At 38.1% G+C, this 60,948-nt stretch overlaps 1 protein-coding gene across 1 annotated transcript; it reads right to left on the reverse strand.

The window, feature by feature from the left end:
* Positions 1–30,699: 30,699 nt before the first annotated feature.
* rdh14a (retinol dehydrogenase 14a) lies at positions 30,700–37,108 on the reverse strand. Its single transcript, XM_039748172.1, has 2 exons — positions 36,688–37,108; positions 30,700–32,005 (listed from the first exon to the last, which is right to left on the reverse strand). Exons 1-2 carry the CDS (start codon positions 37,039–37,041, stop codon positions 31,388–31,390), a joined length of 972 nt encoding a protein of 323 aa, XP_039604106.1. The 5' UTR covers positions 37,042–37,108; the 3' UTR covers positions 30,700–31,387.
* Between the last annotated feature and the right edge of the window lie 23,840 nt (positions 37,109–60,948).

Here is a 60,948-nt window from a genome sequence, read left to right on the forward strand (position 1 = left end):
AATGCATCTACAAAAAGTGGCGTCTCCTGCCCCGCACAATTAGTATAAAAGTTCGAGCAGCCGGCGCAGGCGCACACGCGCATAACTATGCCGGCCTTTGAGATTGCCCTTCTGCCTTAAGTGAAAATAAGCACTTTTAATTTTCTTTTTCCTTCCCTAAGCTACAGCCTAGACAACTGCAAATACAGGATCCCATTTCTAAACCGCGGCAAACAAATACTAAGGCGCTTCGCACTTTGTTTTGCTCTTATAGAGTTATGAGGTCGTGGGAGGCACGCGCACGAGTGGAAGACTGACAATACCATTCTGGCCGGTCAATGGCAGGGTAGTCTCTCCAGTCTACACGAGACCCACCGCGACACTCTCCAAACGGCGCTAATATGGTCAGCAAAGACGTCTCTCTGCACTATATAAAAGAAAAGAAAATGGCAAGTTTCCTTTCTTTATGCTTTTTTGTCTTTCCCCAAACAAATGCCTCTCTCAACACTGCAGAGGACACTAAACTAATTTTACGTAATTGCTTGTAAAGCCAGTGAGGCACATTGCCACACACTGTGAAAATAATGCTGAAAATAGCAATAATGACAGATCAACTATACAATAGAATGCCATTGAAATAATGTTATTAAAATAACCATGAAAAAAAAGTTCAAATAGCAGTTTCAAAGTGAAACATTAATGACGAGAAATGAATGATAAGTCCAAAAATATATACATGACATAGGGCCTGTCGGGATTTTGTATTTTTTGTCCCCATCACAAGAGAATATTTTAAATATAATTTTATTTTTTATGAGCTTGCTGTTTCTGCCATGAGCAAAGGAAACCCTTACTGACTAGTCCACAAGTCCTGTTTCTAGCAACTTTTTCCTGGTTAGTATCAGGATATGAGATTTTAATTTTCATTTTTTTGTTTCTTGGTTTGCTGCTACTAAAAACAATTAGACTCGGCGGCACGTCTTGTGTGTCCCGTTTATGTTTGTTTTCATGTTTGGTGTGGCGTGATAGGGATGGCACAAAACTCCACACCACTATATACAGTAGAGGATGGAATATAAACCCAGAAATCTGAATCTGTGAAGCAGCGGCTTTAGGAGCTGGACCACCTAATCAGCATATACAGTATATAGAAATACTTTTATGAAATACAAGATAACAAGTATAATGAATATAATTATGACTTCTCCTTCTCATGTGTTTTCTTTATGTTTAAGTTTTTTTTTTAAAGTGTGGAATCTAATTCTTTCATTTTATTTTATTTTTACTTTTTTCATGTTAATATTTTTTGACGTCTAGTTTTTGCCTTTCTTCAACGTCTTTTTGTTTTTCATGGGTACCACCATTTTGTGGATCTTCTGTATTTTGTTTCAATAGCTTTCTTATACTAGGTTGACTAGATGCATGTGACGTTTGATGCCCTCATTGCAAGGGTGTAAAGGTCAGCATCTTGCATTTCCAGATTGTCTAAGATTGTGGATATTGTACAACAAATTTTTGTGTGCTTTTTAAAAAATTCCTCTGGTGCTTTAATTTCATGATCTCCTGCTTTAAACTTTTGCCTGCAATGTTTCATCTCCTGGTTCCTTCTCCTAGTGTCTTTATGGCTCTGCCATATTTATTATCACTTGGCAGAATGATTTACAACAAATATGCACTGTACATATTTTTATATTTTTAACATATTACAGAATGGCCCATACAAAATTCACAGAAGCATTTCATATCATGGTTCTGCCATCTTGCAGTAACAATTCAAATTCCTAACTGACAAACAGTTTCCTTAATTGAATTAACACCAGATGATCTGACTTTGTTACAGAATTTCCACACTGATTTTTAAGATAATGGATGTGACCAAAAGATAATATACACTGACAGACTCCGGAATAGACTTTTTAACCTCAGATGAACCAACAGATATCTAATAAAGAGAATCAAGCAAAATAGTACCATTAATGTGGGTAACAAGAAAAGGAACAGAGATGCAGAATATAGCAACTGGTAAGTGCACCTTCTTTTAAATATACCATCTAAAATCTTCACATTTCTCTAAATGCATATACTATAATGTGTATAACTCATATAAGTTATGTTATCAAGAAGTTAAGATCCAGACAAAAGAACAAGACAGGCTACTTTTACAGAGTCATTCGGTACCCCTACTTGCAGCTTCTTTAAGTCTGTCTTTGAGGTAAGCAGTAGACACTATTTAATTATTTGTTGTATAACCACTAACACTAATTACACTGCAATTAGCTAAAAATTAAATGCTATCAGTGAGAATCATTAAAACAGCTCAACATATTAAAATCAGAATGTTTATTGTCCTTGCTGCTTTGATTTGGATTAGTAGTTAAAAAAAAAAAAAAATCTGTCTGTTTATACAGCAATTCCTATGAATGTTGTATTTGTGCCAGATAGAAATACTAATTTATCAAATTTACAAAATAATTTAATAATTGGAACTTTTATACATGGAATGAAATAATCCTTCAGTCCTCAAGGACTATGGTTGTTAGGCATTCACTCCACGAATAATTTCACAGTAAGATTGTATCCGATTGGCTCTGCTAGGCTATTTAACTGCTGATTTTTTTTTCTCAGCATAGAAATTAACAAGTCATCTCAGAAACTCACTGAGTTCAGTCTATCATAAGATTATCATGTATACTTGCAGTAACAAGATGTACTTGTGTTATCGGTTACATTTCCTGAAATACTGCGGTGGGCTGGTGCCTTGCCCAGGGTTTGTTTCCTGCCTTGCACCCTGTGTTGGCTGGGATTGGCTCCAGCAGACCCCAGTGACCCTGTAGTTAGGATATAGTGGGTTGGATAATGGATGGATGGATTGATTTCCTGAAATATGTGCAGCCTAGAGCAGTGTTTCCCAACCTCGGTCCTGTGGGCACACTGTGGCTGCAGGTTTTTGTTCCAACCAGCCTCTATTTCAAATTGGACTCCTGTGCTAATTAAGTGATGTGTTATTTCCCTAATTCTGTGTTTTGGGAACAATATAGAAAGTAGAAAACTAAGTTTAATAAAAATATATATGTATTAAAAGGTACCAAGCAGTTATATGGGAATAATGCATTTTTTTTCTTTTTAACAATATTTTCATCTTGATTTTCATTCTACTTTTCTAGGTGTTCTAATTGTTTAATTAATCCATTATTTACTAATTAGTGGGTCTGATGCTAAAGTACTTGCAACCTTTGATTATTCAGTGTTGTTTGCCTGCATGTCTACTCTGTTCATTTTTAATTGTCATTAATAAGATACAATGAAAGGGGAAAAACTGCACAGAGAAAAGGCAAAATATAATGAAATCAACAAAAGAGAGTTAAGCATTTAAATCTATAGCAAAAGCAGAAATATTTCTAAATGTCTTATAAATGTAAAAATCATGCTGCTGTGCTTTTCTGAATGTAACATAAAAGAAAATATAGCAGCTAATTAAATGAGATCAGTGTTAGGTGTTGTCACTAATTAGAAATCTGGTTGGAACAAAAACCTGCAGCCACAATGTGCCCCCAGGACTGAGATTGGGAAACACTGGCCTAGAGAGTGTACATCATGTTAAAGTAGGGGTTCACAGGTTCAGTGGCTGGAGGTTTGTGTTCCAGATCAACTTAATTAGAAGCCAATTCATCCTAATAACAGAACTTGACTTTTTTCTCCCTAGCCCTCTCATTTTTAGATTGTTCTATACATTTTTCCTTTCTTAGACTATCATCCAAATGATTTATGAACCAGAGCAGATTAGTAAATCTTTAATTTCTTTTAAAATATTTTATCAAAACAGTGGACCATATTTTATGCATAGCATCATTGTTTTGTGTGTTTTCATTCCTTATTTTCCCATTGTGTGCCTCATTACATGGTAGTGGCAACATTATTAGGGTTGCAACAAACTGGTTTGAAGTGGGTTTGCAACATTTGTATCTCAGTCAACGGCGTACATAAGGCCATCCTCTTTGAAAGCAGAGCAATACACTTCAGTCTGCCACAACTGATTCCTCTTGAAGACAGAATTCTGTATGTTACTCCACAACGACCCATCTCACCATTGAAAATAAAAACTAAATAATGAATGACACCGTGGTGTAGTGGGTCCGTGGCTTCAAAAAAAAAAAAAAGGGCCAGTTTTAAATCCATAAAGCTGTGTCACTCTTCGTGGGTGCGATTGCACGACTGCGGGGAGTTAATGAGGTAGTTAGGGTAAGTCGCACCTGCACGTGCGGGTGCAATTGTTCTCAGTTGCTTCATTGGCTTCCTGCAGCATGTGATTAGGGTGCTGTGCCCATGGAGACGTGCGTGTATATATGCGGGTTGGCACAAGGAAAGGGAGAAATCAAAGAAATGGGAAAAAGTTCAAAAGAGGTTAAAAGACGTGAAAGGACGATCTGGCCACCTGAAAGGAGGAAGCAGTACGAGCTGGGTCTCCGTGAAGGAGCGTTGACTGTGGCGCACTAGGGTCTAGTTTGCCCTACTAAACATTCGGGTGGGGTGTGGTGAGCAAGGCAGGTGCCAGCAGGCTTCCGAGGTGCGACAACATTAGCTCAAAGGAAGAAGGGAGGAGAGCCAACCTCGGACGATCTGGCCGTGATGCCTGGAGGCAGCGAAGATGGAGGTCAGCCGAAAGGAGCTTGTTGCTGCTGAGTCTCCGCTGGCTATGTGACCAATGGGTGAGCTGGGGAGAATGAGAAAGAGGTGGGCTGAGATCAGGAGGTGTTAGTCTGCATTTTAACCTTGGATTTTTAATGGATTTATTTATTTATTTTTATCCCCACTTTTCACAATGATTTTTATGGATTTATATATGTACTTTTTTTAACACTGTACAATTGACACTTGTTGATTTTACTTTTGTTTTGACTGTTTTTTAATAAAAACACTTGAGCGCTTTTTCCACCATTTTCTGGCATCATCAGAGAATGTCCTCATTTTTCAGCTCATCTCAGTCATAACTATCGACGGTGTGGGTTCAGCAGACTCCCATGTAGGAAGAGGGAGTTTGTAGGGGACCGGCATCATCACAGAGGCTATTTATGGGCCCCCAGGCAACGTATCCTCTGCATCCCCACTATTTGTGCCCTTGCGTATTGTTCTTGGCAATGGCTCTGGATGGTGGGCAAATGACATATCTCAACCTTCACGTGTGACATCATGACATCAATTGTATTTGGGATAGAAGTGCCCGTTGTTTTGTATCCTAGCTTTTGGATAAATAAAACTCTCCACAAAATATCAGATGATCAAGCAAAGTTAGGGAAAACACTTTGTAGTGATGATTTGAAACCTTTTTGATACCTTTGACCACTTATATTTTTTTTCCTCTTACCAACAGTCACTTTTTCAACCATTCTGATGTTTGCTCCCTATAAACTCTTGTCTCCTGATCACATTACTTTTGCCCATTTTTGGACAGGACTGTTTCCATCATAGGTCACAACAAACAGATCATTTTGAACTACCTGTTCCCTTGCTATGCATTAATTGGCTTCTAGTTGAGGAAAAAAAGAAGAAATTAAAAACAGTTACTGCAGATACTTAGGATGAAAATGGTTTAGAATCTTAACAAGCAAGCTAATTTGTAGCATAAAGTTACTATTTGAGCAATAACAGGGCAAGAAAGAAACCTGCAGACACTGGAAACCCTCCATTGGCAAACTTGATGACCCCTGTGTTAAAGAAATAAATGCAGCTGATATTTATTTACTGAATTTGTAAGCAGTAAATCTGGTTTCAAAATCCATCCTATGGCTGTGAAGAGCAGCATGAAAGCTATGAAAAGAGCAGTATTGTCATCTCACTCATCACTACTGCAGAAACAGAAATTTATTATGACATAGAAAGAGATGTGTTAATAAGCCTTAAGACTAATGGACGTTTTGTGCCTATTTAATCCTCCAGAGGTTCAGAAATATTATGCAATGTACAAATGTGAAAAACACAGGCTTTTAATTATGACTATTTCTGTTTATACTGATGTCAGATATCGCCTCATTGTTGAACATTACCCAGCAAATAAGGCTGATTTGACACTAAAAAACTCCCTTTGATAGAAATGCATATGACAGATGTCATTTATGAAACAAATGCGTCATTTTAAAGAGCAATGTCTTGTAATTTTTAATTTATTTTAAGAGAGTAAAGACAATTATCTGCAAATGGTCAAAGGATAATGCATCTTTAAGATAAACAGCTCCATACAATTCATAATAAGTGCAAGTTCAGGGACATATAAACATGCTTACAATACAATTTACTTTTTCAAGTACTATAAATAACCTGTAAATGCAAGTGCACATTTGACAAGCAAATTTTGCTTACCTTCATTTACCTAGCCTTTGCTTCCCTCATCTCTCTCAGTCTTTAAGTTAAAGTCTGTCTTTACTTTCTCAAAGGCTGTAGGACGCTGGTTTGGGGCTATTTTTAAAGAAGCTTTGATGGGTGGAATCAGGGACTATTGTTCTTCCTCATCCAAGTTAAAGGTACCTAGAACAAAAAAACAACAGTGAGACAGTTGTCCGTTCACTTTGAGCCTACACTATGTACCTTTAATTCAGTCCTTGTAAAGACTTTGTAAAGATTAGGCTGTATTCAGAACATACGTATAAGGATAGTAACCAGCCCTGAACAAGTCAACAGTCGCCTGCACTACAATCACATACAGCTCAACATGGGGCAAATTTAGAATTGCCAGTCAGGCTAACATTCACATCACACACTTAAGAATAAGTAGCAAACTGCACACAGGCTAAATTCAAACCCAGGAGAGCAGAGTGGCAACTCTAGACTGGCCCATTATTAGTGATTGTGAATATATGCAATATATATTGAATGAAGAATCCAATGCATCCACTGAACAATATCATCTCCAGATAGAGGAGCAGCTTCAGCGACAGATTGCTGTCAATGTCCTGCTCCCCTGACAGACTAAGGAGATCGTTCCTCCCCCCACACTATGCGACTCTTCAGTTCCACTTGGGGGGTTAAACGTTAACATTAAACAATTTTATTGTCTGTTTTATCTGCTTCGCACTCTCCACCTTGCATTTTTTAACTTGCACTGCGCTTTTATTGCTCTTTAATTAATATTGTTTATATCAGTATGCTGCTGCTGGAGTATGTGAATTTCCCCTTGGGGGTTAATAAAGTATCTATCTATCTATCTATCTATCTATCTATCTATCTATCTATCTATCTATCTATCTATCTATCTATCTATCTTTTGTTATAGACTAACTACTGCCAAGAACAGATTCTTGTTTTGCACTCCAGGTTCAAAACAGATGCAAAGATAACATTTAATAAAATACTCAAGGTCACTATACAATAACAGTCGCACAAGAACAATTTATGGTTTACATCTAAGTATACATACACATACTGTATACATAGGCATTCTATGAGGTCTTGAAAATTCTTGATTGTAATTTTATGTGACTGGCCAGTGTTCATGATTTTAACGAAATAAGACAAATTTCTGACTCTGGGTCTGTCACTGTCATTAATAAAGTTAATTTTAAAATAACAAATAATGAGTTATTTTAGCCCAAAAAGATTAAATTCAATCTAACACACAGTAAACACTGAAAAGCCCTGGGGGACTGAAAACCAAAGAATAATATTTCTTGTTTGTAAATCAAAAATTTGTTATTGTTTGTTTCATGGTTTTCTTTGTTTTGTGCAACTGATCAATTGACCTTTTTATATACTTGTCATGTTTTTGTAAACTTAAAATAATGACTTAGACATTTTTTAAAATGGTATAAGTGAAGCATCCCTGGCAGCCATATAAATTTAGGAAGCAATCACATCTGTTGCTGTTTTTTACCTTTTTATAATATGTTATAAACCTTTTTTTCCATTATTACCCACATATGCTTGTCTCCCTTTTGAGATGATCTTCTGCTTTCTTACTTATGGGGTGAATCCACAATACGCCTCTCTAGCTGAACTAAAGAGGATCTTCTGCATTGTAACAGGGTCACATGTTCAATATTTCTCTCCTTTTAACTATGCCAGCCTTATCAAAGGGCATCCCACTCCTGATACCTGTTATGATTAGTGTATTAGTGTATTTTGTATGTTTTTCTGGGGTGTTTTGCATGAGGTTTATTTTGCACTGTTTTGCTTCCTGAAAAACGTATGAATTTTCTATCGTCTTTTTGCATCGCAATTTTGAATGTTGACGGTCTTTGTTACTGTGGGAAGTTCATGACGATGGTTGCTATGGGTTCCATACATCTGTTACATAGTTGTAATTACATACCCTGATGTTTATATTACATTTTGAAAGTACAGATACAATGTAACTATGCACGTACACTTGTTTTTGGATCAGTGATAAATTGTTACATTGTAATTATATTAACTGTGGAATAACAATTGTGGTACCCGGATGGGGTGTTACCCAGCCAGGACGCCCAAGATGACTGGACGAGGGCTTGTGCCTCCTCCAGGCCTCGAGGGGGCGACTGCCCTGGGGACCACGGGTACAGAGCTGGGAAGCTCGACCCTGTAGGGGCCCGTGGTTACGGCCTGGGGGCACCCCAATACCTGGAGGACCCTAGACTTCAGCACTTCCGCCACACCTGAAAGTGCTGGGGGGAAGAAGAGAGGGGACACCCGGAGTGCTTCCGGGGATGCAGCCGGTACTTCTGCCACACTGGGGTGTGTCAGTGGGAGATTGCCAGGAACACACCTGGAGCACATCCGGGTGCTTATTTAAAGGGGCCGCCTCTCTTCAGAGGATGACTTGAGTCAGGTGGAAGAAGGACAAGGTCTCTGGAAGAGAGAAGGAGGTGGTCTGAAGAGAGAGAGAAGGCATTGTGGAACATGCCCCGGACACAGACAGACAGACATGTTTACATTACGCCACACACGTTTATTGTGGTCTTCCATCTTTTACAATTCAGCTCAACAGACCCCAATACCCTACAGTCCAGGCCAACACAACAATGCCTTCTCTCTCTCTCTTCAGACCGCCTCCAGAACTGTCACTGAAAATCATAGCAAAGGTTGTTTAGAGCAGACAACTTGTCCATTCTACGAGGGGGAACCCAACAATTCCCAAAACTGTTAAAAAAAAACCTTTACTATAATTCATACAACAATTCCCTTTTATTCAACTTAATAACAATTTCCTTGAGATGCAATACACTTCTCCCAGAACTTCTGTTCCCGGAAATATTTTCTATACTCATATTTTGTTATCATGTACAGCGTCCTGATTTCTTCCACAGTAGGAAATCTTCTTCCCTTCAGTCTAACTTTTAGTTTCAAATGCATAAAGAAGTAGCAAGGAGCAAGATCTGGTAAATATGATGTTGGTGGTTTGGGTGAGAAACAACAACCACATTGCTTTTGGTCCAAACTCTTTGACTTTTCATGGTGCATAATTCAGTTTTGAGATGTTCTTTCCCAATGCTTCCCCATTGTCACCTCAGCAGTTCAACGTAATATTGCTGATTAACAGTCTGCTTACCAGGAACAAATTCTTTGTGAACAAGTCTGCCAGTGTTAAAAAACAAAATCATCGCTGTCTCATGAAAATCTGCTATGATGTCCCGCAGAAGAAAATTACCCAAGTCACATGTACAATGGCAGAATAAATGCCAGAAATGCACTTTATTAACTCAGCATGATTATTCTTGGCAGACTGATTGACCAGACTGTAGGCATATGATACCTGGTGATATATTTGAGAATGACATTTTGCTCTTGTGCTGTTGATCAATTCTGGGAATTTGTGAGTCCCCTTCTTATATTTACTTGAACAACAACAAAAAAATTTGACCATGTCTGCATGTTATTTAAAATGTGTTACAGTCAGTTGAGTTTGGTTGAGTAAGCTAATTGCAGTAATGAGTGGAAATATCTAATAGTGGCTGCTGAGTTGCAGATTAAGTGACTTGGACAGGATCACAACTAGTGTCAGATATGTGGATTGAGAAAGGAGACATGTTGGTAAAGTTCAGTCTTTTAGCCACACTACTATTTAAACCATCACTGAGATTTATTTTGTTTTCTTACTAGCCATCTGATACACTATAATTAACAAAGTTTCTTTTCTTTCTATACTAATAAAAGGCAAAGCCCTCACTGACTCACTGACTGACTGACTCACTCACTCATCACTAATTCTCCAACCTCTCGTGTAGGTAGAAGGCTGAAATTTGGCAGGCTCATTCTTTACAGGTTACTTACAAAAGTTAAGCATATTTCATTTCAAAATTCTACAAGTAACGGTCATAACTGAATACTACTTACGTACATATATACGGCCATAGCCTACAGCTCGGTCGCTGTGTGAAGCAGAGTCGCGTCCCCCATCACCACGCCTCCCTACGTAGTTGGCTGCCTGCCCATATAAGGCCATCCGTTAGCAGCACTCCAAGCTGTGAGGAAACAGTAAAAAGGAAGAGTGTCAGACATCATGGTACATTTTCTGATGCAGCTAGACGGAAACAACTTTGTCACGCTGTCGCTAAATACTCGCAGAAAAATCCACAAGTTAACAGACACGCTGTCACTAAATACTTGCAGGCAAATCCACAACTTCATAGAAAAGCTGCCGAAAATTAAACAATGCAAGAAAGCAGGAAAGAAAGAAAGCAAGGTAAACAAACGGAAAGAATCTCTTATTTATAAACGGCGCAAATATATTCACATGTACTTAACCTATATTACATTAACATATATATATACATTAACGACATCCCGTGCTCATGTGCCTCCTCACTCGCTTCCTTACTGTCCTCAGCTGTTCATGCTCACAGCTCCCTTCTTCTTTACTCCACCGCTTCAAGCCTGTTATTGCTCGCCTTGCTTCACGTCTGCCTGCTGGTAACTCCTGCCTTTTCTTTTACTCCACTGCTTTACTACGAAACTTACAACCACCAAAACTTTGTAATGGCAACGGGCTTTAGATTGAATCTCTGCACAAGAACCTCATTGAGACAACTGTCTTCACTGAAACAGGCTCAGAGAAGACTGTATTTATTTCTTGCATTCCTCTCATACCCTCAGACCTCCCATTCCAATTCAAACGCCTCCAACTTCCAGTAAGGGTCTGCTTCAATATGACAATAAATGAGTCACAGGGTCAGACTCTAAAAAAGGTCGGCATTGACTTGACACGAGATTGCTTCTCACATGGCCAACTGTACGTTGCATGCTCAAGAGTAAGCTCAGCAGACATTTTACAGCCTGAGGGCAGAACTGCAAGTGTTGTTTACAAAGAGATCCTTACATCCTAAAAATGTGTATTTCTCATACGAAACATTTACAATCATACTCATCATTCTCAATACTAAAATAAGCCTATGACAATTACACTGACGATCACGTTACGTTATTTTTAAAATGTTACCTTTTTTTTTTTTTTCAGAACTTCTTTAATACACTACTTCTCCGCTGCAAAGCGGGGGTATTTTGCTAGTATTGAATATTACATTCATTAATTGAGATAACCACTGATGGAGAGCAAACATTTCTTTTAGCTGTATTTCTCTGTGCTGTAGACATTACATTACATTCCTTAATATTTTACCTTATTAGTAATTTAGGCACACAGGCACAATTTCAAAAAGCCTCTACGTGATTGGAACTGCCTCACTACTATTGGCAAATGCTTCAAGCTTAATGTCATCTGGAAACTTCATTAATTTAGATCTAAATCTCTTCCCAAACTGTTTATGCATATCAGAAACACCAAGAGAGGAAAAATCCTGGTCTTGGAAATCATTCTATTGATATAAAATATTTGTGCTAGATGAAGCTCTTTTCATCTAAAATTTGACTTCTTCACTTTTAAACAATTTAAAAATTCAAATGGGAATACTAACAGCACATTCCAGATTATTAAACAATTTTATATTCTGAAAGTTTGTGTAAGTTATATGCCATTTTAGTATGAACTGTGAATGACTGAAAAAGAGGATCAAGATTGCCCAGAAAGAGTCTCTTTTATATGAAAAAGGTTCAATTTCAATTGACATACTATATCATTACTTTTAAGTTGATCCTCTTCTGCTCCTGTGCCAAAACTTTATAAAAACTCTACCCAAGGCTGATAAAAAGTCAATTGAAACATAACTAGTTGGGATATTGTGTTCTCCATTTTTTTCAAAAAATATTGTTGCAGTGTTTCAGTTTCTTAACATCACTATCTTACAAATTATTTCTTAAAAAATTGTCCAAAAATGTCATGTGTACAGAAGGTACTCACATTTCTTTGATAAGATGCAGCAGTCTGATCCAATGCATTTACACCCCTTCAGTGGTCTTGGCTGTTTAATTATCTGCTATTTTAACTAGAAGGGAATTCCTGGCCATTTTAGTCAAATCTGAGTAACTATTGTAAAATAAGCAGAGGCCATAAAAAGAGTTGGGGTTCCAGCGGGGAACCCCACTTAATTGGTAAACTGGTGAAGGCAGAACAAATGAAATTAAAGTCTGGCTATCATCACATACAAAAATGAGAGTCACAGATGGAAGGTTCTTACCTTTAGTTTAGGTGCTGGGTGAATGACAGCAACTTCCTGGAATGGCGGTTTGGGAGCTTGCAGTGATTTTTACAGCACATTGCTGCACCCACCACATGATGAATCACCCAGATTGGGACCTGAGTCCAGCCGTGCAATGGGTGAGGGGGCTGCTGTGTACTTCCTTTTCAGAAGGGGAGGAGCCAAAGGGGGACAGAAGTGACACTGGGATCTCTGTCTGTGTTGTGTTCCTTCTGTTCTTGGAAGGAAAGACCGTGTAAATAACTGTTTTACAACTCTTCCTTTCCTTCAGTACTTCTTTAAATTGGTCCTTAAAAAAGACTGACCACTCTGAGTTAGCAAGGACTTCTTCTTCTTCTTCTTTTAAAACCTTGCTTAGAATTGTTACTAAAATTTTGTTTATGTTCGAAAGGCAAAATCATCCTACATATAAAATAAGAATAGATTTCTACAACCATACATACACCACATGCAATGCCAAGTTCTTTTATAAATCTCAAATTAACTGAAAACTATGCGCACATCCTTGTGTCTTTAGCCATCTCCCCACTACTGCCTGTTTGTAACCACTGTTACACACATGTGCTTGGGGGACAACTTACAGGCTCAATTAATGATAATTCTACCCCGAGTCGAGTGTAGGTGAAGTTGCCTAATGCTTCTCCTCCTTTTTCTTCAACAGATCTGACAACAGTTAACGACCTCGTTATCAATTCCAGGTTTCATATGCTACCAGACAAGTCCAAACATCGCCATCTATCTTTTAATGAACTGATGGTCCATTCTGTCGCCTATTTTGTGTCGGAATGCTTTTCATTATGTATCTGCACATGTCGTGTACTCATTATTACTGGAAAGATAGATTATATAAGTTGTTTGTAATATACTAAACTGAACTGCAATCCTGTCAATTAGGCTTACTTACCAAGAAAACATGAAAACAAATCACCAGGTATTGACAACGCAGTCACAGTGGAAGTTGTGAAAAGTTGCAGCAATTTCATTTGTGCACAAATTCTAATATACCAAGACATGTTCGAGACTCACAACGCTCCGAAAAAATGGACAACAAACATCATAGTGCCTGTGCCTAAGAAAAGTAACCTACAAGCTGATGACAAACTATAGAAACATCTCACTAATATCAATTGCAACAAAAGCATACATACCATGTTTCTACAGTAAATCGCAGCTATTCGATCTTTGAGAAGTTACTCAGTCCAAATCAAGTATCCAACAAATTCACTTCCTGCCATGAGTATCCAAAGGAGCAATTAAAGCACACATACCTCTATACACAACATTTATGATTTCAATAAGGCTTTCAACTTGATCAAATGCAACATTATGTTTGCAATTCTGCGTCTCTACAGAATCCTAAAAAAAACTAGTACAAGTAATAAAAGTTCTCTACGAGAATTTGAAAAGGATCGAGGGAAAGTTGTCAAACAAGTTTACAACTAGAACAGAAGTTTTTTAATGTGATGTGCTGGCTGTACTCTAATTAATCATCGTAATCAACTATGTCATTCACAATTCTGCAAACAAATTGGCTTAATTTCCCATCCCAGAGAAAAGCAGGTGAATACCAGAAGTGCGGCTCAACGACTTTGACTACGCTGATGACATGGTTTTACTAGAAAACAAAAGAGAACGAACACAACAACAACTAGAGAAGCAAATCAAACAGCAGAACATGTCAATCTAGAAATAAACGTAAGCAAGACCAAGCAAATGATAATCAGCCCTGAGTATGTCCTGCATCTTCCTCTAAAACTAAATGGAAAGCAGATTGAAATAGTAAATGACTTTAAGTATTTGAGATCAGTAGTTGCAAATACTCTTAATGATATAAAAGTTGGAAAAGCACAAGCTTAGATAGCTCTCTGGAAGCTGAAGAGTTTTTGGCAAAGCAAACATTTTTCTGCTGAACTGAATCTTCAATGCCTCATGCTTGATCATTATCTAATACAGCAATGAAACATGGACCCTCAACAAACAAACCAAAAGAATGCTAGAAAGCTAGTCAAAAAATTGCTAGAGAATCGTGCTTGGGATAAAACATAGCGGCCGTATCTCGAATGAAACAATATACAAGCAGGTGAAGAAGGAACCAGTCGCGAAAATCATCATCAAAAGACAATTGACATGGGTAGGACAAAGAGACTCAAAATAACCCATTAGAAAATACTTGCTATTTGACCTGTCGGAGAGACTCATAGTGCCTAAACAAGGTCATCTAATAAACCTATATTGAGAGTACATCAATGACACCATCAGCACTGCAATTCGACTCTCCCCAACCAAAACTGAAAAAGGCACATGGGTCCAGAAGAAGTGGAGGAAACTTGTTCTTGACAGGACAAAGTCTGTCACTTAACAGACAGCCAATTGCACAGCCGACCAGTGATGATGACCAAGAAGCCAACCATCACACTAGGTATGACCCTGACGTCTGCTTCCTGCACTACTATTGGATAAAATAAAGGAACTATAGTTTGAACCGAGCAAGCAATGTTAGTCTGATACATCTGAGCATTGCCTTATACCTGTATATTAATTGAATGAAAGTGCTTTCTGTTTATAAAAGCAAATTCATTTTGTCTGTATTGTAATGCACTTTAAGTTAAACATATAACACTTCAAATTTTTAAAAGAAAGTCTCCAACCACTATCAACAAAATAAAGCAAAAAAAGAATAAAAATAGGCGTTTTAAAATTAGGTTTTAGTACATAACCAACAAAATGAGGTTTTAGTTCTTAACCAAGACATTGTTTGATGCACAAAACTGGAATCAAGTTTCTTTTGTGCCCTAGTTTCTCAGCTATCACTGTGCCAGGTTTAGATGTCGTATCCCATAGCATGCAGCAGTTATGCTATCTGGCACAAGGTGTCCCCCTGTTTGGAAACATTTAGCCTCTTATACCTAAACAATCTCTCAAAACAAGTATCACAGTTGCAGTTATATTCAATATGTACACACATACACAAACGCACATATAAACTCTATATATCACAATAAAGAAACAAGTAAACAATCGGTAATTATCATATATATATATACATCTACGCGTGGAAGAGTGTATGTCTTTCTGTCCGGCCCAGAAGTGCAAGGCTACAGCATGAAGCTCAAAGACCCAGCAAGGTAGCCCCAAGATAACGATTTGAAAAAAGTAAGAAGTATGAGGCGACAGCATGAAGCTGAAAGAAAGCAACTCCGTCACCAAAGTGAAACTGCCGACGAAAGACAAACTAACTTAGCCGCTAATACACAAGTGAGGCGAGCACATCAGCAAAACGAAACCTCCAAAAAAAGAGAAACTTGCTTAGCCACTGATAGAGAAGGGGGCGAGCATGTCTGCAAAGCTAAACTGCTGACTCTGCATTTGAATTTTTTTGTGATGATTTCAAGTTTCTAAGGGCCTGGGCTTTTTACAGCATGGGCTTACACAGCTAGTGTACATATAATTATGTACTCATCTGTACCTTTACAGTTAAAACTATTTTTCATACCAGTCCTTGAAACAGTTTCACTAGACATAGAGGAAACTAACATTTTGTACGCTAGAATGGGGTTTTTGAGTTCAATCTACTCATCTTCTCCTGCCTTCAGTTGCAGTTGCCTCACAGAAAAACTGCGAGAGGTGCCATTGTGCGATATAAATACGTATATTCAATCAAAGAGCTGTCCCTTGTGAAAGTTTCTGTGGTGTGATTCAGTGACACTTGATTGTGAAGAATCCCTGTGTGTAACTGTGAGCAGCCTGTGGTGAGATGTGGCATGGTACAAGTACAAACTTGTCTAGTGTGAATATAGGTGGGTGCGTTATCGGGATCTACAATGGACTGCTATCCTCTCCAGGCCTAATTCCTGCAATTTATGATGCCAGGATATGCTCAAGCCTCCATATACTGTAAAATAGATTAAAATGGCATAGGAGCTGGTTTTCAGTGCTACAAGAAGCAAGAGATGGATTCAGATGGGCAGCAGAGTGAAGTGACGTCATCAGTGGTCCGGTTGTCAGTCATCTGATTTGCAGAGGTAAGAAGAGAGATGGAATTTAGCAACATTAAATATATTAGAATGTTCCTTCCCATAGAAAGACAGAGAGAGCTCCACCCCCAAACCGAAAGCACTCACCCAAGAAGGACCTGTCACAATTATTGGTCCAGACAATGCCACAGTTCTTTCTGCTCTTTGTCAAGTCAGTGAGAGGGGCAGTCCAATGAGCAAAATTCAGAATAAACCTGTTGTAATTACAAGAGAGTCCAAGGAAAGCACAAACCTGCTTCTGTGTTTCAGGACATGGATACGTAAGCACTTCCCTCACCTTGTCGAACTGAAGTTTAATTAGACCATTTCCTATGAAATACCCCAAATAATGTGTTTCTGACTTACCCAATTTACACTTCTTATGGTTATCCATCAACACAGCCAGCCTAAAACTGTTAAACACTGCCTGCAGATAGTCGAGATGAGACCTCCAATCATTACTGAAAATTTCCACATCATTGAGATACGCTCCAGCATATGTGGAATCTTGTCCATCATCCACTGAAAAGTCAATAGCACACCATGGAGACCAAATGGTCGCCTGGCAAATGTGTTCTTCTATCAACAGGACTCCTCCAGTTACCTGCCAGTACTCCTTTGTGAGATCCAGGGTGGAAATATACTAAGGCTTGCCCAGGTTTCTCCAACAAGTCATCAATATGTGCATGGGGTATGCATCAAACTTGAAAATCTTATTAAAGCATCTAAAATCTATACAGAACCAGACCGAGCTGTCCGGTTTTGGGATCAGAACAACTGGGCTTTGCCACTCGGTTTTACTCTCATGAATTACACCCAGCCCGACCATCTGCTTCACTTCCTCATGCAGCACCTTCCTTGTTGCTCTCTGGAAGACGAAATGGGTGCATCTGTATTTTAACACCTGGTTCAGTTACAATCTTGTGTTCAGAAATTTCAGTCTGGCCAGGCATGGCCAAAAAGACATCAGAGTTCCTTCCAATCAACACCTGCAACTCACCCTTCTGGGTGTCCGTCAAATCATTACCAATAGCAACCTCTGCCTGAGAGACTGCTGTTGACGTGGCTAGCTGTTCCTGGGGTTTGTGCCGCTCCTTCAAAAGATTCAGTTGTAAGATTTGCACATCCCATCGTCATCCAGGAATCCTGACCTTATAACGTATGGGAGACATACCTTTTTTCACTACTGACAGACCCAGCCACTTTGACTGAAATTTTTATGTGTTCAGACAGGATGAAAACCAGCACCTGGTTGCCCTTTTTGAAATTGCAAAGTTTGCTTTTCTTGCCATAATTATCTTTTTGCACCCCCTGTTTGCACTGCTAGTGCTCCACCAAGATAGAGAACAATTTAGAAATCTGTTCTTGAGTTGAATTGCGAACCCCCATCCATTCCTCCTGAAAAATGTCCAACACCCTTTGTGGTCGGCAGCCAAATAACAGTTTGAATGGACTCAAGCCAGTAGATGCCTCAGGGGATTCCTGAAAAGTGAACAGGAGGAAGGGCAACATGGTGTCCCAGGAGGTGGGTCATTTTGGGCCACCCACTAAATCATCTGTTTTAAAGTCTTGTTAAATTGTTCAGTCAGGCCATTTGTCTGCGGATGATAAACAGTGAAGCTAAATTGTTTTATTGCAAGGTTCTCATACAGCTACTTCATGATGCGAGAAGTGAAGGGTGTACCCGAGTCAGTTAAAATCTCAAGAGGAATGCCAATGTGCATACATATTTCTGAGAGAGCATTAGCAACAGCTTGGCCATTACCCTTCCACAGAGAACCTGGGGTACCTTGTTGCATAATCAACCAACACGAGCATATACTGCTAACCATCCTTACTCTTGGGAAGTGGGCCAATAATGTCTAACCCAACCCTCTCAAAAAAGACATCCAAACAAAGCATCAGTGAGAGTGTAGCCCTAGTAGGTCAATGAGCGGAAAGAACTTGTCAGCTGGGGGACAACCTACAAAACCGCTCCACATATCAGCCCATATTCAGCCAATCAAAACGTTTCAAAATGCAATTCCTCATCTTCTCCATGCTGAGATGACCCCCCAAGACATGGGTGTGAGCAATTTTTGAAAATGTCTCTCTATGCCCACTTGAGACCACCAAATGTTCAATCAGCCCTTCCCCGTACCTTGGACTGCAGGACTAGAAAGCCATACCTAAACCAATTTAAATCACATTTGCACAGTGAAAGCTGATAAGTAAAATCAGTAATGCTTGAAAAGTAGAAGGCAAATGGAAAAGAGGAAAACAAAACATAAGATGGGTAGTGGCAACATAATACCAAAACCTGAAACCTAAGCTTATTTATGGTATGCTAATGGCACAGGTTGGTAAGGAAGAGTACAGTTTTACTGCAGGGGTTTTGAATTCTCTTTACTTTGGCAGGCAGTGTGGACTAGTGATAACAGTATTAGACTTTAGACGATAATAATGCCAGTTTAGTGTCTATCTCTGAAGTCACCTAAAATGTCTCTACTACCTTTGTACAATATATACTGTATGTAAATCATAATTGTAAAACTCGTAGGGATGGTATTTGCTTAAAAAAGGCTCAATGTAAAATTTAAAAGTGCCTTTGGTGCAACGCATCGTTCGCAAATTCAGTCAGAGTCAGAAGTTACCAAATGGATAACACAATAGTCTCCCAAGTGTCTACTGTATGTGAGTGGTTATATTACTCTACTCTGTGTGTTCACATGCACAAACATCATCGTGTTAAGGTGAATAACCCGATTTCTTAAATATCTGTTAAGTAATCTTCTGGAGTTCTACTTTGTCAAACTGCTCCAGCGTCATTAGACTGTGCAAAAAAGAGCCAACCTTGAATCCAAAAATAAGTATTACTCCTGTGATCCTTTTCTTGCATTTTTAAAATATATTTAGTCATATCGATGCTTTATTTATGGGCTTATGTTACTGGATTGCACACAGCACACTCTTTTCTGCTTAGCTGTGCAAAGGACCTGATATGTGTGCTTCTTTTCTTACTACTCGGTGCTTCTGTGATAATAACAATGCAGGTATTTTTACTTTAATAATTATTATGCTAGGTTATTTGTTACTTTTAAAACAGACTATAAAACACAGTTACTTTAAACGTGTTAACCCTACTGCTCTCCAGATTGTGTTATGGAGTTTAGGACTGTACATTCAGCTCATCAGCATAAGTATAGTGATTTCTGAAACAGGTTATTTCAGACAGGAGAAAGAATAATGTGATCACTCAAACAATTGCCTCTGGAAATGTATTTTTTGGATGCTTCAGCCCTTGGCAGTTGAAAGAATGTGCGAAACAAATACATGTGCAGGCTGAAAGAGTGCAATGGACAAGCGCAGACTACCAAATCCTTAACAGTAACCTGGTTATGAGTTTTCATGGCCACGCAATTGGATTTTTCATTGAAATCTACCTCTGTGAAGCAAAGTTTCTCAAATGCCAATAACTCACATTCCCTAACTGGCATAAGGCATTTTAGAACTGGGGTATTGAAGTACATGTAAAAGCAGATATTAAGTGGGATTTAACATGGATAAATGATCATTGTTTTAATAGATCTTTCCTGTTAATACATTCTTACATATATTATTCTATAAACATAAATTTGGAAATATTTAAAGCTGTCCTTTATGAATTTTAAATTGACAGTTATTAACTGTAGGAGTTGCTTGCTTAAAAATTAATGTTTGGCTATATATTTATGTCATAGTGCTTTTCCACTCAATGATGTGTACATTTATTAAAACTCATTTATTGATGTCAGCAATGAACACCCCACTCACCAGTGATTTCCTTGTTATTGTTATCCTTGTTTGCTAGAATACTTAAGCATTCATTGGACAGCACTTACATACTGAATGGATGATCCAAAATTCTATGCATCCAACACACAGCAGCTTTGTGGAAGGAGTCCTGTACATCATTTAAGTCATGTGAATATAATCAAGCAAATTGAAATGAAGCAATAAGTTAACATACTAGAGGACAATGGAAAGAGAATAACTGACAAAAGATGGTCATCCTACGTAATTTACATCCATTTCAAATCTTTTTTAATCTGACTTAGTGTCACAAGGAAGCATAGTCTACCCTGGCTACATCAGTCATAAGACTAGAAGCAACCCTAGATATTGCTGCACACACATTGCTGCTCCACATTCACATAGGACAAATTTAGAGTCAGTGACTAATCTAATGTTCATGTATTTGGCTTGAAAGAGAAGGGCCCACACACACACAGGGAAAATATTTAAAGTTCAACTATATCCTGTGTCAGGGATGCCAGGGGCAACGACCTGGCCGGGACGCCGTGAGGGACCCGAAGAGGGTCAAAGCCCACCCTGGATCACGTGTGGGCCGCCTTCCTGGTTGTTCTGGGGGCCACGGATTGAGGGCATGGAAGCCCTACCCTGTAGGGACCCGTGGTCACCGCCAGGAGGCGCCCAAATGCCTTGGGGACCTATTGCCCCAGCACTTCCGCCACACCAGGAAGTGCTGGGGGGAAGACTTTGGGAGACACCCGGAGAGCTGCCGGGAGGACAGCCGGCACTTCCGCCACGCTGGGGCGTGGCCAAGGGAGGAATGCCGGGAACACCTGGTGCTCATCCGGGAACTGTATAAAAGGGGCCGTCTCCATTCATTCAGGGCTGGAGTCGGGAGGAGGCAGGATGAAGCACAAAGGAGGTGTGGAGGCGGCCCGAAGAGAGGCATTGTGGCCAGGACTGAGTATTTTGGGGGGTTTTTGTGCATGTGACTGGGTCTGAGTGACCATTATTTGGGTCTGTGTGACCATTGAAAATTGTACATATTGTATAAAAATATTGTACAATACATATTGTAATAAACGTGTGGTGGTTGAAACAACATGTCCGTCTGTCTGTGTCCGGGCCAAGTCCACACCTGTGATGAGCCCAGTATGCTGGAGTTGTAAGGGCAGAGATGCTAAACAGTGTACCACTCATTGCATATCGTAGACATGTCTTAAAGTTTTATAGTGTAAATGAAAGCACCTTAAAGATTCCTTACTTTCATGACTTTACTCCTGCAATACACTAAGAAGATTTTGGGGGCTGTTGTATTTTATGGTAACATTCAAATTTATTTACCCTCATATATATATAAAAACAAATGAAAAATGCAAAAAGAGTCAGCATGTAGACTTGTATTAGAGAGTAGGAGCAGCAAAACATGCCAGCATACAAATAAATCTGTGCCAGTGGAAAAGAGCTTATAAATTAGATGACCAGAATAGAACTTAGAAGAGTTGCTGCTTAAGTATTTCAGATGTATATAACGCTCCTAACACGCTATCATTAGTCACATGTGCAAAATCCACAATGGCAGTTCAGTAGTAGACATTTATTTTTTTCAAATTATTTTTCAAAATCATCACGAGAAGGTAGACATGGGTGAAAGAATAGCATGGCAATTTCATTTAAAATACTTAAGAAAAAGCCCAGTATATAATGACATATTTATTCAAAAACACAAGCCGATTCCAATTTACTTAACAAGCCAAGACCACCTATTTTGTGGGTCCCTGGACAGATTGATTTCTGCACTGCTGGAATTGATTATGGATCATTTACATCTATAATGCTGCTTTCTAAATGATTCAAAAAATATTCCAATTAAAGAAAAAACGTCAGGGGTGCAGGGGCCGGCGTATTTAAAAAAAATAAAATGAAAATGCTTCATATCCATGATTTTACTCCTATTTATTGGCAGTGTCAGCTCTATGAATTGTTCCTAGCAACAGACCCCGCTGTGGGTGTTTGTTCCATAAACTGCTCTCCATGGGCTCCTTTTTCTACTCAGTTTGTTTTTTGTTGAACTGAACCAGGTTAATTTGGAAACAAACTTTAGGGGGGTGGATTGGTTCATTTTCCTTTCACATGTGAGCAAAACTATTTATGACAGATGTTAGCAGCACATGACACACAATGGTTTTTCACACTGTGGTTGAAAACTCTATCGGTGCTTTTCCACACAGTATTTCAGAAGAGCTGCCAAATATGACAACCACACATAAATTGAAACCTGATGCAGTTGTTAAGGTGGTCATTAATTATTTAAGACTGTGATGGACGTTACTTTGGAAAATGAGTCTCAGTGCCTTCCATTAGGAAAAAAAATTCTATATCAGCATCATTTGTTTTAAATTAGCTATCTTAAGGCTTTAATTAATTAGAATGTGTTGGCGTTCATGACTTTTGCATAGTATATATGACAAACTGTAAATCAAATTAAATGGAATTTAAAAGTTTGTAAATTCAAATTGAACGACATTTTCCTTCACCGTTTGAGTGACACAGATACATTAATGGAGCCTAAACGGAAAGAAAACATCCACTCAACACTCATCACCGAAATGTGTCATGTATTAAGGGCTTCACCTATATACTTACACACAAATGGGTGTATAAACTTTGTGTGTAAAAAAGTAGTTTGAATTTAAGGTTAGTTATCTGTCTGAATGAAACATTTTCATTTCAAATTCATCAGCATACAATGCAAAGTTAAGGATTCATGAAAACATCCATCAATTTAGTTTGATAGATAGATAGATAGTGTATATAAGGCACGATATAATAGAATGATAATGTAAAGCACTATATAATAGATAGATATGCTGTATAACTTGTGTATATAAGGCACTATATAATAGATAGAGTATGTAAGGCACTATATCACAGGTGTCAAACTCCAGGGGCCTCATGCATAACGCCGCGCATAGAACTCACACTATAACATGCATGCTGTCCCGCCCCAACTCCTCCCAGAATTGCGCCTCTTTGAATATGCAAACCAATATAAATAGCCCTTAAGGCTCAGCCTTCTGTGAAAAGACAATGGGAAAAGTACAGGGGAAAATAGAAGACCATACCAAGTGGAGGCAAAGGAAAAACATACTATTTGTTGATTTAAACAGTGGTATAATCAACAAAAGGAAGTTGATCGGGTGACATTGCGTGTTGGAGAAACTTGAAAGCTCAAGTTCACAAAGTCGCACAGTGCCGGAAATAAAAAAAAAAGTTGTCAGATATCAAAGTTGCCGTGAAAAGGCGAGTCGTAGCCCACTGTCTGAGAGTCATATGAAAGCTTATTAGGGTACAGAGAAAAAAAAAGCCACACTGTGGGAAAAAGCACGAAATGTCAGTTTCAAAATTTCCACTTTAATCATGTAGTTTATATTGTCATTAAAGTAGAACATCATAAACTTCATCTTAAAATCGTTTAATTAACCAGTTTCTCAAATCACATCGTAATTAAAGTAGCACGTTAAATGCTTCATGACCTTTTTTTGTGCTCTATGTGTGTGAATCACTACTTGCTTCTTAAACCGGCTCTCTTCCTCCGACAGGACACAGAATCCATTACATTTGTGATATTACAACCCTCTGAATAACTAAAATACTGAGATGTATACGTGATATCATTTTCATGGTGATAGGAGTTAAAGCACGTTATTAAACATTTGTTTCACGGCACAGTGATTGTGCACGACCTTCAATGAAATTATTTATTGCAGCAGTACTCATGGGCGGCCCTAGTCTCATGGTGGCCCTGGGCAGAGAAAGAATCGGTGGCCCCTTCCCCGCCAATGTCAATATGGTATCTTATGCATGGCGGATGGCCACGTCCGCTGTGGACACTGCATAGCCACCTCGTGCTCATGACACAAGCGTTTAACTTTTGTTGAAATTTGCCGCTGCGTTTTTTAGCTGTGTCGTTATTTTCTCTTTCTGTTTTATATTCAATATATATTGGCGTGGCCGCCCCTGCAGTACTGTCTCTTTCAAACGTACTAACCTCCAATTCCTGTCCTTGCTTTTCTTTCTCAAAGTAACCGATCGCCACACAATCAGCTCTGTAATAGATGTGAAGCCATCTGTAAGCTTAGAGCCTCGATTCTTCAAAACGTTTAAGGAACATTCAAATATCTTCGTAGTACATGTTTAATTATTCTATCCTTCACGTCAGTCCCAGTGAAGCATACAGTGTGAGGCAGGAACAACCTTTAATTATTAACAATATAGATTATTTAAATGAAGTTAAAGTTTTATCTGTATAATATAATAAACATATTTTGCTGCATTTCATCTTAAAAATGATATCGTCATCATATGTAAATACACGCTTTATAAAGTGGCTCAGGCTGTGCAATATTATAACTGTAGTGCAAGTTTACAGTGAGGTGATTGTACAAATAAGTACAAACAGTTCTACAAGGAGCACTTGATGGAGTGCGTTTAGAGCTTTTGGGATGAAACTCTTTCTGAACCGCAAGGTCCGTACAGGAAAGGTTTGAAGCGTTTGCCGTGTGAGAAGCAGTTCAAATAGGAAGCATGGCTGAGGCAGCGTGTGCTTGATGCTGTATACCGATAATTCTCTTTCTGATCAGCTGCTCCGAGTGGTGCAGTGAGAGTAATATGGAAAAAGATGATCCGCTGTGGCAACCCCTAACGGAAGCAGCTGAAAAAAGTAAAATAAAGTGCAGTGAGAGTAACAACGCTAAAGCAGCTATGGTATTTGGAATAGTTTGACCATTCCATGGATCATTATATTGTTACTGGTTAATTACAATCAGATGCATTAAACTAATAAACAATATGTGGTTAATTTCAGTGTATTTATAAAGCCGTGTCAGGAAAAGAAAGGATAACCACACAGGAACAGTAGCATTGCTTTGACACTGGGTGCTGCCAGTCTGCAAAACTGAGCGGAGAACTTGCGTACGACAGGGTATAAGCTACCGTGGAAATGTGTGTAGCTTTATGCCAAGTTTAGGTTTTATACATCACGATTTGAATGTGGAAACATTCTTACGCAACATTTCTGTGCATATGCACTGTTAATACATGAGGCCCCAGGCATGGAGGCAGTGGGTGCAGGTTTTCTTTCTAACCCTTTTCCTAATCAGTGTCCAGTTTTCACTGCTAATTAACTTCTTTTCCCTCTATTTTAATAGCCCTGTTTTTAAGAATTAAGTCTTCTGAATTGATTCTTTTCTTCATTAAATGACAGCCAAACACATTCTAAATTGGCCCTAGTGTGTGCTGGGTGTGTTTGTGTGTGTTCTGCAGTGGGTTGGCACCCTGCCCAGGATTGGATTCCTGCCTTGTTCCCTGTGTTGGCTGGGATTGGCTCCAGAAGATCCCTGTGACCCTGTGTTTGGATTCAGCGGGTTTGGAAATGGATGGATGGAAATGGTATATCTGTTAATTTTTCACTGAATAAATTATTGCGAAGTCAAATTTTCATTGTTATTTTTTCACTTATATCACCTTTTTCTAAAGATAGTGTTCAAATGAAGATCAAATCTTGATGTGTCAAAACATTTAAGAAAGAAAAAAAAACATTTCATGGGAGGTTTTATAATTCTCCACATCACAACTTTGTTTTTTGTGGACACCACCTGTTACAGTGACACAACATCTAGTTGCTAGGGAGCATGTGCCAAAAGTCACAACACTTGATGTCATTTACGCAATGATTTAGAAGTGGTTGGCCAATGCTTCTCTACAGTATGTCCAAGAGCGTGAATATTTAAACAAACTTGAACATGCATTCTTGTGATTAGTGATTAGCTCTCAAAACTTTGCTGTGAACTTATTGATTACGATTATTGCTGACAATTTGATCTTCTGGTTTTGAGTGTGAAATGTTGTTTATGTTTCCACCTCCTGGTCCCTTATTCCCTGCTTATGTGGCCTGCTAATTTAACATCTCTGACAGTACCATGACAGTCTTGACCTAGGCACATTTTAGATAATCTATCTATCTATCGTACAATTTGTAGTTGAATTACACTGTGCTTCACAAAATTTGATGAGAAATGTATTTTATAAGTAGCAGACCTCCACTCATTACACAAAATGCTTATTGAAATGTCCAGTTCTCAAGACTGCCTCAGATTATCTAGGCTTGCATTCTTTTACTCATAGTAAAAATGTAACAGGCAAGGGTCTACAACAGGGGTTCTCAAGTTCTGTCCTTGACGGCTTCAGTGGCTGCAGGTTTTTTGTTCCAGTTTTTCTTTCTTAATTAGAAGCCAATCTTTGCTAATAACTTATTTAATTTTATAACATTCTTTCTACTATGTCAGGTCATTCTTATACTTTAGAGTAGTTGTCCTTAAGATAGTTTGAAATCTAAGTAATCACTGTAGACCTGAGCATTAACGTTTGCATTTTCACCATCTATTGGAATGTATTTTGCAATGCATTGTAGTTGTCACCAGATATTTCACCAGATGACACGTCACAAACATTTGTAGTAATAAAATGTATTATTATAAATGTTTGTAATGTGCCATCTGCTGGTGCAAAAGATGCAATGCATATGTCTGTGTTATATACCATTTGGTATGGGATTTGTAAAAGCACAAATGCACCATCTGTTGAAATGTCAGAGACATAACTGGATGGACACCCAGACAGACACTTATGACACTTACCCTTTTATTTAGGTAGATTTTCCTTGTCTGAGAATATCATTCAAATTATTTACAGACCAGAGCAGATTAGTAATCCTCATTCTTTTCCATTTCTTTCCAAATATTTTTATTAAAACAGATACTTTATAATGAGCACAGACAGGTGTTAATGGTTCCAAGTTAGATGGTGAGCTCCATTGAAATTTACATCTCATTGACAATTGGCAGCTGGTTAAAAAAATAAGAAGTACTTAAAGAAAGTAAATGCAGTTCTTTAAAACTAAATGAATCACGCAGGGGTCAGGAATCTTTACAAGCAAGTTAATTCAAATTAATCACAAATGTTGCATAAGCAATACAGTATGTGTCTTCTAATTATGAAATTAGGCTGGAACAAAAACCTGCAGTCACTGCTGCTCCGCAGACTGAACCTGAGGCACTGATTAACTGTCAGGCTTTATTCATAATCAAGCAGCACTGTATGTTTAGTTAATAAATAATTTTTCCACATATTGCATTTAATGTAATTTGTATTTTCAAACCATGTCTTTTTTATAATATGCAGCTTTAAGTCTGAATGTTATTATTGTATTTACTGCTACTGAACCTCATGGGATTCCAGCTCTTGTAACACATGGATGGATACCTTTACTAATTACTTTCACAAAATTAAATGTACACGGGGAAATGTTTTGTTGTACTTAATAAAGTATAACAACCAGAAATTACTTTAATTGCCACACATCAAGCGAGTGAAAATAAAAAAAATTATATTCAGTACACGCTTTAAAATGCCAATTCATTTAGAAACTAATAAACACAAATATTTTAGTCTTTAGCCTCTTTCCCAACTTAACTGCCAAAATGTAGTCCCTGGCTTCCAAAGAAGGGAAAAAAAATGATGCATAAGTTATAATGTAGGGCAGGAGGTCATGTGAAAGAAAGATGGGCCAAGCTTACAATAGTAGATCATAACATGGACTTTGAAAAATACTTTTCTTTTCATTCCTACCTTTCCAATGCATTGTGCAGAGTGTCGATATCTACAGTACTGTTAGGTAAGAGGAAATCATTAGATTGTACCAGTCTTGTGAAAGGACTACCTGGGAAAGGCCTGCTCTAAAACATTTTTTCTGATAACCTGAAGAATATGACATGAATGACAGGCAATAAATGCTGAAACTATACAATGCTTAATTAAGCAAAACTGTATATTGTAAATATTATAAACAGTAGGATTTTTTAAAATAAAAATCACTAGTGTATAAGTGGAAGCTGGCAATGCTTACAAACCAGCCTTTATAGAGAGTGATATTTGACACAAAGAACATGTTAGCATAATAGGTGGCCCTTCTGCCTTACTGTATTTGGAAACTGCTAGGTCCTCTTCAGTGTGGCATTGTATTCTCTTAATGTTCACTTGAGCTTCTCTGTTTCCTGTACACTGTTCAAGTACATGCTGTTTGATTGACTGTTGACACAGCCATATACAAGTGTGTGTGTGATTGTGAGACTGCTCTTTGACTGGCTGGCATTCCAAACAGCACCTACTGTATTTTAACTTGGTGAATTGAGCTGACTGGCTTAGGTTCTATCTCCTTGCAACACCAGATTCAAAAAAACATGGTGATTTTGGTCTTATCTGTTGTAAAAGATGGATGTCTTTAATGGTACGCCGCTTAAAATGGTGTTATTTAGCTTCTTTATTCTCTATTCAAGATAGACGGTATTTAGTCAACCTGGGAGGATTTCATTACAAGTACAGTCATGGCCGAAATTATCGGCACCCCTGGAATTTTCCCGAAAAATGCACCATTTCTCCCAGAAAATTGTTGCAATTACAAATGTTTTGATATACAGGGTTATTTCCTTTATGTGCATTGGAACAACACAAAAAAACAGAAGAAAAGCCAAATCTGTCATCATGTCACACAGAACTCCAAAAATGGGCCGGACAAAATTATTGGCACCTTTACTCACCTGTGGCAAGAAACAGGTTGTGGCAATATAACAATCAGACCTGAAGCCAGTTAAAATGGAGAAAAGTTGACTCAACCTTTCTGTTGTGTGTCTGAGTGTGCCACACTAAGCATGGAGAACAAAAAGAAGAGCAGAGAATTGTCTGAGGACTTGAGAACAAAAATTGTGGAAAAATATCAACAATCTCAAGACTACAAGTCCATCTCCAGAGATCTTCAAGTTCCTTCGTCTGCTGTGTGCAACATAATCAAAAAGTTCATAACACATGGCACTGTAGCTAATCTCCGTGGACGCAAGAGAAACATTGATAAAAGACTGCAATGAAGGATAGTCCAAATGGTGGATAAACAGCCCCAATCAACTTCAATACATATCCAAGCTGTTCTGCAGACTCAGGGTGCAACAGTGTCAGCTTGAACTATCCGTCGACATCTGAATGAAATGAAACACTATGGCAGGAGAGCCAGGAGAACCCCACTGCTGACACAGAAACATAAAAAAGCCAGACTGGAGTTTTGCCAAAATGTGCTTGAGGAAGCCAAAATCTTTTTGAGCGAACATCTTGTGGACAGATGAGACCAAGGTAGAACTTTTTGATAAAGCTCATCATTCTACTGTTTAGAGAAAACGGAATGAGGCCTACGAAGAAAAGAACACAGTACTTACAGTCAAACATGGTGGAGGTTCTAAGATGTTTTGGGGATGTTTTGCTGCCTCTGGCACTGGATGCCTTGACTGTGTGCAAGGCATCATGAAATCTGTAGACTACCAAAAGATATTGGGGCGCAATGTAGGGCCCAGTGTCAGAAAGCTGGGTCTGTGTCAGAGGTCATGGGTGTTCCAGCAGGACAATGACCCCAAACATACCTCTAAAAGCACCCAGAAATGGTTGAAGACAAAGCGCTGGAGAGTTCTGAAGTGGTCAGCAATGAGTTCAGATCTAAATCCGATTGAACACTTATGGAGAGATCTTAAAATTGCTGTTGGGAGAAGGTGCCCTTCAAATCTGAGAGACCTTGAGCAGTTTGCAAAAGAAGAGTGGTCGGAAATTCCAGTTGAGAGGTGTAACAAGCTTGATTTCAGTTAATATTTGGTTGCATGACCTTAAGAAAAAATAAGTTGAGGGTGCCAATAATTTTGTCCAGCCCGGTTTTTGAGTTTTGTGTGTCAGATTTGGCTTTTTTTCTCTGTTTTTTGTGTTGTTCCAATGCACATAAAGGAAATAAACACATGTATACCAAAACATAGTAATTGCAACAATTTTCTGGGAGAAATGGTGCATTTTCTGGGAAAATTCCAGGGGTGCCGATAATTTCGGCCATGATTGTATATTAAAAGCATAAGCAGGAGACCAAGGGGTCAGAAAGAGAAGGAAAAGGTAGCTAAAGGTACATCAAAGTCTAAGCTGGTCTCATGTTCACGTTATGGCCTACCACGTTATGGCCCTAAACTGGACAACTGGATTAAAAATGGATGGATGAATGTTATCATTTATTACAACAACATCCACACTGATATTGTCTGTACAGCACTTTCAAAGGTGATTATAAAAATTATAATCATAAAAATAATTTAGTAAATACAAAATCAATTTCAAACAGAAGAAAATGACTCTACAAATACATGATTTAAGTATTTAGGAATTAACTATTCAAATGTACCATAAAAGAGCAACTAACAAAAGTGACAGGTGAGAAAAAAAAACCAGCAGAAAAAAAGAAAGTAATTCTTAAATCTTTAATCACATATTTAGTCATCAATGTACTTTTTAAAGAGACTGCTCCATAATATATCATTGTAAATCTAGTGTGTTCGGCAACGCTCTGATCAGTGAATCAAAATGTTTCAGTGCCATGGGGATTTAAATACAAAAACAACATTTAGTTCGGATCTTCTGTGTTGATGCCAAAGGAAGCACTGTACCAAACAATCACAAACCAAACATTTCCAATTTGGAGAAAATGGCTGGCAGGGTGTGTGGCCAACAGATTAAATCTGTGCTTAAAATGTCCTGTTTGTATGGAACAAGGACAAAAATGAATCATAGATGCCTTTTTGAAGGCATAATTACCAATGTGCAAAAGTTACAACAGCTGTGTTTAACCCATTTACTAAGAAAACAACCAACATTTTCTCATAAGTTAAGCTTAAAAATGGCCTGCCCCTGTTTATCACAAAGGGTGTTTTCTACCAACCTCCAGATTATTTATAGCTTCTCTGGAAGAATGGACACAATTATCTTACATTGAAAAATAAAGTACCAGTTAAAAAAAATAGCACTATCAACAGCTCAAATCGTTCATCACACAGAAATTAAACCCTGGATGGTCGCAGATGGCGTTAACGAATGTGCAAAAAAATGCACACCATACTTGGTTCAACTTGTCAGACTCTGCAAAGAACTGTGCATTTATTTTGTCAGTCCAACCATAACTTCACTAATATCCCACAGTTTCTTTGCTACATCATCATCTGTTGCTTTAGGCAGTAATTCTTCTTCTTTACAATTAGCAAAACATTTCCCAGAAACACCTTCTACATCTGAAGAGCAAGCCAAGTAGACAGAGCACTGAGCTCCTTCTAAAGGTGTTTTAAAGAAGGCCCATGTGGCTAAGTTAAAGAATGGCTTTACTAAGAATGGAATATTTATATGTTGACCAAGATTTGTTTTAACTATTCCAGGAGTCAGGGAGTTTACAGTTACTCCAGTGTCTTCTAAGCATTTTGCTAGCTCATGTGTGAACAGTAAATTGGCAAGCTTACTCCTGCTATATGCAAAACCTTTGTTGTAATTCTGTTCACTGTTCAAGTCATCAAAATTGATTTCCCCATATTTGTAAAGTTTTGAGGACACTACTATAATCCTGCTGGGAGAAGATGCTTTCAGAAGGTCCAAAAGAAGATTGGTTAAAAGAAAATGACCTAAATGATTGACTCCAAATTGCATCTCAAAACCATCTTCTGTTTTAGCGTACGGACACTGGAACACTCCAGCATTGTTGATTAAAACATCCAGTCTTGATTCTTCCTGTAATAAAAAGAATTAATTATTGCATTGTCTAATTGAACTTTTTGTATTACTAACCACATTAAATACATTTGTGTTCAGGTATAATTGACAATCAAAGGTTAATAAGTTTAGTTAGAATTATCCTCTAAGTTGAATTGCATTTCTGAATGCAATCTATCTACTGTAAATGACACTTTTAAAATAACACTAGCATCTGCTATTACTGAATTGCCTTTCAAATTGATTGCAGTCCTCAGGGTATGTTTACGCTTTCTCACGCTGATATTTCTGCAGTCGCATGGCTCCTGTTCATATAGTGCAGCATGTTTTATGAATGTGACATACTGCATATTTTCTGCAAGCAGATGCAATAAGACACATCCTCTGACATGTTAATGCTTTCTCTACAGGAAAATACACTACACAGAAAGATTCCCCTTGTCATTCCTTAATACACTCTTTTTCTTGTTCTCTGCAGATGAGGCTGCTCACATAGCTGCTCCAGGCACCATGGTGAGATGTACACTAAATGGTCTTTTGATACATCTTTAGGACTGCAAATGGCCATAATAAATAGGCAAAGTGGGTATCATACCATCAGTACACTGCACAATATTTAACATGACTCATTAACATGTCTGCCTGTGAGAGGAAAATAATGTATTGTTTTATTTTTGTTTCCACTACTGAACTTTACATAAACAAAAAAATAAAAGGCACACACATGTGGAATGAATGCATGAACACCTATGTGCATTAAAAATGCAAGTCAGCAAAATGTCCGCAAAAATTGCAGTTAAATTAATGCATACACAGAGATGTGATTCAGGTCTAAGTGTAATCATGGACAACACAGCAAGAATAATTTGTTCTTGGTTGCAGCGAACTACCAAGTGTCCAATAATGCCTTCACAGTCACAAATGTTATCTTTAAACAGTGTCAAGCTTAATTCCTCCCAGTTTGGGGATTTTGTTTTGGTTAAGCTTTGTACAAATGCCACAATTCTATTGTATTGAAAACTAACATTTGGAAAATAGATATAAAATCATTTACCAGTATTATTATTGTTAGAAAAATAGTGATGCTCTCTCAGAACCACCCAATTTTAATTAAATTAATCTGATTCTTTAAACAATTATAAGGTCAATTATAATTAAAAACTAGAAGTATACAGGACGTTTGGGGGCATGTAGTTTAAAGAAAAAGAAATCATAACTATATATAAAAGAAATGTGATCTCTATTTTTTCATGAACAAAGAAAAATAAAATGAGAACAAATTAAATATTCAAAGTTGAAATTCCCCACCAGCTACTTTGTCATTCCCCACTTTTGCTACCAAGCTAAATTCATGGCTTTGCAAATCAGGTTGTCCCAAGTACAAATCCCAGTCTGACAAGATGTTAGGTAGGTGTGCCTAATAAATTGGTAAATCAGTTATGTAGTTTTGTATATGTTACGGGTGAGGCCTGAAAATTGGATAAACTTAACGTTTCTTTAACCATGGCTGTGGAGTCGGAGTTGAGGAGTCGGAGACAATTTTGGGTACCTGGAGTCGGAGTCGGCAAAAAGTTAACCGACTCCGACTCCTATTAAATTTAAATGGGAATTAAAAAAGTAAGTTGAAATGTCCCAATTCACAAACAGTCATAATGAACTACTTCTCTGCTGTAAGAATAAAGCCCAATACATGCAGTGCATAATGTTACCACAAAACGAACATGTCAAGTAACCATGAAGCATGCTTTTCATTGACTGTATGCGTCACTATATGGGATGTAATGCACAGGTAAGGTGCGGCACCGCTTTCCATTGTGTCGTGTTCCACTGTTACAGGGAACTGTGAACCTAGCCTAAAGCCCCCCATACATTTACAGACACTTATTTAAAAACAAAACCTTGTTTTCATTGTGTTTGTCTTTAATCTGGCGTGTTGGCTTCCTAGCCAGTAGTTCTGTGGTGAAATGACATGTATGTTGCCTTCCTTTCCTTCAATGGATGTAGAAAATACATTAACATAGTATATACATACAGAGGAGTCGGAGTCGGAAGATTTAGAAACTAAGGAGTCGGAGTCGGAGCATTTATCTACCGACCCCACAGCCCTGTCTTTAACATTGCTTGCATTATCCAGCAGACTTGGGTAAAGCCAGAATACAATACGAGTTTCTAACTTTACCGGGTAATCTTTTGATAAAGCAAATTTATGTTAGGTTCATCCAATTTTCACGCTTTACCTGTAACATATACATGAATGGTAATATGCACAGTAGTACATAAACATACTGTGTTCTCTATATGTATTTGGATAGTTAAGTCAACATTAATATTCATAAACAAGCAATTAATATATTAGATAAAAAAGTCAAAATAATGAAGAATGCCAGAATTTACAATGTTTATTTTCATGTAAACCAGTATACACATTCAAATAAAGAATTTTGTGATTTACCCCTCACGTACTGGGATAGTAACCTAAATGAATGCAGTATAAAATCCTCTGCCAGGCAGTTCATAGGCACATCAAGCTTATGTCCCAATAACATTACCAGACTCTTGGTTTCTTCTAAAAGCTTTGACAAGTCTTTTTCAACTTATTTGTTTTAGAAGGTGTATAATGTCTTCTGTAAAAGGACTGTGATACTCTTACGGCTGCACTTTGAAGAATCTTTCCAGTGTGACTTCAGAGATAATTGTGCAAGAAAAAAAGAAAAACATATTCTAGTATTATCTGCAGCTGACAGGTCGATATTAGAAATTTATTTGTCTATGCCCAGGTTTTCATTCTAACTGAATTTGTGTTCTGCCTAGGCCAACTGACTCTTAAAGTGTTGCAAACAACTGGAGTACTCATGCAAATGTCCCTAAATGCACAAAAATGCCAAGGAGGAAAGAAAATCAAAATAAAATGTTTATTAGACCAATAAGAAGAGGGGCAGTAAAATAGTGGCAATAATTACAATACTAAGTAAACAAAGGCAAATTAATAAGCATCAACAGGCTCTTCTCGTCCTTATTAAATAGGAAATCCACTATATGGCCATTGGGGCTACACAGTAAAGTAAGGTGCTCCTGATTATCAACACTCTCACTCTCACTGTCACTGTCAATCCCAATAGTCAAACATCTGATCCAAACTCTCCTCCTGACTCCAACATTCAACTAGCCTCTTAAGGCGAGGCAGCTTGAAATCCTTTGCCCATAATTAGATACAGGGTTTTGTACAGGACCACTTAAGGAATGTTCTTTGAAATGTCTACAGCTGCCTGTCTCCCCACAGTTCCATTTGGTAATATCAGGATTCTTGTACTCCCCCAAACCCCCCCAAAAACCACTCTATGGCCAAGATCTGTGAATATATCCCAGATGAGCCGGCCTCACAGCATAATATTTGACAGGGGTCCATATACATATATTTTAATTGAGCACCTTACTGACTAAAACGCTTGAGTAACTAATCCAGGGCACCCATTTTTCCACATTTGCTACACTGCTCCCTGGTGATGACCATCCTTCAACACTGACAATAATATATAACATTCTTGCCATGGTCGGCTTCTTTGTATGTCTCGGGATTCTGCAGAGTCTCACCAATGGTTTGCACAGTGTCTGCTTGCCTTGAATGCTCTTATACACATGTGAACATGTTACAGTGTAAGCTAACAATACAACAAGAAACACCTAGCAGAAAATTATACAAAAGATTATGTACACAGGTAATGTGATGTGTTGATCAAGAATCACTCAATATTCTGTAAAAACATTACAAGCATAAATAGTGATATTCTGTACTTGGGTCCATCTTTACATTTTCATCTGAAATAAAACAGCAAATCTAACACAATATGTATGGGTGACTGTTTAGTTTATTGTGGTCTAGCCATGCACTTGTGAAGCACTCTGCGTTGGTGCTCCCAAAAAAAAATAACAGTGTACTGGATAAAATAAAGGTACTTTTTGACAGATTAGGTATCATACATACTTATAAGAAACACAATTACAGTGTCAAATAAATGTAAACTTGTGCAGAATAATTTTAAAGTAGGTAATGTTTACATTGGGTTGCAATTTTGAATTGAAGATTTGGACTCTTTACCAGTGAATGAGGGGTTTTGGTAGAAGTCCATGTGCCCGGGCTACCTATTTGTGGATTATTTTATTTTCCCGAGGTATTTGTTTAGCAATAATTTAGCAAAAAATGGACTATTGTAAGCATGTGTCTAGACAGCTTGACAAGTGGATTACTCGACACGAGTAACGTGACATTTTTGATATTGTTTACTGTTGTCCAGTGTTGGGATCACCATAGGTTCCCATTTTATCAGAAACGTTATCTCCATATTTCATGAAAACATGTGAGGCATTTTTTTCTCTGCCAAACCATACGGAGTGAATAGCATATAAAAATATTTTTTAGGAGCAATATCTCTTTAAATGTCTTGTTTAATGTTTTAATACTGGAGTATATCAGTTTGATATTATGTTGCAACTCCTTTCCTCTACAAAGTGCTATATAAAATAACCGACTGGCCTTTTTGCCGACACCTGAATTGCTCTATGTATCGCCACTAACGTAGATTCCTACCATTAATTATATACACAAGCACATTATATCCACCAATCCACATCGGAAACACTGTTACGTTACAGGCAGTTTCTGCAAGCCTACTATAAATCAAATGTGTAGCTGCATTGAGTACCTTGATTATTTCCTCACAGAAGTTATGGACAGACTTTAACGATGCAAGATCCAGGTGTTTTATTACTATTTCGCCTCTATCTGGACCGACCTCCTGAAGCAGCTCTGTAGCAGCCTGTTCAGCTCTCGACTTATCCCGGCAAGCCATGATCACCCTGGCGTGCAGCTTCAAGAGTTCGCATGCAGTGGCCTTGCCGATACCACTGTTTGCCCCCGTAACAAGAACTGTTTTTCCACGCATTATGCCTTTGGAAAAAGACATTATTTGGGATTTAGATGCCCTGTTGAAAAAACGGCGAGCAATTATTATAAACCCACCGCCTAACACCGCGGCAAAAAACACTGCGGCCGACATGAAGTTATAATATTCCTGACACGAAAGCAAGTATCAAAATAACTACAACTCCCAAAATCCTTTGCGAAAAAAACCCATCTCGCGAACGTATAAATACTATGCGATATCTCATGAGCCTATTTCGTTTAAAATTGCGGCGTTCAGATCAGCTGTCGTCAAAACAAGCATAGTTAGAGAATCAGAGACCTTACACGTTGTAACTAAATCCATTCAATGGAGCAATGTAAATCAATTTGATAATATTTGATCCTGTGTTTGGTCATAATGTAATTTATGATTTTATTGAGGTGGTATTAGCATATTAAGTTTAATTGTTTAAAAAAGTAAAAATAGATGGGCTTTATTATAATTATGAATAGGATCTATAGCGCTGCATTGTGTGTGTGTGTGTGTGTGTCTGTTCTGTGTAAAGCATGATCTGACAGTGCGCTGTTATGACTAGGGAGCTATACTGGGGGGTTTCCAGGTCTGAGCCAATCCCGGCGCCCCTCCATTTTGGGTGCAATGTGTGGACAATCTTGATTTTTTTTTTTAAAAAGCAACGCATTAAAGGACTGATTGTGTGTGTGTGTGTGAAAATAACAAGTAAACTAAACTCATTGTCTAATACATATCTTCAAATGCAGAAGGACCACAAAAATGCTATTTTTTAGCTGACATGGTTGTTATTTTTATGTTTTCTGATTGGACGAGGTGGGGAGTCAACATAACCTCGGGATCTGGCAAACTTGGGTAACACTTAATTGGATTAAGTGGTTTTGAGGATGTGGTTATACAAAACATACTTTGTGTGTATGTGTGTGCATATATTTATTGTTTACAAACATGTTAGTTTAAATAGTGCTAAGGATAAATATGTAAACATATAAATGTTGCTACACTTTGTCCATATGTTTATCACAGCTTACAAGTTGCACATTCCTGATTTCCATCTGCTAAAGTCGATTGGCCTTAATGCATAGTTGCCGGGGAGCTTCTGAGAAAATTCTGGCCTTGATTGGCTCATGGAACTGGGGAAAGTACACCAGACTGTGTTCTTATTCTCCCCAGTTAAGCGATGTGAGGCAAAGCTGGGAGTGAGGCTCTTCAAGTAAAGAATGAAGCAAATCATAGTGGCATTACAAAGCAGCTGAGAAGGAGCAGTCTGTTTTCCTGGCCATCGGACCTTACTTAATTCCTTGTTACTTAGTATTGCCTAATCTTACTTTAAACTTTTTTTTCTTTCTTCATCTTGTAAAGCACTTTGAACTACATAATTTGTATGAAAATGTGCTATATAAATAAATGTTGTTGAAGCTGACATGTTTTATCTGAAACATCAGTTGCAGCATCACTTCAGGAATAAAGACAGCCAAGAGGCCACTGCATTTGCAGTTCCACAATGTCGATTTACATGCTCACATATAATGGACATATCACTGCACAGAAGTGCAGCTCTACTACACCATTTGACAGCACGGGGCTCAATTTCCCTGTTGCATCACCTGGTAACATAGCACTCAGGACGCCAGCTGCACATCAGCAGATAAAGACCACCCTGAATGTTTAAAGAATCTGTATGGTGTTGCATGGAGTTGGAAGTGGTTGCCGGGGACAGCTGAGCTCTCAAAGAGATGGCTATGCAACAGTACTAGCAAGTTGGCCAGCCTGAAGGTGTCGTCATCACGATGTCAGCAGCAGTATGAACCTGAATTCCATCGTTCAAACAAGCAGCTTTCAGGGAGCCCGTTGAAAAGGTCGATCCTACCGCAGTTGCACAATCTGCATGATGTAGGTGCTGTAGTAAAATGCCAAGATCAAACAATTCTAATAAAATCAGAAGACCTGAAGGCTATGAATCGTCTGCCATAGGGAGATCATTGACAATTCTAACTAATGCAGCGTTGGTACTGTGGACTGCTCAGAAAGTGGACTGAAAGACTTCATATAAGATAGTATAGATTAAGTGGAATTGCAACGACAGCTTAACAGTCTTCTCAAACGCTTTAGATAAGGAAGAAATACTTTAGAAAAAAAAAGTAAGCTGTATGATTAATATTTGACTTTTTCAGAATTGGTTTTGTAGAAGCAAATTTGATGGAATCGGGTACATTGCCAGAAGATAAAGACATATTAATAATATTGGTACCAGCTGGACAAACTGCTGTAAAACAAGTTTTCACCAGAGAGAACAAATTCAGATCCGGGAAAGCAGAAGATGAGTTCATTCGGGAAACAGCGTGAATATACACAGCCTCAGTGACTTCAGCAAAACAACTTCGAAAACAGCCCTAAAAATGTCAGGTTCAGTGAAGAATGGAGTAGGAGCTACGCCAGGCTAAAAGGCCTTATTTGCTCCCTGATGTTTTAAAGCTTTGTTTGAAAAATAATGAAGGAAACTGTTAGAAATAATAGCTGGACTTGCCTTTACTTCAGTGCAGCAGATTAAGACTGAGATGAGAAAAGATATGAGCACCAGAAGTTTTCGCATTACCGACAGTTATAGCACATTGGCTGGTATCTGCAGGTAAACAAACATGAAGACATCTGACAAAATCAAACTGTGGTCTGAGACCCCAAGCTGCCTCTGGTTATGGTGAATTCCAAAGTATGGACCATGTCTATGTTGAATTGGAGCGAAACACTTTATGAGCTTTGCCATCTATAAGGCAAGTGGGCATCTAGGATTATTGATAAGAACATTAAAATCACCCAAGTCTACAAAGTGTGTAAACACAGAACAAATATTACAAATTTAGTTTAACATTCTGCTAAACATGAAGTATTAGCCTTAGGTGAATGATACACAAGCACAATAATTTGTGGCTGAAAAATTATCCACTTTGAAGCGATGCATTCAAATAAAAGAGCATCTGTAGGAGGGTAAGGAGTTTGAAACATGCATCAAAAGTCAGAAGAAAGGTTAGAAGTCATTTAAAGTTATGATTTATTTCTAAATGAATTTAATTAGGCACATTTTATGCCTTCTGATGGTTAAGAGGAGGGATATTTATTTGTTTTCAAAATGATTGCTGGTATCTAGTCGGCATGTTTTAACAATTTTCATGTGCTGGGAGAAAATACAAGGATTTCTTGAAACTGACATTCAGTATGTGGAGATTCTGTGAACAGATCCTCAACGTGAATAATATATTTGTGAGTGCAAAGTTCACCAAGTATTTCGAAACCCACTTGAGAGATCTTTGGAAGGCACTTAGCTGTTTGTAAAGATGTAAGCTGTAAAAAGTTTAATAAATCCTGGCTCTTGGAGATATAAAAAAACAAAGTCTTGTTAAATCTAATGCCCTACTCTATTTTAGTATTCTTGCTCTGTGTACTAGCTTGGAACATTCTTGCCTATGTTGTCTCCACCTGTTATTTCCTTGTGGTCGGCTATTTGTTCCCTTCTGTCCTCTGTACTTAATAGGATGTAGTGGAAAATGAAAATCATTTTCATCTTGCTAGACACATCCAATTTATCTCTTATTCACTTCCAAATGAAACTTCTAGCAATGGACATTATAGCAGCCAAGTGCTGCAGAGCTACAAGTACCAGGGGGTTCACATAAACAGCAAACCGGACAGATCAGACAACACAGTGGTGCTGTACAAGAAGGGTCAGAGCAGATCACACTTGCTAAGGAGACTTGGGTCTTTTGATGTGTGCAGCAAGCTGCTAGAAATATTCTATCAGTCCATAGAAGCCATTGTGTTATTCTATGCTGCAGTATCCTGGGGATGCAACCTGATCTCAAAAGAGGTACAGTCCCTTAAAAATTTATCAAGAAAGCCTGCTCCATTACAGGGCAAACCTTGGACACACTGGAAGATATTGTAGAAAAGAGGATGGTGGCAAAATTGGATGCCATCATGAAAAATCCCCTTCATCCCATCCAGGAGACACTATCTCAGAGCACTTTTAGCCACTGGAGCATCTTATCACAATGTGCTATGAAATGCCTCTGGGGATATTTTCTGTCCACTGCTATCAGGCAATTCAATACTTCCACCTGATGTACTTGTTAAGTTCATTTATTTATTGATTGATTGGCTGTATTATATGTCCTATGAGTCTGTATCCTTATTTTTTAGGTTTCTGCAGCATGATGTTTCATTATCTAATCTAATAATATTAAAATGGAAACATCCTGAGCTTGTTAAATCTCATCAGTGGATAACATCTTTCTATAATCTTTATCTGAAATAATAAGGCTTTAGTCAAAAATATCTTGGAAAAGACAACAATGTCATTCCAAACACTGACAACACAGTTGCACGTAATTGTCCTTTTCTTGCTTAAACCTCAGGTTTGTTTGTGCTTTATTTTTTTCTTTATTTGGACAGATTTAATAGCTTTGCCCCTGTCTATTTCCTGAAAGGCCTATGAGGTGGCATGCACTCAGCTTCATCTCTCCATTGTTAGTTCAATATCATGGTACATATTAACTTGTTTTTGGGATGTGTTCATTTGGAGTTTTAATGTTATATGACAAATTACCTTTGGAAATTTTAGCTGTTCTTTATTAAAAGTGCACAACATTAATACTGTAATAAGCAATCTCAATGCACGTAGAAAACCTAGGAAATACGGCATAAACTCCAATAATCTAATTAAAATCACTATTTTAGGGGAACAATGTATTAAAACTATAAAAACAGATCACAGATTAAACAAAAAATACACACAGAGCGCTAATAATAATAATTTAGTTCCTATTCCAAATATCAATAACGCACATAGTACTCATCTCTGCACCTCCGAAACATTAAATATGGCACTATTGAATGTTAGAGCTTTAACTAACAAAACGTTTTTTATCAACGATCTTATTAGTGATAAAAAAATAGATCTTATTGCACTAAATGAAACATGGCTTAATTCAGACAGCGCAGTTTTAATCGAATCTGCCTCCGGATTACAGTTTTACTCATGCAGACCGCCAGGGAAAAAGGGGGGGCGGATTGGCTAACATTTACTAGAGCCGATTAAAATGTAAAGATATCAGTTTTGGTAAGTTCAAGTCCTTTGAGTATCTCGCCGTTGTTATCCATGGAGATTCTCAAGTTCTAGTACTATCCGTGTATAGACCTCCTAAATATAACGCGTCATTTTTTGAGGAATTCTCTGACTTAATGTCAATTTTAATTACTAACTATGACACACTCCTAATAGTTGGCGACTTTAATTTTCATATAGATAATCAGTGTGATCTAAAAGTAAAAGAATTTATGAACCTCCTGGATTCTTTTGATTTGAGACAACTCATAAATCAGCCTACACATAAAGCAGGTCATACATTAGACTTAGTGATTACTAAAGGACTGAAAGTTGATATAAAACAGATCATTGATATTGGTCTATCAGACCATTTTCTTCTACTTTTTAATATAGAAATAATGATAAAAACACTCATGAGAAGCATATTGTTAAAAAACGCTTCTTTGATTCGGCAGCAGCTTTAAAACTTACAAACATTTTAAGCAATCAGTCCGTTTATAGTGCCAGCTATAATAGCGAGGATAATGTAAATAGTAAGGTGGAAAGATTTAATTCTAAAGTGAGAGCTGCTGTTGACATAGTTGCACCTGAAAAGACAGTGAAAAATCTTCTAGCATTGTTATACCATGGAAGACCCAAAGAGTGTCTGATTTAAAGAGAACATGCCGTAGAGCTGAGCGTCAATGGAGGAAGACTAAACTTACTATCCACCATGAAATATTAAAAGTCAAAATAACAGAATACAATAACACTGTCCGTCTTGAGAGACGCTGCTATTTCTCAAGATTATAAATAACAATGCTAGTAATCCCAGAGTCTTATTTTCATTGATCCTACTAAACCCAGGTAGCTCAAAGGAATGCCTCCTAAGTGCTTCCAGTGAAACCTGTGAGGCTGTCGCTGTATTTTCAATCAAAAATTAATGATATTAGAAATAACATAGTATATCTCCCCAACACTAAGGATCCTCCTAAACCCCAGCATCCTGTTATAAACAAATTAAACTCTTTCACTAGGATAGATTTACCTGATTTAAAAAAATAATCTCTCAATTAAAACCCTCCACCTCGTCCTTGACCCGATACCAACAAGGTTTTTCAAAGAAGTATCAGGCGTGCTAATTGATAATGTTCTTGACATAGTAAATTCGTCACTAGATACTGGGGTCTTCCCAGACTGTCTTAAGACTGCTGTAGTTAAACCCCTACTTAAGAAACATAATCTTGACCCCTCAGCTCTTGAAAATTTTAGACCCATCTCTAACCTGCCTTCTTAAGTAAAGTTCTGGAGAAGGCAGTCATTATGCAGTTAAATGACCACCTAAATAAACATGCTATTCTTGATAAATTTCAGTCGGTTTTAGAACAAATCACAGCACAGAAACTGCACTCGTTAAAGTAGTAAATGACTTGCGGGTAAATGCAGACAGAGGCCATTTATCTGTTCTCATCCTCTTAGATCTGAGTGCTGCATTTGACACCATTGATCACAACATTCTTAGAAATCGCCTTAGTCAATGGGTGGGCCTCTCTGGCAGTGTCTTAAATTGGTTTGAATCCTACCTGACAGGGAGAAAATTTTTGTTAGTTGTGGGAATTACAACTCGAAGACACATGATATCCATATGGTGTTCCACAAGGCTCTATCCTGGGTCCGCTGTTATTCTCAATCTACATGCTTCCGTTAGGTCAGATTATCTCAGGGCACAACGTGAGCTACCACAGCTATGCTGATGACACACAGCTGTACTTATCAATAGCACCTGATGACCCTGATTCTATTGATTCACTAACACAATGTCTGACTTGTATCTCAGAATGGATGAATAGTAATTTTCTCAAGTTAAATAAAGAAAACTGAAATTTTAGTGATCAGCAATAATGGATACAATGAGGCTATTAGAAATAAACTGGATACATTAGGATTAAAAGTCAAGACAGGTAAAAAGCTTAGGGGTGATTGTTGACTGTAATCTGAATTTTAAATCACATATTAATCAGATCATTAGGACAGCATTTTTTCACTTAAGAAACATAAGTAAAGTTAGACCTCTTATATCACTGAAAGATGCTGAGAAATTAGTTCACGCGTTTGTTTTCAGTCGACTAGATTACTGTAATGCACTCCTCTCAGGACTACCCAAAAAAGATATAAATCGTTTGCAACTAGTGCAGAATGCAGCTGCTAGAATCCTAACTAGGAAAAGAAAATCGAACACATTTCTCCAGTTTTAATGTCACTACACTGGTTACCTGTGTCATTCAGAATTGACTTTAAAATTCTGCTTATGGTTTATAAAGCCTTAAATAATCTCGCCCCATCTTATATATCGGAATGTCTGACACCTTATATTCCAAATCGTAACCTCAGATCCTCAAATGAGTGTCTCCTTAGAATTCCAAGAACAAAACTTAAAAGAAGTGGTGAGGCGGCCTTCTGCTGCTATGCACCTAAAATCTGGAATAGCCTGCCAATAGGAATTCGCCAGGCTGATACAGTAGAGCACTTTAAAACACTGCTGAAAACACATTACTTTAACATGGCCTTTCTATAACTTCATTTTAATCTTAATTTAACTTAATCCTGATACTCTATATGTTCAATTCATCATAATAACTATTCATGGTGGCTCTAAAATCGGTACTGACCCCTACTCTCTTTTCTGTTTCTTTTTCCGGTTTCTTTGTGGTGGTGGCCTGCGCCACCTCCACCTACTCAAAGCTTCATGATGCTCCAACAATGATGGACGGATTAAAAGGCAGAAGTCTACGTGACCATCATCATCATCAAGCCCTTCCATGAGAATCCTACATCCAAAGAGGACTGTTTCATTTATGTTAGGTAGAATGCCCAGAGGGGACTGGGCGGTCTCATGGTCTGGAATCCCTACAGATTTTATTTTTTCTCCCGCCGTCTGGAGTTTTTTTGTTTTTTCTGTCCCCCCTGGCCATTGAACCTTACTCTTATTCGATGTTAATTAATGTTGATTTATTTTGTTTTATAATTGTGTCTTTCATTTTTCTATTCTTTAATATGTAAAGCTACTGTTTGTATGAAAATGTGCTATATAAATAAATGTTGTTGTTGTTGTTGTAAAAAAAAAAAATGAATAAAAGTCTCACCATTACTTATGTTTTACTGTTTTTTCTCCATGATCCACAACTTCTTAATCAGGAAAATAGGAGTGCAAGGCAAAGAATTGCTGAAGCGCTCTAAAAAGTGTCCACACACTAGCCAAAATGAAGTATAAACACAACAGAAACAGAGAATTTAGAAAACATTCAGACCCCTTCACTTTCAACACAAATTTATCGTGTTGTAAATTTTATTTTACATTTGATATTTTTTATTACACACAAATACTCAAAACGCAAGCACAATTAATCTCTCTCTCCCCCAATTCCTCTCATTACCACACTGCCCTCCTCTAGTCGAGTATTCCTTCGTGTTTTCCCAGCTCTGACTCATCTGGATAAGGGCGTACGTTCTCTTTTATTGAGGACCCGGTAGAACTTCAGGTGCCAGGATCACTGCTCGATAGAAGTACTTCCGGGTCATATGGAAGTTCCATAAATTGGGGAGCACATCTTTTTACAGCACCCCCTTGTGGCACCCATGGTCCCCAGCAGGACTGTGTTGTCGGATTACATCTCCCAGCATTCCTTGTTGGTTCCCTAATTGGTGCCATCATGCAGGATTGCTGCCATCTACAACCTGGGGGAACTAGATATCTGTCTATGACAGCCTTTCCCTGTCCTTCCCTTTTCTCCCGTCCAGGGAAGGTAATGGAACCACATCCAGCTGGGACGTCCATCCATCCCCTGGGCACCCTTGACCGGGTGCGACCTCCTTCCTTTCTTTCGACCGCGATGCTTTTCTGTATTCTTGAGGCCTCCCATCCAAGTAAGGGATCTTCCTGACCTCTTGCCTATCCATCCCGTATGCCTCCTACATCATTTAGAAGAACACACACCTGTGTATATAACGGTCCAAAAATTCACACTGCTTGTTAGGACAAAACAAAGTTATGTTCCAAGGAGCTGCCTCTAGACCTCTGTGATAAAATTGTGGTGAAACATAGATTAGAACCATTTCTAAAGCTCTGAGTGCTCCCAGGAGCACAGTGACTTCAATAATTCCAATAACTGGAAATGGAAGAAGTCTGGAACCACCATGACTCTTACTAGAGTTGGCTGTTTGGCCAAAGTGAGTAACTGGGTGTTAGGAGTCCCAAGCACTAAAGAGTTCTAAAGCACATAGTCCCGAAAATGCCTACTAGAGGGGGAACTGTCAAGCCTAGCCAATAACAAGGGAAAACAAAAATCTTTTTATATAAAAATATTTATTCTTCATAAGAGAAATGATCTGTAACACAAAAGCTCTGAAGAGCACAAAAGGCATTCAAGGCCTATTAAATGCAAATCTAAAATCAAATACAGTCCCAATACAAAATCCTAAGAAAAGATGAAAAACAAAGCAATAGGTCAAAAAAATCCAGTAAATTATTATCAGCAAAACACAAGAACTCACCACTCTGATCTGCATTCACATAACTTCCAGATTTATTTGGCAGAGGGCATTTTCTTGCAGAGATCAACAGGTGATGACTCACAAAACACATATATCATAGCAAAGGCAGCTTAAATACATAGACAAAACCCAAAATAAAGAATGATAAACATAATCAACATACAATAATCAAAGACAAAAGGGACAAAAACATGAATTTGAACACAAGACGGAGATGAACACTGGCTGAGACATGACATCAGGCAAGAAGGGTCTTGGTCAGGGAGATAACCAAGAACCCAATGGTCACTCAACAGAGGTTTTGAAGACCTCTGTTGAAAGGAGAGAACCTGTCAGAAGGAAGACCATCTCATCAGCAGTCAGGCTTTTATAGTAGTGTGTGCAACTGCCGCTTGAAGTTTGCCAAATAGCATTTAGAGGATTCTGAGAACATGAGGAAAAAGATTCTCTGGTCTGATCAGACATAAATTGAAATCTTTGGGCACACCTCCCAATGCTATATTGGAAGAAAACCAGACACTGCTCATCACCTGTCTAATACAATCGCTTCTCAATGGCAGAGCCAGGCAAACTGGCCAGAATTGAGGGAAGGATGAACCAAGCCAAATACTGAGGACTCCTTGAAGAAAGCCTGCTCCAGAGAACATGCAATATCCAAATAGGAGCAATGGTTTACCTCTCAGCATGACAAGCCAAGTCAACGTTGGACTGACTTTGGGACAAGTCTGACTGTCTTCGAGTGGCCCAGACAAAGCTCAAACTTAAACCCCGTAGAACATCCGTGGAGAGACCTGAAGTCATCACTTTACAGACACTTCCCATCAAATCTAATGGTGCTTGAGGGGATCTGCCTGGAAGAATAAGATAAGCTGCCTAACTCCAGATGTGCAAAACCTGTAAAAACTTACCCAAGAAGTCTGAAAGGTCTACTTGCAGCCAAAGGGGCTTCTACAAAATATTAAATTAAGGACCTGAATACTGGGAATAAGAGATTTCAGTTTTTGATTCTTAATAAATTTACAAACCTTTCTGAAAACATGGCATCAGTTTGTCATTCTGGGAAATTGTAGAGTAATGGACAAAAATGTCAAATTTATCCATTTAAAATTAAATCCACACCACAATAAAGTGATTGGGTTGTAATACATTCTGAATCCAATGAAAACATAGACAGCTGAAGGGGCGTATCAGTGCCAGTTCCTCTGTCCAGGCAGGGATGGATCTCAAGTCTGTGGGCCTAATCAAGCATGATGGCCAGGCAGAACATGCCTACATTCTTCTTCTTTTGGCTGTTCCCATTAGAGGTTGCTGCAGTGGATCATTTTTTTTCCCCACACAGAACATGCCCACCAATATGTCTAAATAAAAGTGCATTATTCAACCAAACACTGATGTTTTCTTTTAATTATAGGACATTAAACACAATCTAATCACTTACTTATGGTCTTTGAGTAGATAGCACATACTGTATCACACAATTCACACTATACAGTAATAATGGTATCGGCATTTTTTACATGATGAGCTGACAATTATGGAAAAACACAATAGCCTATACACACATTGTATTGAATAATAAAAAACAAATACAAAATAAAAGGAATAGGGAAATTATGTGATCATCATTTGGCTGCCTTCCTGCCCCACGAGCAGTCATAAAAATCCCAGTCAGAAGTCCACCTGCACTGAGACTGTCCTTGCTAAAGCTCAATGTGCTCAATGTACTGTTGCCAATGCTCATAAGCTGCACTTGAAACATCCAGTGTTCAACCAGCAGTGAGGGGTACCTGACTAGCTCTGTGGGCATACTAATAATAACAAGGCCATCAACATTATCACTGTTTAACATCCTAACTAACCCAACCTCTGTTAGCCAGAACATGTCTCCAGGTCTAAATACCACAACTAGAGAACAGGGCCTACAAGTCATGACACCAAACATGAGTTCACTTTGTGTGGCTCAGTTTGATGTCATTTTCATAACAGCCCCAAGACCTAGGCCAGACTGCAGATCTGCAGAGACAACACAGCACTCAGTAGACCCTTGATCAATGAGGCAGCTATTCAAGTATAAAACAGCACTTCTGCCATTATTTCCTTTTCAGATTTCATTTTCATTGCGTTTGGTTGGGTGGTGATTTGAAAGGCACCTGTTCCCTCTTGCTAAGAAGTGGCAACCACAATGTGCCAGAGTGCTTCTAGCTATTATGCCTATTATGCATTTCTGTGCACTTTTCGTGATGATATCTTCCTGTAAAAATGTGGATCAATACTCCAGTCTACCTGTCAAGGCAAGCAGATCAAGAAAGCTCCACAATATCCTGTGCTTACAGTAACTCATCCACCTTTGCATCCCTATCACAAAATACTATATAACCACCAACTATGTTTCCTTTTCAAGGATAACATTTAGTTATTTTCATCCGCCTCTGTACTTAAATCTAGTCATTGAATTATGGCTTAAATAGGTCTTGAGCACTAAGTAGACATAACAGTGTATTAATGGTGTTGAGGAAAAAAAAAAAAACTGTTCATAAACGGAAGGATGATTAGAGTGCCAAAGAAAAATTGGGGTGCCAAATGGGCCACCCCATTTAAAGCAAATGTCCAAAAAAATGAGCTCAGTGGCACAACAGAAATCAGGATTCAAGAATGCTGTCTTAGCCAATTAGACTCTATAGTAAGGAGTTCCGTCAACCGAGCCACAGGGGATGTACAAACCAGTGTGTTTCTTTGTACCAGTTCCAAGCCCGGATAAATGGGAAGGGTTACATATGATGGAGAGAAGGAAGACTGATATATTGTGCGTGCAAGAGACTAAATGGAAGGGAAGTAAGGCCAGGTGGATCGGAGGTGGATTCATATTGTTCCATCATGGTTTGGGGGGAGAAATTGGTTAGGGATTACTCTAAAGGAGCAGTATGTCAGTGTTTTGGAGCAGAAAAGAGTGTCAGACAGAGTAATGATTATGAACCTGGAAACTGAAGGTGTGATGATAAATGTTGTCAGTGCATATGCCCCGCAAGTTGGGTGCTCGGCGGATGAGAAAAGATTTCTGAAGTGAGTTAGATGAGGTGATGGACAGTGTACCCAAGGGACAGAAAATGGTTACTGGAGCGGATTTCAATGGACATATTGGTGAAGGGAACAGAGGAGAAGAGGAGGCGATAGGTAGGTATGATGTCAAGGAAAGGAATGAAGAAGGTTGGAGGATAGTGGTTTATGCAAAAAGGATGGGTATGGCTGTGGTGAATACATATTTTAAGAAGAGCGAGGAACATAGGGTGATGTACAAGAGTGGAGGAAGATGCACACAGGTAGATTATATCCTATGCAGTAGAGTCAATCTGAAGGAGAATAAAGACTGCAAAGTGGTGTCAAGGGAAAGTGTAGTTAGGCAGCATAGGATGGTGGTCTGTAGGTTGACATTGGAGATTAAGAAGAGGAGGAGGAGAGGGAGGGCAGAGCAAAGGATCAAATAGTGAAAAAGGAAGACTGCAAGGTTGAGTTTAGGTAGGCTGGGTAACTGCAGCAGAAGTAGTAAGAGTGACAGCAAGAAAGGTGCTTGGTGTAACATCTGGAGAAAGGAAGGACTAAAAGGAAACCTGGTGGTGGAATGGGGAAGTACCGGAGAGTATACAGAGGAAGAGGATGGCGAAGAAGAAGTGGGAGAGTCAGAGAGAGATCCAGAAAATCGACAAGAGTACAAGGAGATAAGGCACAAGGTGAAGAGAGAGGTGGTTAAGGCTAAAGAAAAGGTGTATGATGAGTTGTACGAGAGGCTGGACACTAAGGAGGGAGAAAAGGACTTGTACCAATTGGCTAGACAGAGAGACCGGGCAGGGAAAGATGTGCAGCAGGTTAAGGTGATAAAGGATAAAGATGGAAGCATACTCACAAGTGAGAAGCGTGTGTTGAGCAGACAGAAAGAGTACTTTGAGGGACTGATGAATAAAGAGAATGAGAGTGAGAAGGTTGGATGATGTGGAGATAGTAAATCAGGAAGTGCAACGAATTAGCAAGGAGGAAGTAAGGACAGCTAGGAAAAGGATGAAGAATGTAAAACCCATTGGTCCAAATGACATACCTGTGGAAACATGAAGGTGTTTAGGAGAGATGGCAGTGGAGTTTTTAACCAGATTGTTTAATGGAATCTTGGAAAGTGAGAAGATGCCTGAGGAGTGGAGAAGAAGTGTACTGGTACCGATTTTTAAGAATAGGGGGGATGTGTAGAGCTGTAGTAACTACAGGGGGATAAAATTGATGAGCCACGGCATGAAGTTATGGGAAAGAGTAGTAGAAGCTAGGTTAAGAAGGGAGATGATGATTAGTGAGCAGCAGTTATGTTTTCATGCCTGGAAAGAGCACCACAGATGTTTGCTCTAAGGGTGTTGATGGAGAAGTATCGAGAAGCCCAGAAGGAGCTGCATTGCGTCTTTGTGGATCTGGAGAAAGCATATGAAAGGGTGCCTTGAGAGGAGTTGTGGTATTGTATGAGGGAGTCAGGAGTGGCAGAAAGTATGTAAGAGTTGTACAGGATATGTACGAGAGAAGTGTGACAGTGGTGCAAAGTGCAGCAGGAGTGATGGATGCATTTAACATAGAGGTGGAATTACATCAGGGATTGGCTCTGAGCACTTTCTTACTTGCAGTGGTGATGGACAGGTTGACAGACGAGATTAGACAGGAGTCCCTGTGGACTATGATGTTTGCTGATGACACTGATCTGTAGCGAGAGTAGGGAGCAGGTCGAAGAGACCCTGGACAGTTGTAGGTTTGTTCTAGAGAGGAGAGGAATGAAGGTCAGTAAGAACAAGACAGGATACGTGTGTGAATGAGAGGGAGATCAGAGGAATGGCGAGGATGCAGGGAGTAGAGTTGGTGAAGGTGGATGAGTTTAAATACTTGGGATCAACAGTACGGAGTAACAGGGATTGTGGAAGAGAGGTGAAAAAGAGAGTGCAGGCAGGGTGGAATGGGCAGAGAAGAGTGTCAATAATGATTTGTGACAGACGTGTATCAGCAAGAGTGAAAGGGAAGGTCTACAGAGCAGTAGTGAGACCAGCTATGTTATATGAGTTAGAGATGTTGGCACTGACCAGAAAGCAGGACAGAGAGATGAAGGTGGCAGAGTTAAAGACATTAAGATTTGCACTGGGTGTGATGAGGAAGGATAGGACTAAAAATGAGTACATTAGAGGGTGAGCTCAAGTTGGACGGTTGGGAGACAAAGTCAGACAGGCGAGATTAAGCTGGTTTGGACATGTGCAGAGAAGAGATGCTGGGTATATTATGAAAAGGATGTTAAGGATAGAGCTGCCAGGCAAGAGGAAAAGAGGAAGGACTAAGAGAAGGTTTATGGATGTGGTGAGGGAAGACATACAGGTAGGTGGTGGGTGTAACAGAGCAAGATGCAGAAGACAGGATGATATGGAAGATGATGATCCACTGTGGCAACCCCTAAACAGGAGCAGCCGAAAGAAGAAGAAGAAAAAGTGAGGAGTTTCATCACAAGGAAGCTTCTCCCTGAAGTGAGTAGCCCTCCTTTGGGAATGTCTTTGAATTATAGCATCCCAGTCCATGTGGGACAGGCCTCTGGGACACTGGTGGTAGAATTAGTTGCTCTCAAGGGTCGGTTTCACAATGCTGCAGAGACAAAAAGAGATATCTTGGTTAGGGCTGTGCCCCCTCTTGTCTTAGGGTGGTATTACACACCTTAATAGAGTCCATAAGGTGATCTGCAAAAGTCCATGTGTGACAACAGGCATGAATGAGGAGCTGGAGGCAGCAACAACTAAGGAACGCAACTGAAAAAGAAATCTGCAATTTCCTTACTTAATATTTTTTAAAAATGCCCATATGCATGGTGAAAACAGCTGTCTTTGAGTTGTATCAAATGGTAGCTAGTGAATAAATGAGTGTAAAAATGTGATGGTAATTGGTGGTAATTTATTGTCTCTCTTTTCTGTTAACTCAAAGATGGTGTGTCATTCTGTATGGGAATAAGGGGCTTTCAGCAGATGCTTATTTTGTGGTTACATGGTTAGCACCACTCAACTAAGATCCATCTGAGTCATTTTTGGTAGGTTAACCACAGTAGTTTAAAAATTTGCTACTAATATAGTATAAAAATCATGATGTTTTCTTTAACACTATTTTCTCTTTAAATCAGCATTGCATGGAAAATTTAGTTACTGCCTGGAATTTTTTTTTGTATTTTTACTGTATTTACTTTTTCATTATTATGTCATTGTATAAATAGTTTGACTACATTTTCCATGTGCCAAATTAACCATATTAATGACAAACCTTAGCTCTGTAATCTTATGTGGAGCCACCATTTTGGTTTACTACCCTACAACGCAAAGGACAAGGGTCTGGTGCAGCTCCAAATTAAAAGACTGATGCACATTTGGCAAGACAAACTGACTCTTGGGATGTGGAAAGATACTCCTCTGCTAGAGAAGTAGCCAAGATTTGTGCAGGAGGTTGAAAACAACATTTATTTCTATAGCTTATTTTTATACAAAGAGTGTAGCTCAAAGTGCTTTAGAAGATCTGAAGAAGAAAGTTACACGAGAAACTACTAGCTTAATATGATTAGACTCACCTGTATGGACAACACTGAATCTACAACCAAACTTTTCAATTATTGATGGTTTCTCCCGAGAAAACCTGTGCGTATGTAGAAATACTCACAAATTTCCAGCCTGCTGCCATACACTTGAGAGTTTGTTTCAGAGGATGAAAGTTTAGTCCCAATGTGAATTTTGAGATTCAGAGAGGAAAACTTCGACTGTTCCGAGTATTCAGCCTTTTTAGAAACACTGAACTTGGTGCAGACAGATGGCAGCACATTTTAAGATACTTACCTCTGATTTGTGTCTGCTTTTCACATCACATTGTTTCTAGGAAATTCAGACAAAAAATTTTAATACCATTTTTTTCATGGAGTATCTGAGAAAATAAAATTTATGATAGTGTTCAATAGCGACCAAATTTTAACAATGGCACACATTAAAACATTCATAGGAAAATCTCAAATTACTTATGTTGTACAATCCAAATGTTAGTTATCAAGCTATATGCTCACAATATATTATTTTTTTGGTAAAATGTTGCTAAATTAACCATTTCTGGAAAACCACCTTGTGCATGACAGTGAAGCACCTTCAAATGAGAGCAGGTTTTTTAATTAAACACAGGTCTCCTGACCAATGAATGAGAGGAGAGGTGGGATAATGAGTTAAGAGCACGATTTCTGTTTATAGCACTAAGTTTTGATTAATTGATATTCAATTCAGTTTATTTTTGAATAGCATTCTTCAATGAGCAATATGACAAGTATACATTACTAATCACAGAATGAGTACTCATAAAGGTGGTTCAAAACTCATTAATAAAAATTAAGCCTAACAGTATCTTTCCATGAATTACTGTTTATCTCTCGACAGTTGACAACAGGGCAGAAGAAAACAAAAACATACCTGGAGAAAATAAGCCTCTCAAGGGTCGGTGTTCAATTTATAACTGTGAAATTGTGAGAATCCACCTTCCCTTCATGGACATTCTACATTAAAGTCTGTGGTGGACTTTTTAATATGATGGCAGAATCTTTACATCCATTGTTTCCTATGCTTTTAATACCTCTGAAGTCTTTTCCATGGGCAGGAAAATAGCCTGCATGTACAGCAGTGGCACCAAGTGCCACAGCAGGATACCGAGAAGAGAACCAGAATATAGGGAGGTTACTAATGGTTCATAATTATTGCAATGCTTATAACAAACAAAGATGCAATATGCAGAGAGAATCAGCAGCTCTAATTGGGGCCTGCTATACTAAAGTAACAAGTCATCAGCCTGGATTTAAAAGATGAGACTGAAGGGGCGTCTCTTGTATAAGCAGGCAGACTGTCTCACAACTTTTGGGCCCTGTAACTAAAAGCTCGCCCTCCAATGGCTATTTTAATAATCTTTGGAATCTTTAGTAGGCTGGCATCTAGAGATCTTAATGTACACTGTGGTTTTTAAATAATATTATTCAGATAATTAAGCAGGGCATGGTCATTTAAGGCTTTATATGTAACTTAAGAACTGGAGTTGTGTTACTACTTTCTAGTTCTTGTAATGATTCTTTCGGCAGCATTCTGAATCAACTGAACACCTCAGAAAGAACCATTTGAACAGGCAATGAACAGCACACTGCAGTAATCAGTCCTACTAGAAATAAATGCATACATCAATCACGGTCTTCTCCATATTTTAAAACTGTCTTCATTTTCCAGTATTTTAAGAACTTTGTAAAGTTCTGTAATATATATTTAAAAAAAAAATACTGCCGTCAAAGATGATATCTAAGCTTCATGCTGATTCAGTAAAAGTAATGTATATTCCCAAGTTAGAAAGTGACAGAATATTGTTGTGGTCTATAACATTGCCCTCGGTAAACTACATTTTTTTTGTATCGGGAGACAAGTGTATTTTTCAATTCACTGACACAATTAAAGGACACCATCACAGAAATATCATAGTCTAAAAGAAAAGAATGATGCAACTGGGCATCACATTCGTACAAGTAAAAATGACTGTTATATTTTCTAATGTTAGTTCTCAATGAAAGCAGGTAAAGTGAAAACAGAAAAGGTCCAAGTATTGAGCCCTGTGTGACACCATATTTAACTTGTAAGTATAATGGAGTACTGTCAGCCATTTCTGTACATACTGAAATCAATTTGTTATATGAAATATGAACTAAACCACACAAGGATTTAATGTCATTTTCCATCCTACATAACAGAATAGAGTGACCAATAGTGTTAAAGGCTGCACATACAGTACAGTAAGTCCAACAACATAATTACTGTTAATTGCCTTCATCAGAGGATATTAGGGTGTCTTTCTCAACACGGGAGTGTGATGTTTCTGTACTGTGAGCAGTGCAGAAGCCAGATTGGAATTTCTCCAATTAACTGTAATGTGTAAAAATTAAGCTGCATGGGGACAATTTTTTCAAGTGTTAAAATGGAGAAATTTGCCAAAGGTTTATAATTGTTAAGAATGGTTGAGTCTAGCTCTGATTATTTCAGTATAACTAACACATTTAGTGCATTAAGAACTGTGCCAGTCAGCAGCTATTGATAATGCTAAGAATGGGTGCTGCCAGAACAGCCACTGAGCTTTTCACCAGTTTTGCTGAGATTGTGTCTAAGGGGCAAGTAGTGGAAATTAAGGTTTTGATTTCCTTTTCTGTTAAAAAGTGTTTGTATTGCAGTGCAGGGTTACTGTTTGTTAAACTTGCAGCGGTTCTAAACAGTGCATGAAGATTATGTTTGCTGTCATCTATTAATCTAGAGTAGCAGTCAGTGAGGCCCATACAGAAAGCTTTCTTTATATTTAACACTCTGTCCATGTACTTCAGAAGAAGTGCAGCTTTGTTGCTCTCAGCTTATGTTCCTTTTTTTACATTCTAATTTAAGAGGTAGTGCTCTCAATTTAAGCATGAGTACTTGTAATTACACCAGAGTAAGTTTTAATGTGTTTTAATGACTTTTGTTAAGTCAAAGGACATTATGCTCAAATTACATAATGCACTAAGTAAGACTGTGTCTGGAGTATTGTGTACATTTCTGGTCACCACAGTACATTGAAGCACTTGAAGCTGTGCTGAGGAGAGCAACCAAGTCAATCCCAGCACTTAACATGTCCTACTCTGACAGATAGAGAATTAAACCTCTTCAGTCTCGAGTACTGGAGACTGCGTGGGGATCAAATCCAGGAATTTAAAATCCTCAAAGGCACTGATAAAGTAGATCCAGCGACATTCTTTCAGCTCATGGGTGAATCATGTATTCAAGGACATCTGTGGAAATTAAGTGGAAGTGCATTTAAAACTGAAGCCAGGAAGCGCTTCTCTACACAAAGAGTTGAGGGATTCGGGAACAAACTACCAAGACATGTAGTTGAAGTAGAAACTTTCAGAACCTTTAAGAGGTATCTGGATGAGATCTCGGGATAGCATAGTTATTAGCTAAACAAATGTGGGCCCAAAGGACTGAGTGGTCTCCTCTCATTTGTCAAATTTCTTATGTTCTTATGTTTTAAGGAAAGATAGAATATCCAAAGTTTTGATGTTGATCGAAATTGTTTTCCACATTTATGACTGAGTTTCTCAGAATATCTACACATTTTGATGTAGAGGTTTAATCCAGATGTTGTACTTTCCTTGTCTTAATCTGCAATTATATCGATATGGGCAAAAACAAATCAAATGTAATCAAGAAGTAATTAAGACATAACATCACTTAATAGAGTAATATTGACATTTTGAATCTCATATCTGTAATATTCAGATCTTATGTGTGATTATGACAAGCAGTCTGGTCATTGACAACCTGACAAAAACCTAATGAGTTTAAAAGATTAACGAAACATTTGCTAAAAGCATCTGTTTTCACATCTATGCACTCATTAAAATCCCCTATCAACATTACATGATCACAATTTATAGCTAAAAACAGATAAGTGGCTGCCAAATTCAGCCATGAATAAATATGACCCTAGTGATCTATATGGTAGTACTGCAATTGTGCTAGAATCTGTTTTAACAACTATTACGAGTTCCTCAAAGGATATAAATTCACCTACATTTTTAGAAGTGAAATGCAATTTATCACACAGAATTGCACCTCAAACAGTATTTCTTGATTTATGAAGGAATATAAAACCATTTAGAGCTGGCTTGCCTAAAGAAATAATATTGGCTCACTATTCCACACTATATGAAAGCATGCTCAAATGATTCTCTGTATTGTCTGAACTACTCCATTTTGAAAGCACGAGCTGTAAAGGGTGCAGAACTTTTACTGTCACTGAAAAGGAAAAGTATGGCAGACGACTCTGTGCCCAATTGGCTGTGAAATATTGACTTTACTGCCTTTGTTTTTAAACAAGTGCTATAATTTAACAATGTATTTTTTTTCTTTTAGTTAAAATTTTGTTTGTAATTACCCAGTTTACTTATGTATCTATATAAGCAATCTCATAGCCTCTAACTAGTACATTTCACTCCTCTCTGTCTGCTACAAATCATTGCTAATTTTGTGCTGTGGACCACCAGAGGGTGGTACCAGGGGTACAAAACAGATTGGGTATTGTAAAGAAATATATGAAAAATAGTTCACAAATAAGATGAATGAGGTAATCAAAATGATGCCTCATGTGTCATGTCATTATCCAGTCTTTGACAACAGTGCATTCACATTACATCCGTCAGATTCTGTCCCGATAGCTTATTCTAGTTCACCTGCAAACACAAAGAGTCAGCTGTTTAGGAGCTTTCTTGATGCTTACCAGGTCAAGCTGTCTCTGGCCTACACAGTGGTTACTAAACACACTCAATAATAATTGTGCCAAGGCTGCCTAAGCTACAGTCATTTTAGTTCAGGCATATAGGAGACTTTCCTTAGTTAGCTTATTAGTTAACACATATTATATTTAGTGCACTTTGCACATAGTTCTGTACAGCTTGTTTACTATCAGTAAGGGAAAAGAGAGCACATCATACAAAACACATAAAAAAAAAACTAGATTAAGTTTGGAAAAGCAACTGATGCAAAGTTCAATAGCTGACAAGAAAGAAGATTTTTCAAAAACTAACCCACCTTTCCAACAGATGGTCACAGGACTTCAACAATTGTTTAACAAATCTTATTAAGTAAGTAGTAAGTACTACAGTACAATGCAGTTTTTTTACATGAACAAAAAGATCATCTAACATCATCTGAGAAAACAACTTTGAGCACAAACAGTGACATACTGTATAACTTTTACAACAAATACAGCATACAGTACACTAAATATTAGCAAACAATAACACTACAGCAACCTACTGATAGGAAACAGCACTTTTCTCACTATCTTTGTTTAGTTCAAAGCGCTATTAAATATTACTAACTGAAGGTTTCTTGCAAAAACCTATTGCTTTTACTCGATGCAGATTGCAGCTAACAATCATGTTTTCAAAATTGCAGAGTATAATAATTTTATAATTACCTTTTCTTCAAATTAATTAATTTAACTTTAATAACTATTCAGACTTAATGCTTAATGAATAAAATAATGGTGACAATGATGAAGACATATTGTAATATTTTAAAAGATGCAGTTAGTATAAAAATGTCAAATAAGAAATGAAATTACAAACATAATGTTTTGTTTTTGAAATTGTGCAACTAAATTAAAAATGTAGAATTAGAACAGTATTGGAAGCGGTTTTTGATTTTTATATTTTTTGTAAGTGCTTGCTAAGTTTTCAAAAAATTATTGCATTTGTTTGGTGCAGTGTACTATGAATGTTATTACACTGTGCTATACTAAATCAAAATAGTACACCCATGTTGGTTTAAACTTAAAATTTGGATTACCCATTTTCCACCAAATTGTACCTAAAAATTGATGCCTAGCTGACAATGCAACAATCCCAAGAATACCTTGGCGCTCATAATTTAATAAGAACAAGAAATCACACACATAAAAACATTTACTTACTAAACTTGAAAACACATTAAGTAATGCAGTAATTTATCCATCCATCCATCCATTTTCTAACCCGCTGAATCCGAATACAGGGTCACGGGGGTCTGCTGGAGCCAATCCCAGCCAACACAGGGCACAAGGCAGGAACCAATCCTGAGCAGGGTGCCAACCCACTGCAGGACACACAAACACACCCACACACCAAGCACACACTAGGGCCAATTTAGAATCGCCAATCCACCTAACCTGCATGTCTTTGGATTGTGGGAGGAAACCGAGCGCCCGGAGGAAACCCACGCAGACACGGGAGAACATGCAAACTCCACGCAGGGAGGACCCGGGAAGCGAACCCAGGTCTCCTAACTGCGAGGCAGCAGCGCTACCACTGCGCCACCGTGCCGCCCTGCAGTAATTTAATAATTTCCAAATTAATTTCTGTGCTTCTTATATTGTACAATTATGACCATGACAGGTATTCTTTCTATTAAAAGCACAAACTGAATTTATAGCTTTCAATAAATTTGAAACACACTGAGAAAATCAAAACATTCCTGTCATAGGGATAATAAACATTACAATATAGAAAAAAAACCCATTTTTCAACATTTTACCATTATACAAAACTTAAAAACACTATTTAAAAAGTACAAATATTTTAACTTTAAATTGCTAGTGCTTATATTTACGATACGTTTCAATTTTTAGAAAATTGTTGTAATTATCTTAATTTATTTGCTCTTATCAAAGGAAGGAGTGTTGCTAGTGGGTCATTAGGTATCTGTAGGTTTTTATTTCTTATCAGCAATAAAGCAGATTGCTGTATATTAGTGACTATTAGTCCTATACTCCAGACTTAACATTAACACAAGCATAGAGAGCAAATCATTTATTTTGATTGTCCAAAATAAGTGCATGATACACACCAAAATTCAGCATTAAAAAGTAAGCAGGCACATGGTACTTATCAAAGATTTTCCTGTTATGCACTCAAACCCTGTTATCATTCATTATAATGCTTATAATAAAACTTGACAATCCTGCTTGTAAACTTAACATTCCTTTGAGACTGGACTGTTAAACACCTGTAACATATATTCAGTGTAGTAATGCAGAATACATGTTAAATTAAAATCATAGTCTATGTAAAGAAAATATTAGCTAAAATTCTTCCAGGGGAAACTGTCCCCTTTGTTAACAGTATAAAAATTTTGATTGCCTTATGTTGGAAATTTCTGACATGCCCACATTTCAATCTATGGAAATCCCTTCTTCATATGAGCTCTCTGTGGCATCAATTAACAGGCCATCTGGCTTCAGCACTTAAAAATGGATTGTTATGGTGTTATTGGTTTAGGGCCTGGTGGCCAACAAACAAGACTATACAGTAATGCTACTCCTTAACCTTTTAAGAATCTTCTGCCAGCAGGGCCTAATATGTGTGATTATGCCTCCTGTTTCATTCTGGCTCAGCCATCCATTTGCTCTCATCTAAAAATCTCCCTCAATAAAGGAATATGACTTGAGCTTAGGGATTGAAAATCACAAGTTAGGGTGTGCTGTGACCCATTTACTAATTTTATTTTTCTGTCAAAATAGTTATTCTGGTTCCTTTTCATCTCCAGCAATTATTTCAATTAAAACATAGATCACCAAAAATACAGTACAAAGATCTCATTTTGTTTGTTTAAAAATGTCAACTAAAATTTATCATAGAACACAGTGATTTACCAACGATCTCATAAATATTATGAATTTAGCCCTTAAAAGGTTGTAATGCCTAACAGATGTACACCTGTATTTAGAAGCAGATCCTTGCTGTTAGTGGAAGATGTCATATAGTTTGATGGACTACTTCTGTTTTCATG

This window comes from Polypterus senegalus, chromosome 3, assembly GCF_016835505.1.
Source record: "Polypterus senegalus isolate Bchr_013 chromosome 3, ASM1683550v1, whole genome shotgun sequence".
Lineage (NCBI taxonomy): Eukaryota > Metazoa > Chordata > Cladistia > Polypteriformes > Polypteridae > Polypterus > Polypterus senegalus.

Coding starts and splice junctions, on each gene's coding strand:
- rdh14a (XM_039748172.1), bottom strand. CDS start 37,041: ATGTCGGCCGCAGTGTTTTTTGCCGCGGTGTTAGGCGGTGGGTTTATA. Junction 32,006..36,687: donor TCTGTGAGGAAATAATCAAG/GTACTCAATGCA, acceptor TTTTTATTACAG/GAAGAATCAAGACTGGATGT.